Raw genomic sequence first — 72,089 nt, forward strand, 5'->3', positions numbered from 1 at the left:
ACACACGTAACTCCTTGATTCCTTGAAGGTAGACAATACTACAGGGCAAAAATTTAAGCCCTTTGCTGACATGCAACTGATATGCAATAAACATCCGTCGTCAGTAAACAGACATCCGGAAAACGAAGTAAAAATTATAAAACAGGGGTCAAAAAGGAAAAGAAACCCAGTGTAAACACGCTGGTTAAGGCAGCATGAATCATGTGATCAGACATAAGACAAAATTCGATACAACCATTTGGCCCGAATTCACGAAGGTGGTACAAATGAAACCATGGTTTAAACCATGGACAAAAACCATGGAGCGCCAAGTGTCGCACAGAATATTTCGTTGCGAAATTGGTCATTTCGTCGACAAAATGACCGTTTTGTCAACGAAATTATCATTTCTTGGACGAAATGTTCATTTCGTTACAAAATGTTGTCAGTTCGTTACAAATTAATCATTTCATCGACGAAATGACTGATTTCGTAACGAAATATTCCATGTGACACTCGGCGCTCCATGGTTTTTGTCCATGGTTTAAACCATGGTTTCATTTGTACCACCTTCGTGAATTCGGGCCTTTGTGTTCTGTTTTTTGTTTGTTTGTTTGTTTGTTCTTTTCTTCTACTAACAGTGCTCTGAAAAGGCGCAAACATATTGCGATCTCTTGACGTATTACATTTCACAAAATAGGTCCGAATGCTTAAAACATCTTTGAAAATGGACAACAAGTTGGATTGTGGAAAATTCTGAGAATCCTACGCTAGAGATATCATATTGGGAAGATGATATGTTTGAAAGGGACAAATTTGTTGACAGATCATGAAGTGGCCTTTTACAGCAAATTCTCTAAGAGAGTTTGGTTTTGAATTGAATAACCATAATGGGCAATCAACCTCTATAGACGACTAAGGCTCTTGGAAGCGAAAATTGAAGTGCTCTTGGTAAGAAACAACGTGTAACAACAAACATGACATTTTCGACACCATACCCTGGCTAGCTCGTAGTCATCCCACGAGTCCGACATCCACGATTCATACAGACCACGAGTTCGACACTGAAAAAAGATCCAGGAGTCATACAGCCCATGAGCTCGACAATAGGCAAAATTTGCCTAGTGTCGAACTCATGGGCCTCATTTAATGAGGCCCATGAGTTCGAAACCATAGGTAAAAACAGCCCACGAGTTCGACATTACAACACGGGGCTTAATGTGTCGGTCTCGTGGGACTTGTTAGCGTAGTGTCAAACTCGGTGCGGACTGTATGACTGGTGAACTGTAAGGATGACTCGTGAGTGTCGGTCTCGTGACGTGCAACCGCTAGCTCTAACATTAACTCCAGATACTGATGCCTATAGAATACAGATGACCACTACGGGCTAAATCTCAACAACAGTTATTGCTGCTGCAACAGTTAACTTTCAGTTAACAGGACAAAATGACTTTCATCTCTCCCTCTCTCCCTCCCTCTACCTCCATTTTCTCTTTCACATCTATCTCAATATCTCTATCTCTCTATCTTCTCAAATATAAGCATCAAAGTATTCTGACTGATTTTAATATTGTTCTTGCTAATATTGATAATGTTCATCTAGTTTATTTGTTTGTTTGTTTTATAGGTTCAAGCGTATCCAGCCCACACGTTTAATCTGCACTTCCTTTGTTCTGTAAGTCTACATTCTCAGTACACTATGGTTAATCAAGCATGCTTTCCAGCAAATTCGGAAGGATCGTACGAGTGTAGCTTATAAAATGTGTTGTCAAATTGCAATAATAAGAAAAATCGTGCCATTTGTCAACGTAAGTATAGAGTCTTGTAAAATAGCAGGTATTTACAGCATATACGCACATGTCCCTCCCTTTTTTTTCTATTTTTTTTTCTTCAGTTACTTAAAGTTGTATATCATAAATAAATATAGAACTGTGAAAGTTTTCTATTATCTTCCCAGAAAATCGTGCATTCAATTTCAAGAATACTCACAGACAGTTTCTCTGGAACGACACTGAGGCTAGGACAAATCACATCTAGATTTGTCATATTATCAAGTTGTTTAATGGCACAAAAGTAAATTTGGGGAAAAAAAGCTTCAAGAAATATCAGCAATGACACAGCCATTTTTTTAATGGTATATAGTACTGTGCACATCGTATGAAATAACTTGGGAGAAACATTGATCATATCGCCTGAGCCTGAAATATACTGCAGTATATATACTGACATATACACACACATATACATATACATATACATACACATATAAATATACTGACAGTATTTTTCCAGAGGTCTCCAGGAGTTGATATATCGACCAGAGTACAGATTGCATATTATGCCACCTTTTTCTAAGGAAAAATACGATGACGGTGAGTGTATTAAGGAATACGCTTATTGATAAGTATGGAAAAAATGAAATTCACGATGACCATTACGAGATGATTTAAATGCCGGAACAAGCTGCCGAGTGTATGACTTGGAGATTCTACTGAACTCTACCAGTATAAGAATTGATTCCAATCATAATGACAGCGAGCATGCTGTAGTGTACGAAAAGGGAAGTGAACACGCATATAATATTGTTACTTGCTTTTATATATATATATATATATATATATATATATATATATATATATATATATATATATATAAAGCCAATCAAATATGAATGTTTAAAGGTAGTCCTCCATCCGGCCGTAATAATGAAATCTTACCGGGAAATAGTCATTATTCATTGATACACAGGAAACAACAACAACAACCGATATTTAAACCTGAAATTCTGCCAGGAAGAGGAAAGGACAAAGTAAGATATAGAGAAGAGAATAGACGAGTAGATTGATAGTAGACGAAAGAATTAATAGATAGAGATATAATACCTATATAAGACAGAGAGAGAGAGAGAGAGAGGAAGAGAATATGAACAATAAATACGTGACACACTGACGGGGGAACGACAGGAAAAAAGTGGATTTTTAATATGTCGACTTTAATATGGAATCGTCAGATCGATACAAGCTATCAATTAAGGACGGAACTCAATCAAAAAGCGACTTGTTTAACGTCGGAGGGCTCTGATATCACGCACGCAGGGAAAATACCCCATCCCGACACGCCACCATGTTATTAGCGAGACAGTAATTTCTGTGATTTTTCCCCCTTGGGGATACCACAGAAGTGCAGCACACAGTTTTTATTTCCTTCTTCTTTCGCACATGAGCTGAGGAACAAGCGCATATGTCAAGCGCTGAAGCTAGCTACACGCTCCTGTCCGCTCTGACTCCGTGTTATCTCTATGCCTTTTCGTTGCCATAGCCTTAATTCTTAATGCTATAGGCGTTGTCCTCGACGCGATAGTTTGTTCTTTTTGTTTTCTTGTATGGTGATGTGGAACACATTTTGTCACTTGTGTGTCTTTTCAATAAGCGTTTCCAGTGGCATGGTCCTGGTAAACACGACAAAATGATTAAACTCCGCCATCGATTCAGAAACAAATACGAGTCCATGCGTAACCTAACGCGTGAAGTATTTGAACTTGGCGGAGGCTCGCATGTACAAGTCACGCTGCAAGCATCAATAGTCCCATCTATTTATTCTCGTGTCTCTTGGATTTTTTTTTTACCTTCGTTCTCCTCATGTATTCGTGTTGACATGTGGGGACTCGGGTGTTAGTTCGGCGGTGTAATCAGAGCCGAATCTCGCGGCGCGGCACTGCTGTTTACCGCTCGACAAATCAAATCCCGACCCGACAAAACCATGTTGGACTAGTGTGATAATTTGGGTTAATGGTTTGAATTGAGTAACAAGGTTAGACGGGGGCAAACAGTTGTCGCTGATGTCTGACATCACAAGCGAAGTGACGACGGGAATGAGATGACACTGTTTGCCACAGTAAGTGATTTTTTTCCTTTTTTTCACTTTTTTCTTGTCTTTTCTTTCATGAATGTAAAAAGTGAATGATTCATACCAAGAATGAAACAGACATATAACCTACGGACGAGTATTCTATATGATGAATTCCTTCCCCTCTCTTGAATGTATGTATGCATGTCTGTCCGTCTGTCTATCCATCTCCTTTTACCTGTCCTCGGATCATAGAAAAACGGTGATGGATACGAGCGACATTTTTGACCCACTTGATGTTTAGTCATGCTGCCTTCAACACGTTGAGGGATGCTTATGACGTGAGTGCCATCGCCCTATATCTTTTGTATGATGTCCGCTGATCATACTTGAGATCATGAAGCATGCGGATTGATATCATTATGATTATACACCCATGTGTTTGAAACACCCAATTCATGGGAAATCCTGAGCAACACAATTGGGTTGATTGTCACGTCTCTGTCCGTGTTATGCTACGAGACAGGGCGTATAAGACATATAATTATGTATCTTTGTGTGTCTTTTTATTGTATATAGGCCCTACTGCTGAAATGATCGTGAACAAAACTAAAATGAACTTAACTACTCTACTGCTGATCATTGCAGATAAGGCGAGAACCAAACAAACGCAACACTTATCCTTGATACTGGCCAACTGAAAAGGGAAAGAGTTTAAACGGACTTCATGGTCTACATCAGGAATTCAAGATTAAGTTTACGTTCAAAAGTGATTTTGTGAACGCAGATCCCTCTAGGCCTAATAGACAGTTTCTTCAACGTTCAATGTATTACAATTTATGAATGTTTTTTTTTCCTACAGCCTGTAGTGACGATGCATTTCATTCACCTGCTCCCTTTCTTTAAATTCCACAGGCAGGAACTCACGTAGTCGTTGCTAGCTTGGGCAAGACTCCGGCAAGCTTTGTGGTAGCTGAAGGCAACTTTTATAAACAAAGCATCTATTTAATACAAAAATACATTACAGAACTGGGTCCCGTTTCATAGAACTTGTTATCAGTAACAACTGGCACATTTCTATGACAAATTTGCTATCAGCAAATCAGATGCAAGGATTTCAGTGGTTTATAACAACTATCGTAGCTTGTTATTGACAACAAGTTTTATGAAACGGAGCCTCGGTCTATTGAAAATAGAAGGGATTGTACACTGCAAAAAGTCCGGTGTTAAATAGTGAACACCGAGCTGGTGTTAAATTTTCGGTGCTCATTTATGGTGTTAAATTAACACCTACGGGTGTCATTTCCAAATTTTAAACTGTTTTTTGAAGAGTTTCTTAGTAACTGCACTTCTTGTTGATTTTTAATTTAAACAAGACGATCAAGAATTTTACATTAAAATACTAGATTTTTGAAAAAATGTGGAAATAAATTTACACCAAAGTAACACCAGCTGGTGTGGTCCCTTATTGAAGCTGGACGGGTGTTAAACCATTGATATTAACACCAGCAAATATCAAATCAACACCATGTGGTGTCATTTTTTTAATTAACACCAGTACAGTGTCAAAATAACACCAGGTACAGTGTCAAATTAACACCACGAAGTGTCAGGTGAACACTTTTCAACACCATCACAGTGCATTTTTAACACCTGTGGGTGTGGTCCTTTATTGAAGTTTGATCGGTGTTAGATTTAACACCCGTGGTGTTAAATCTAACACCGATGTTTTTACAGTGTAGGTCTATGTTCCAACTGCACAGTTTTGTCAGTAAATGATCAGCTACCAGTGTCGGTGTACGTATTGGAGAATAATCTGCATCAACGATGAACTCCGCTAAGAATTTGTAACATTATTTTCCTGACAACCATTGGTGCGTTTTTCAGGGTACACGTTTCAACAGTATTCTCAGTGAATGTATTTGATGTATCCACCGAACATGACAGTCTTACCTGACTAACCGAAAAAAAAAAATGTTTCCCTCGTTATACATTCAGGAGCTCATCGTATTATCATTCCATGCTGAAATGTGAAAGATGACATAAAATTCTATGGAATTGAGTCATTGTGAGTTGACCAATTAAATACTGCCATCGCAGTCCTTCAATATCGGCATCGCTGTCATTTACCTTACCACGATAACGCAATCATTACTAAAAACCACCTGTATACCTGTCAAAAATATGAGTGCACGTCACGTGACCGACGCCAACGAATCATATAGCCCACGAGTCATGCAGCCCATGAATTCGACACTAAGCAAACAAGGCTCACGAGACCGACACAGTAAGTGCCGTGTCGTATCTGTCGAAGTCATGGGGTGTTTTTACATTTTTTCTTACCTATAGTGTCGAACCCATGGGCTGTATTTGCCTAGTGTCGAATTCACGGGCTGTGTGACTCGTGAGCTGTATAACTCATGGACCTTATTTCAATGTCGATCTCGTGGGCTGTATGACTCGTGGGTGTCGGTCCCATAAGACGACCATAGAAATATTACTTATGTTATGAATAGTGACGGGTGCCTTGACAGTAACAAAGTAGCAACAGTTGCCGACAACCTGTTGCCACATACATTACACATGTTTTCGAATGCAAGTAGTGTCTAAATGGTTCACTGCAAAAAGTCCGGTGTTAAATAGTGAACACCGAGCTGGTATTAAATTTTCGGTGCTCATTCATGGTGTTAAATTAACACCTCCGGGTGTCATTTCCAAATTTTAAACTGTTTTTTGAAGAGTTTCTTAGTAACTGCACTTCTTGTTGATTTTTGATTTAAAGGGGACCTCCGGATGATTTTCAGACTTTCACATTTGAACAACTATAAATTAGTTAAACTGTGTACAGAGTTTCAGAATTTATAGTGATTGGGATGAGGAATGAGAATGTTTTCAAAATCTATAACAAATTGCAATGAACAAGGATGGTGACATGGCAGCCTCACCATAAGAATGTATGAGTTGGGGCTCAAGGAAGCAGAACAAAAGAAGAAGGCATGCATGGATTTTTCACAGGTGAACTTGTTGAGCAAGTGGTATTGTAATGGAATTACACTGCTACATTTCTGAAATATATGAGGCTCTGATGTCATCAACACTGTTCAGTGTAATTTGTTTAAGATTTTTAATTTATTGGTTTCTCTGCTCAAGGATCACAATAAATTCAACAAATGTATACATGGGACTGCCGATTTATGTACTACATGATGTAGAATTATGAAAATCGTCCGGAATGCCCCTTTAAACAAGACGATCAAGAATTTTACATTAAAATACTAGATTTTTGAAAAATTTGAAAATAAATTTACACCACAGTAACACCAGCGGGTGTGGTCTCTTATTGAAGCTGGACGGGTGTTAAACCATTGATATTAACACCAACAAATATCAAATCAACACCATGTGGTGTCATTTTTTAATTAACACCAGTACAGTGTCAGATTAACACCACGAAATGTCAGGTGAACACTTTTCAACACCATCACAGTGCATTTTCTACACCTGTTGGTGTGGTCCTCTATTGAAGTTTGATCAGTGTTAGATTTAACACCCGTGGTGTTCAATCTAACACCGATGTTTTTACAGTGTTGCAATATAATGATTTTCGATGGAAAGATATGAGATTGGATTTTCAGGGACAAGGGAAACTGAATATGAGCGCGTGCCCCCCCCCCCCAAAAAAAAAAATATATATATAAATATACGAAATGTACGTGTACGCACTTTTTTGTTGCTGATGTTTTTTAATAGGAGAAGAGAGTGAAATATACAAGCGAACATTCGGGCGCTCCATGGAGCATGAATGAGCGGCAATATTGGTTTCCATAACAACAAATTACCTCGTACGAGACCAGGCATCAAAAATAGATAGGCATCTTTTATTCAATGTGCTGCAAATGTTCGTTACGGTCACTGGAATGAAATATAGATTAACGTGCTCTAGAAAATAACGCATACAAATATTCCACCAAAAGGGAGACTACCAATCATTTTCCAACTTAACTGCCGTGATCAGACCCAAAATGTAAAAGTAAGTTTTCATTACAATGCGAAGAAAGAAAAAAAAAGGAAAAATCATGATGAGAAGAAGATCAAAATTTTTCGTCATTTACCAGGGAATCAGTGACATCGGTCACAATTACACAATCAAAATATTTATATGAATTCATGATCTAATTCCAAATCAAATGTATTTTCCCTCACTTTGATTGGCTTAAAGAATTATAGGGCTTGAAATAATCATAACAATAAAAAGATCCAGTTATAAGCCAACACACAGAGACATGTTTAACTCCGATGCATAAATGTAGATACTAAAAGAGATCTTACTTGATTTCCAGTCATAAACTGATCAAGTTCATGGTTTCTAACTCTAATTGTTCGAGAAGTATTAATGACCGTGGGAGCTGTCTAACCCTATTACTGCAACTGAAGAGTATTTTTAGCATACATGTACTTTTCATGCAATATGAGTCTAGCTCGGATCTTAAAGTGAAAATCCGCCCCATGTGCAAGTTTCTTTTCATGAATATAGCAGGTATAAAATCAGATTGTTTGTTTGTTTGCTTGTTCATTTTCCAACTGGGAAGATGGTTGTATAACCCATATTCAGCTATGCTAAGCTGGTCTTCCATGGGGTCCAGTTGGATGTGAGGCGGGACCACTTCACCGGGTTAAACGCCCTGCTCTTTGCGATGAATGAATGAAGCGGGATCGTTTACATGCATTAGTTGTGACTCTCTCACACACGGGACCTCCATTTTATGTCCTATCCGAGGGACAGAGTGTTTTGCCTCTTACTAGAGGGGACGGTATGATTACACACAACATTGCTCAGTCCAGACTCGGGGTCGAACCCGGGTCGCTTGGGTCGGAGGCAGACGCGCTACCGACTGAGCCAACTCACCGCCCCAGATCTATCGAATGTTTGCTGCTTTCGCTTAGTGAGACATAGAAGAGAAGAGTTATACAACTTTACATTTTCACACTTTTCAGGAAACAGTGGTATCGGTCGTACTCGCTACCCATCACATTGGTCAAAAATAGTAGGGAGCTCCTATTGGCCTTCGTACAAATGAACAATACAGGCAACTGACCTTGAAAGGAAGTCCTCGGGACTGGTAATTTTCTTGCGTTATATCGAAATGTCGTTGTGGCCGAACAGTAGAGTATGTAAAGACATACAGATGATAATTTTGGGACATGAATTTTTAACTTTGTTGTAACGAGAATTATTTTCGTTATAGCCGTGTTCGCTATAACGGGAGTGCACTGTATAACTGTATTTCTGTAATGCATGATAATCACCACAGATTAGTCCTTATGCGCTCTGTCAACCGAGAAAACGAAAGGAGAGTGAGAAGGGAACAGATAAGCATTAAGAGAAAATATGCATATCAATTCAATTTTGGAAAACACAGTAACAATCAATACTCAAATAAAGGCATTATGACGTCATCTAATTGTTTTTCTAAATAATTTAAAGTCATTGTTGCGTAATGCTGTGATAGCGTGGCAATTATTATGTCTGGTAGATGGGGTGTATTCGCATTAATGATGCCTGTCTGGCAAATAGGAAATCATGGGTTCGAATCCCACCCGAGTATCTACACCCGTGATTTTTTTTTTCTCAATCATTGCCATAATTCTAAAACACTGAACAGTCTGTGCGTATTTGCGTCGATGGTATGGAATTTGTCAATCGGTAGCAAAATGGATTGTATAAGTTTCCGAATTGTCGACCGAAAACATATTTTCATTCTTTTTCTTTTTTGTGTGTTCTTGTTGCAAAACCAAAAGGAGATCTGCGGGAGGATGATATTATCATCATTTCATGTTATTTGCAAGTTAGGTTAGTGTTGCTATTCTGCTGAGAATATGACGAAATTCGAAAGTCCAAAATTGTCTTATCTTCATTATCATAATTACTACTATCATCATTTTAAGACACGTAGTAGTAGTAGTAGTAGTAGTAGTAGTAGTAGTAGTAGTAGTAGTAATAGTAGTAGAAATAGTAGTAGTGTAGTAGTAATAGTAGTAGTGTAGTAGTAATAGTAGTAGTAGTAGTAGTAATAGTAGTAGAAGTAGTAGTAGTGTAGTAGTAGTAGTAATAGTAGTAGAAGTAGTAGTAGTGTAGTAGTAGTAGTAATAATAATAGTAGTAGAAGTAGTAGTAGTGTAGTAGTAGTAGTAGTAGTAGTAGTAGTAGTAGTAGTAGTACAAGTGTAGTAGTAGAAGTAGTAGTAGCATGCAGTAGTATAGTAGTAGTAGTAGGAGGAGGAGGAGGAGCATAGCAGTAGCAGTATAAATAGTGGTATCATCATTATCGTTATTATCATGAGTGTGTTTACATGTTTTAAGATTTTTTTCTGGTAAATTTATACTTTTGCAAAAATATTCGCAATAAGTGACGTCATATGACGTCATCCAAAGACAAGTTCTGCCTCTCTCCTTCAACACCACGGACAGTAATTGGCGCTTTGATTTCAAGCTTCTTGTTCAGCAGACACAACACCACTTTAAGTTTCATCAACGGCAGAAAGAAAGAAAACGTTAACGGTTTGGCATCAGTAACTGAGATTCGAAACGGTGAAGAAAAATGACCATGATCAATGTACATGCCTCTTTAGTGGGCTTCCGGAGATGTCAGAATTGATATGCCGAACACGCCGAATGAGTGTATCTATTTCAAATCACCCAGACGACACAATTGTTGGTACAAAATAAGAGAGTGAAACTGAAGCACTCTTGTCTTCCTCCCATTAGAGACAAAAACAAAGTCTCATCAAGTCTGCCCAACGTTTTCCCCTCCTCCTTAGCATTCAGCTGCCATGGTGCTCCGTAAGCAATACTGCGATCCGCAAGCTTTGCGCTGCCGTGCTGATCCAGCGTCTTCAGACAGGCAGACATGTATTGAAGTGCTGTGACATCAGGCAGAGTCAAGCTTAAAGGGATAGTACAGGTTCGGTTGAGATGCGGCTAGAGGTTTCCAACGTTTTTTGCTGATGATTTTGTTGTTGTTGTTGAGATAATGAGAAACCTCTTATGAAATATGAAAAAGCATATAATTCTGCGAGGAATTCAAAGTTTATTTGATGAAAATTGGCTTTGAAATGACTGAGATATTCAAAACAAAGCAATTCTGATAAAAGGTGGGACCCGCTTTTTATCAGGATTGCTTTGTTTTACTATGTTTTTTTGACATCCCAGCCACTTCAAAACCGATTTTCATCAAATAAACTTTGAATTCCTCTTAGAATTGTATGCTTGTAACATTTCATGAAGTGGTTTTTAGGTATCTCGCAAAAAGTTAAAAGCTGAATTCTCACCTCAACCAATACTATCCATCCCTTTAAAGTGCATCCTCACCGTCATATACGTGCTTCCCGCTTTCCCCCCGACATATTATGATTCATATAGTTTGATGTAGGCTTAGCACTTGCTTATTTTCCACCTTCAAATGTATGTTCATAATTCAACTTTTCAGAGCTTTGTATGGTTATATCATATTGTATTTAAAATAATTTTTCTGTGATAGTTGAAATGAATTGCATATACATACATGCCTATCTATCTATCTATCTATCTATCTATCTATCTATCTATCTATCTATGTATATATATATATACACACACACACACACACATATATATATATATATATATATATATATATATATATATATATATATCCAGATATGTGTCATATCTATACATATACAAGGCTGGACACTAGCTTTTTCTTTTAGTGGCTCTATTTGGTCATCAACGCATATCTTTCCTTAAAAACCTGTGTCCCGGCATCTATTTCTGGTCCCAGTTTCCCGGCTTAGTGTGCTCACGGCCTTTGGAATGCATGTAGGTGCCCCGTGTATCATTTATATTTGCACGTGTGTGTACGTTCTGAACCGAGAGTGCTATTCCCTCAATCCACAAATAGGGGTTGTTTACGGATCTGATGACGTCATACTGCTGCATAGCATCTTGAATGGATATGCGCATGCGCCTGGCAGTATGTCTTTTTTAGTGTGTGTTTTTGTTTTTGTTTTATACTCGCGCAGCTCTGAATTCGCACACTTAAATGAGAAGAAGAGAGAGATTAAAAAAAGTCTTTCATTAACTACTAAAGATGATGATTATGATGATATCTTGATACTAACCCCCCCAAAAAAAGAACAAATAAAAAAATAAAAAAAATAAAAGAAACAACAACAGCAAACATTGTTTGGATGACTCTGACTTTTTCTCCCGAAAAGGATTTTTGGAATAAAATTCAATTATTCAGGAATATAGAATGTGCAATTCAATTTCTTTCCTTTTTGTCAGTATATGAAAAAATTATGATCAAATGATGTTGGCCTACATGAAATCGTAAAATGGGCAATTGAAATTGCAAACTTCAAAGCACCGTACAAAACATTACCTTCTTTAAAATGCCGCCCCTGAATGCCCAGTGCAGTGCTTAAATACGGTACTCTGACAACATTGCGTGAGAGGCGCACAGATCTTTGGCGATAATAGAGGGCAGTGCTTCCCTTTAAATATGACGATTGTTTGATGCGATCTTTAATTAATAATCCAGTCGAAGAGTTTTCAGCTGTCGCCAATGACTTGTACTTGGTCGAGGAGCGACGGCATGGGTAATGCAGGCAGTCGAAGTGGTTAAAAATCGACCCGGGCCCTCGGGTGATATTTGCGCGAGAGTGGGCTAAGTCAGCGGTGGTCGCGGACGGGCTTCCGCCAGAGTCTCGGCGTGGCAGGTGGTTTGAGCCCCGCAATCGGGCAGACACCGAGCCTATCATTTCCGCTCCGCATTTCTGTTTCGCCACTGCACTGTCAAATTTCTTGTCACGCATATCTCTTGCGAAGAAGATGCGACGACAAAAGGAGCGGAAAGCACCGACCACAATATCCTTACTAATCCTGCAGTCAACACGAGAACGTGAAGGAAGAAACAGCACAGAGAATTAGAGAGAGAGGGAGAGAGTATTCAGAAAAAAAACATGAAAACAAAAACAAAATAAAAGCAGTCAGCAATCTGAACGATATTAGAAGGTACGCGCGAAGAACAAAGGCGAAATGAACGCGCCCGTGTGTATTGGTGTGCGCGCTGAAACATGAAATGTTATTCGTTCATCAATAAACGGGAGATCGCTTTCTTGGATTGTTCTTGGTTCATTACCATTTGGCCAGTGACACCCCCTATGAATGTCCGCTCCTTCTGCGCGGTCACTCGTGCGTTCTCAAAAGCACCCGGATGTAAGAATCTAGCAGTGCCTTGAAATTTCGCTTAGGAACTAAAACCTTAATATATAGGTGGGTTTTCACTCGTTGGGGGAGGCGTCTTTATTTGATGAGCCACTTTATTAGGGGAACCTACTCAATCTCTGCTAATAGAGCAACGTCAGAAGATGTCAACAATGCATTGATGATTGCAATCCATCTTTCAGATTTACAAAAGAAGAAATAAAATATGCTTCATGGAGTAGAATAACGTCTTTACATGAATGGTATTTCTCCCAATTTAACTAACAGTGCTAAATCGTGCTTGCATTATAACTACATTAGCGAAGTGAAATTACCGCTAGACATACCCTTTAAGGCATGGTACACCGCACCCTATAGCAGCAAGGTTTGAGTACTGGATTGTAGGAAAACGAAAAATACTGGTGCTAGAGCTCAGTAGATACACATTGACTTTGACTAAGATACCGAGAGAATTTGGAGCCATTTTTACAATTTGAGTCGATTTCCCTTTTCAACTTATTTTATGTCTTGTTTTCATGCCAAATTCAAGTCTTGTTTTTATGCCAAATTCAAGTCTTGTTTTTATGCCAAATTTCTGCCAATCAAAATTATCTCTATTGCTAATCCAGAATAGAGTGAAATACACGGGGATAATTATGACGTGTATTTCTAGCTGCTGACGATTCATAACCCATTTTCGTGTTTTTTTTTCATTCAGTCCCATATTTTTGTCTTCGTTACCTCGAAACCCTTTTGTTACTATTTTAACTTCCATATCATGTCCGTGTCCAATACAGTCAGTAAAGTTTTTAATATTTTTTCTGTCATACAGACGAACTGATATCCAAACTCATGTCCAGCAAGGGCGTATTTGTATATTCTTGTAATGTGTTCTCGCTATGTTTTCTTTTGTTTTTGATTGTCTTATTCAATCCGTCAGGTTGGGTTGATTCGCTACCCTGGATCCATCCCTCGGCAATCGATTGTGTATAGAGGGTTTGTAAAAGGCCGGCCGAACTTTGCCCCGGGAAACTGAGATATTGCACATGCCGTGTGGGTTTTGCGATCTACTTCTGATGTTAAAACACCGCTATAGAGCACCGACACGGGACGCGCGTCTCACAGGTGTTCGTTTCCGGTCCGTGGTTGCCTTGGCAACCGCATGACCCTTTCAGTATATCAAACCACGATGTTGAATTTGTCGAGGATACGACTCAGGTCAAATCATTGCAGTCCTGTTAAGTTCGTGGATTTTTGTCATTGTCACAGTGTGTTTGTGTCATGTAACATGAGTGTCTTGATTTGAGCACGGGCAAATGAAAGTACGAACATAAACTATGCCATTGCTGCTGCGGTAAGTGTTATTCAGATACATATCAAAATGCACACATATTGAGGATGAATTTCCTCCTATTTGTAGGGTCTCTTCATATCAACTTTACTACCATAAACACAATCACAAAAGCGTTTTCTGCTCATACATGCTTTATGTAATCAAACTGGATTGCCAAACCTTGTAAACAATACTGCAGTACTCCAACAAAGGTTGAAAGGGCACATTTTTGGTGGAAAAACATCATTTTTGCCTATAAGATAGTAGATGTGTGCATTAATACAATAACCGTAGGGGAAATCAATATTTCTCTCGAAAACTGCAGTATGATTGACCAGAAAAACAAAACAAAAACAACCAAAGAAACAATGTAGTGCGGTTAATAGTGCATTTCACAGAAATCATGCTTGTTTGTACCTCCATCCACTTCTACACAACATCGTATCAAAAAATGTATAATTCATCAAAAAGGAAAGGAAACTCTTTGTTGAAGGTTGTAATGTCTGGTTCGTATAGTTTGCCTTCTTTTACTATTGAGTCTCTTTTTCATTATTTTCCGTTCCCTCCCTTTCACTCAATCTCTCTCTCTCCCCTTCCCTCTCTCCATCCACCTCTCAGTGTATCGCTGGGTCTCTAAAACACTAGCTTGATAGATACGATGCTATCATGTTTTATTCAGTAACATTTTTTTTTTTTTATCACAGCCCCCCTTTCCCGTGGTTTTTTCGAAGGTCCGGATGAAAATTAGGAAGCGACGTGGTCCCCGAATCTCATGAAAAATTTACGGTAATGGGCGAAGCACATTTTGTTTGCGATGGGGGAGATTGGAAAAAAAAATCAGATGGAAACAAAAATAAAAGAAAGAGGGAACAAGAGGGGAAGAGAGAGAGATAGAGAGATAGAAAGAGAGGGAGAGGGAGAGAGAGGTGGAGAAGAGGGAAGGATAAAAAAATATCATCCCTACTTCTTTTAATGAAAAAATACCCACATAAGTTGGAAGGGGAAATATATCTATTGTGGGGAAAACGATCGGATTTTGTTTTTCTACGATGGAGGGGTACAAATAGGAATCAGCAATTTGCATTTGGTCGCCTTGTTTTATTAATAATCTCCAGGAAAAAAGTGGACGCCTGATGTATCCAGTAGCTTACCTTTATTTGCCATGGAAATAGATAGAAAAAAAAAACAACCCAAACATATCCTAAACCAATGATATTTTCGAGAAGGGTTGCGCGTACTTCTGTAACCAGAAGCAGATAAGGGAGGGGGGGGGGGGGGGGGAGTGGATAGAAGGGTATGGAGAATTACCTGGTGTTAAAGGAAATCAACTACAACTCAATATATTTTACATACTATACATCAGCAAAACATATTTTTTTTCCTTGTATTTTTCTTCCTTTCAATACTGTAAATGTGTTCAATCTTGTTTATGTTTTGTTTAATTGTATTTCATTGTTTTTATCTATTGTTTTAATGTATATCACGGCCTCGCTGAAAAACAGCTATTAGCTGAATGCGGGCACACTCTGTATGTGTTTTTAACCGTGAATAAATAAAATAAACAAACAAACAAACAAATATTTACTACTATCTGATCTATTTACAAAATAATGCCGCGTTCAATATTCTGCTCTCTGCGTGTGTGCTTATTAATTCAACAGGAAGCCAGAATTGTGTAGTTATATTCAGTGATACTTCCTTCTAATATATACCTTTACGTCTATCATGAATCATACCGTGTATTATCCTGCTTTAAACCACTGTTACTGTTACCACTATCACGAATCATACATTACATTAATAAGTGTAATTATATCATATTAAGCTGTCGATGAATACCAACATTTGAAGAGTTTGTTCGCAAAAACCGATAAGTCCATATGTGCCAAATGGAGATATTTGCGATTAAAGGTGAAGAAAAATAAAGAGAATAATAAGAAAATTTTTGCTTCTTTTGACCATAACTGCAAAATGTACCTTTATATGTAGTGACCAATATATCATTTAAAAGGTATCATTTTGTACTTTATGACAGACACTGTACTTCAAAATCTTCAAAAATGGACTTATCGGTTTTTGCGAACAAACTCATCATATCATACTACCATTGGGTCAAACGTCTGAACTCTAATCATCCATACCATCTCAAGCTTATCATCTAATTCTCCTCGTGGTAGATATGATCACAATGATGATGATAAGAAAAAAATAATGAAAATCATCATTATCATCGTCGTTTTCATTATCAAAACAATCATTATCATCATTATTTTTCATTGTCATTATTATCATCACTACCAATATCATCATTTTAATAAAACAATACTATCGTCATTGCCGTAGACATCGTAATCATTCTTATATACATCGCCATCAACCTAATAGTCTTCATCATTGTATTTGTTGTAGTCGTCATCATATTCATGATTTATCATACCGTGCAATTCAATAAGAGCTATTCGTGTTTCATCTTCCAGAACCACCTGTGGAACCAATCACTCCCCCTCCCTATTCCCTTAATATCTGCCCCTATCGATGCCCATCTTACCCCCACGGAGATCTAAGCATGTTTTATCATCTCTCACCCGTTGTTAGATCACATAGTGGCGAAAAATAACAAGTAAAAACACAAAACAAAGCGAAACAAAATGTAACAGCCGTGTAATAACATGCGATGGTTTCTTGCCATCCATTTGCGTCTGCGGTTGGTGAGGTGAATTAATTCGCCATCAATCTTCCAATGATAATAAATAACAGAATTTGAAATGCATGTGTCCCTCCGCTTATTGCACGGTGGTAGAGCCCTCCGCCGCGTTACCTATCATCAACCGTACTCTAAGCAGATCGACCACTCATATGGAACGTGCCTCGAAAAGACAGAAATGGAAGATGAATGTAATAATGGCTGTATGATATACACGTCTCCCTTACCTTGTCATAAATTCTAAATCAACTTTTCGATGCATTTTTTTCTCTGCGTATGTGTGTATGTATGTATGTGTGTGTGTGTGTGTGTGCGTGTGCATGCGTGTGCGTGTATCTATATATGTGGCTTGTGTCTCCTGTACTCTTCACAGGCATAAAATTATGGGAAATAATGTATGGCGCATTGCTACAAGGCTAATGCAAAATTGAATTTCAATTAATTTTCTGCAGATATCCACTTTTCAAGCAAACAACTGAACATAATACTGTGAAAGTTGATGATATATACCTGCTACATGGAGGACTGACTGAAGCCACCAGATAATTCTACCGTTACTAAGGGTCGAATATGCACATCGAACGTGTCGTCGAGTGATATTGAAGACAATTATATCTTATGAATTACACTTGGTGTAGCCTGACTTTGTAGTGTTAGGTGTATCATTTCGCTGTCACCTTTTCCCTACCTCGTTCCGAAAACACAGAAGCATACATTCAGGACTATATGAGAAACATGGCAAAATGTCCACGTGTCTTGTTGTTTGTTTGGGCGTGCGAGCGTGCGTGCGTGCCTGTGAGTGTGTGTATGTTTGTAAATGAAGGAGAATGGTGTCTTGAATTGAAACAGAATATGAAAAGGCCTCTTACAAGAAAAAAGGATCGTCCTAACAATATTGTGCAATATCCCCATACAGTCACACCGATCAGAAGTAGATGAAAGAGCAACATCATGTATTCCTTTTTCATTCGCCTGACAACAAGACTTTACAACACAGTAAAATGTAGCCGTATAGTTGGGATATTTACTATAAGAATAGTCTGGCTACGGAGGAAAAAAATATCAATAACGAAATATGATGATTTCAGACTGGGGACGTGATTACTCTTTGTGGATCGGATAAAGAGAAGAAAGAGAAACAAATCAAGAACAACACGAAACCTTTCTTTCATTGTGCTTTGCATCTGACGCCTAATTACTCAAATTAAGACGGCTGCGAGGTTACGTAATACTATAGCAGTTCATCGTTTGTGACGTCACAGTGACGTTGTCCTTAAGATCTAAACGGTAGGCTGTCCAGTCGAGGGCATGGTTATCTGGCATTTAATTTCTCCTTAATGACTACTCTTGGAGGGATAAGATTGAAAGAGGGTGGGGTCGTTCACATCGGTTCATCGTTAATGGTGACGAAACGCTAGCGTCTTAGCGTAATTTTCTCTCTTCCCATCGGGCCCCCTCCCTCCTCTATGATCTGGACACTCATAAAAAGTGCTAGAATACCTCTCAGGTGTTTGTTTCCATTTAATACAGACGACCCATCTACATAAATTAATACAAGAATGTAACTCAATGAACTGGTTTGCTAGAAGAGTCAAACCTCAATTATCCGGTCATGTCAGGATCAGCACCCACCCGGATAAGTGATATGGACTGAAAAGCAAGATATGCTCAAGTAGACACTTTTAAGCACATTGTTTGGGGATATTGTACATGAGGCATTGTTAATGTATTTTAACTGTAATGAATAACATGTTATATTTGCATGTTTCATAATTAAAACAAAGTGGAAATGAAATTAAATATGAGTGGAACCTTCATTCTTTCCAGCAGCAGTACTCTGCACAGAAATGCAAAGGCAATCGTATGACATTTCATATCCAGAATGATGAAAAAGATCACTGAGATTTTTGCCTCTTTTTTATTTCTTTAAAGCAACTTGTGATAATTCACTAATGTAGGATTAATCAATCCATGTTATTTAACAACGTTTGAGGTAAATAGGCATACAGTTAGTGCCTATAGTATGAAAGAATATCATGTAACGATATTCATGCACGCACGGTCTTCGTAGAAATTCAGACAACGTAAGAAAAAATGCAATATAGTACAAACGATATGATATGAAAATCGTCAGTCGCTGTGTTCACGATGTTAGAACTTTGAAGTAGTATCGTAATATGAGATGTGATATACGCCAGCAACCTCGTGTGCCCAAAACCAGTCGGTTGGCACAACGGATGAAAACAATATTTTGGTTATAATCACCACTTTCACCTGATTGATTGTTTGAAACAAAACTCAAATGCGCATGGACCAAGTGCAATGTTCAATGAGTTGAATTGTGTGTTTTTTGTCAACCTTGTGTAACTGTCATTTAGTTGCATTGTCCTATTTCTTTTTATATGCCTGTATAATTATCATTTGGAGACTGTTAAAATGATTTTTATGCCTGAGTGCATGACAACAAATATGATTTGAATCTTGAATCTTGGAAATAACTTTTGATTGTTAAATATATGTAATTGCTTGTTCGCCTGTCTGTTTGTTTGCTTGCTTGAGGGCTTTTAATTGATATATGCGTTAAATGTTTAGGTTGAACTTACCCCGATCAAGCAGTATTGCCTACCAATATGTTATCCACATTTTTTTTCCATCGGGAAAAGGTGGTATAGAATAGCAGCTATGTTCCATAACATTTCAATTACCATGTAAGTTCTTACAATCATGGGTGCTCGTGTATACAGCTGTTACTTTTACTGCACAATTAAAGAAATTACTCCGACCATGTGGCCTACAAATATAACGTGCTTTGTGCTATATTTTGTGCTTTTTACTTTATTTTAGATGTCTTATAAGCTCAAAGTATATGACCCGTTTATATCTTGTAACTAATGCCTTGTCTCCCCCTCTTTCTTGTTCTTTGCAATTCGGGACATATTCTGATCACTTATTCCTGCAAAACGTAGTACGTGTTGTTTTAAGTCAAAAAATTAAGCTGAGTGAAATATACCCATGTGGTAGACCAGTAATAATTTGTGACTGTTACAACGTCGTTTTTATAAGGCACGGGCTTCTATAATGAAAATGATGAATAAGTGCTCGAACTTTAATAACAAGACATACCAATCAATTAACAGTTACATTATGGGCACCAAAGCCTATTTACAGTCTTGACACGATTTCTTTTGTTATCTAGCTAAGATGTCTAATTTGTCGAAAAATTATTTAAATCAACAGTTATCGCGTTAATAGCATCACTAGAGATATATTTCCACACCCCCATCTCCCAAGCCTTGCTCGTGATTTGGTTTCATAAGCACGTTATAGTTCTCGGGATCTCGTGGAGGTGTGGAGCTATATACATTACAGTTGGTGGATGCTTCAACTTGAGCATTTGCGCAACGCATGCAATAAAATGACGTGGTTTTTACTTAGTTTCGTATTCTTTCTCCTTTCCCCTGTTTCTTAAACTAACTAGCCTCCATCGCTATAACCTCTTTTGAACAACCTCGCCTGAGGTTGAGTACGTGCCGTAATGTTCATTATGGGTAATTGCTTTTTCCATAATTAATCTTCGGCAAGTGCAATGTTGCTGAGGTTAAGATTACACTGAGGACAGCATGTTGGAAGGACGACTGTCGAAGGAATGTGCTTTGATTTTTTTTGAAACCAGCCTCCAAAATATGAGACCCCCCATGATGGATTCATCGTCAAGATATGGAGAAATATCGGACATACAAGAGAACTAGATCCATAAAAATCTATAAAAAAACACCATTTTTTAAATTTTAAAATAATTTCACCTGAATTGTGACTTTTCCTTGCAGCCACACTGCACAGTAATTATACAAATCAAAAGACATCATGGTACTCCATACGTTCCCCTTCAAATTTTTGCTCATCTTCATTCCCATCATTTCTGAAGTTTTTCTGAAGATGCAACAATTAAAAGATAACGACTTCGAGATTATGGGGAAGGAAAATGGTTACTGCATAATCGACAAAAGTGATGATTTCCAGAACATTCTATGCACAATCCCATGACGGAGCTATGACGTCATCACCTTACCACGATTATGTATAAGGAGATCAAGTGTCTCATAATCACATGTTAAAATTCATATTCAATAGCTACCTAATTTTCTGTCAGCTTACAATACAACTTTTCATGTTGTTGTCTTACGCGTTCCTCCCAAATTCAATTTCAACACAGTATGGAGTTTGCCTTTCAAGTAGAATTAACGAAGAAAATGTTTAAGGTTTTGTATTCCTCTTTTTGAACGATAAAGCATGACGTATCGAAGGGAGTTCCCGTTGTTGATGGTTAAACACGGTCATGCCAAACTTTGGAAACTTGAGATCGCGTGCAAGTGTCACCGTGCTCCCGCATGAAATCAGCGGGCCGCATACCAGTACAACCTAAGCAAGAAAGAGCTAGAATGGCAAGAATAACATTGAATCCAACGAATGGCGGAAAGCGCGGGCCATTGCTGTCGTCAAATTTCTTCGCAAATTCAAGGTTGTCAAACGCCCGATGTTTTTCTACACTCGGGGCCAACTTGGGCCAGACAATAGGTGGCGAACGGCGAGAACAAAAGGGCGCAAAAAAGGAGGGAAAAAAGAATACAAAACCCCGACGACCTACGGGAAAACGCGGGACCTGTGTTAAGCTGGCTTCACCATCGCCCATTGCATGCCCTTGCCATAGCATGGCATGGCGTGCACAAGCGGAGTGTACTGCGATAAGGCGACAGCACTGTGTGTATGTGTGCTTACAACACATCAGCGTGAGACGTACACTGCATGGCGTAACCTTACTGCCTGTCGATACGCTACACTGAACTTCGGTAAAAACACCACTGCTCTTTTTTCCTCTCATGAAAACTTCAGCAATATGTCATCTTGGACTCTTAAAGTTACAACGTACTTCAAAGAATATAAAACGATATCCAACTGAAGAACAGAGACATGATGTGAAATTAAAGATGGAGGCAAGGAGAGAAAGGGAGAGAGGAGAGGAGAGAGGAGAGGGAGAAAGGTGTACGAACTGCGTCGCTGGCTCTTACCTGAGTAAAGGGCAAAACCAGTGACCCAAGATCCAGAGTAAAGGAAGGGGGAAAAATCAACGGTGCGGGGCTCGAGCGTGCACCCCTTCGAAGACCCTCCGTTGACCCGATGACATGATCTTCCTAGCAAAAAGTGATTCGAAAGAGCGATAATTTCACGGACTCGTCTTCCATGCCGAACGACCGGCTGCAGCGAACAGCTCCGCCAGACTGCGGGGCGAGAGAAAACTTGGGCGCACAATACTACCACGGCTTCTATAGATTCCTGAGCGCCAGTATAAAATACCATTCATGTCAACGGTATTTCCATGAAAATAAAAGGCCCTTTCATTCTCACCCATTCATCGCTGTATGCTCGTCATATAAAAGAATTGTAACAATATTGAGCGCTTGCTCATTGAAATAACGAAGGCATAATAGCTTTTGAAAAGGGAGACTACCCAACATAACAATGCGCATTGTTCGTTAATTGCTAAAGGGAGGACTTCGTGCATAAAACCAGACATTATTGGTGTGTTTTTCATGTTTTGTGTGCTGTGACCAGAGGAAAAAAAAAGGGAAAGTGCTTTAGCTTTACCTTTCTCTTTTCGCCAAGTTCTCAAATCCTTTCTTTATTATTTTGACTGGGTTTTGAAAACCGCTGAGAATTTTGCGCTATATACTAATAGCGGAGAAAGTGAGAGGAGGAAAAAAAAAGCGAAACAAATCTGTAACCTGTTTACACACTTCCTCCTATCAAACAGAACAAAGCCACACGTGATATAGGTTACAGTCTCAGACGATGGATTCGGAACGGGATTTGTATATTCATATATTTCAACAGAAAATATGACGTCAGAGGCACACACACACACACACACACACACACACACACATACACACACACACACACCTTGAAAAATCAATAAAGAAATTTGATCCACTGACCAATTTGTTTCATGTTTTTATGTACACTTTTTGGACGTCTACCAACAAATAATTTGTGAAGAGTTTACTCCAGAGATATAGCTTGCGCTCATAGTGGTATATAGTCAGTATTCTATCTATTTGTTATATTTTTTTAGTAATCGTAATAAACACATCAAGTTATTGATGGCACCCGTTTTTTTTTTTCTACTGGTTGAGAAAGTGTCAAAAAATATTCACATATCAAAGGAATATTTGAATCGCTGACGAGAAAATGGGCCAAAACATACATATCTATAAATATTGAAATTCTCGGTGTTATATGCAGATTTTATGTTAATTGTATTTTAAACAGTCTATTCGTTGTCCAGTTAATGATACTTCCGTAATGAGTGTAAGGACATCTTTGCAGACACACGGAGACTCAAAAACAGAACAACATCAAATTAAACATTTTGAGCTCTTTTTTGAGGAAACATCAGCTTACTCATTTTCTTCTTTGTTATATTTCCGCGTCCGAATGTTTTTCTTGTTTTGCGTGCTGCTGAGCACGAATTTGCCAGAATACAGAATATTGCGTTGGTCTGTCATGAACGATTTGAATTTATATAGTCGCTTTCGTACTCTTTGCTGAAAATTATTTACTTACGGTCAGTTATTCAACGTCAGCTCTTCCTTTCTGTCCGTCCAAGTAATATCATTGTCACAAAATAGTTTATTCTTGTTTTACTGGGGAAGCCTTAAGTTTATATCCCAATTATCCCGAAACATGTAAGCTCCATAGAAACCATTGAAAATATGAATTTTAGGATAACTGCATTCTATAATCTCTCCTATCATTGATATGATTTTCTGTTTCAATTTTTTCATCTCTCTGTATATGTATACAAGTCTGCCTATATATAGATAATACAGGTTTGTAACACGGAGACTTGAGACTGGAACGTAATGATATATGTCTTTACTGTTTTTCTTTCTGTATAATTATAGTATTGATAGTATTGGGTCCGATGTTGAACGAGGCTGACGACGATGACGTAATAGGTTCAATCCTTCGTAGCACCAATGGGGGTGGTGGGTGGGTGGGGGGGGGGGGGGGCAAGAGTGTATGTCGCAGAGGCAGGTGCAAGTGGCGGCTCACGTTGCCCCTCCGATTTTAGGATCCGGTATAGTGTTCTGGATTTGAACTTCACGGAGACACGTAAAGGGATGAAAGTTAGCTGTTACGCCTTTTGTGGCTCGCGAATAGTTCAGGTGACAAACACAACAGAAGGTTCTAATCTAGTTGGGGAGTACATGATTACAGAGCTAAAATAATTTGCGTGCCCCGTATAATCATGTTACTACACATTCACCCTTCATCGGCATTATTCAACACGCCATGCACAGTTATTAACACAAGGACGAATTATAGATGTTTACATTTCGTTTTCGATCCATCAATAGAAATCACGTCGTAAAAATGATAACAGCAGACAGCAAAACTTGCGGATAATGGACACCAACTATCTCAGTTGCGACGGTCTGAATGGTGTCAAAAGATGATTTACTCACAATTTTATGTCTAGTAAACAATACGCTTTATTCAAATATTGCAAGTTTATTTCAAAGCTATATTCGAAATCCTTATATCTTCCAAAGCAGCTGCTATATAGAACACTTCCTAATTAGTGTTAGGAAAAAAAACACACAAAAAGTAGAATTGATTGTAACGATTTCTGAAAGCAATGATAAGGAAGCGTGCTTACTGCTGTCAAACACGAAACGAATTTCTCACTGTTATCTCTGTTTGTGTGTTTGTTTGTTTGTTGTTGATGTTTTTTTTTGGGGGGGGGGTTGGGGAGGGGGCAACTGCTAAGCAAAATTCCTAATATTTTGGAATTCCCTTCTTCTCTTGAACCATTTTCCGTGGCTTAACTAAAAAACAAAATGGAATATTAATGGTTTCACTGAAAATAAAGATGTTAGTCACTTTCCACGTACTTTACTTACATGGATGGGTTGTATGCGTCTGTTCTGTTACAGTTTTATGTTCTTGTCTGATAAATATCATTGTGTGTACCATGTTCACAGGAATTGCCATTCACATACGTTATTGTGATTAAATGGAATTATTTTCTAAGCGTCGTTTCCTTTTGTGAAAATTTGTATTTTAAATGATTATCAGCAAACAAAAGTGTTTATTTTCCGTAACCATGCCAAATTTGGTCGATCCTCAAGGGATTTAGATACTTGTTTGTTTATTTTCAAATAAAATGAATTATGTTTACACTTAATTATGTCAGAGGCATGGATCCATATTTTCCGAGTGTGAGCGAAATAAAATCCCAGGGCACTGGGGCACAATTAAGCATGAGGAGATGGTGATTTGCAGGGTGGAGAACTAACGTTTTTCTCATCAAATTCCGGGCAACAGCTCTCGTCTCGCCGGGCCGTGCCGGAGCAACGCGGTCGAGTCTTCTCCAATCACGAACCCAGCGCAACACGCCCCATTAGCCTCCTGTCACACTGCGTCTGTCGCCCGTCCCGTGCTGTTAGACGTTAATTGTTTCATCTTGATGAGAGCGCTATGACAGCGTCATTAACAACCTGTTGATTGGACGAGAGATAGCTAGTCTAGTTTCTCAGCCTGTTTCGATCGGACGCTAGGTAGCTAGTCTATAGATTCGCAGCCTCGTCTGATGGCTTGCGCTTGGCAAAATTGGGATCCACCTCAGATTAGATCTACCATGACGTCCACGAGCCTCTGAGGTTCATCTATTTCATTTAGACATATTTATCGCTCCTACTATGATGTCAAGAAAATTCAAAACCAAACGTCATTGTACAGTTTTTTTACCAGCCATGTCATCGACATGTTTAGATACATTAGATGTATCATCCCTGAGATTCTTGGTAGAGTATTTTTTTTCTTTTCAGATGTCATTTAAAGGGATCGTACAGTTTTGGTTGAGACCTAATTTCAGGTTTCTAACATTTTTCGGTGAGATAATGAGAAACCTCTCATGAAATATGAAAGAGCATGTAATTCTATGAGGAATTCAACATTCATTTGATGAAAATTGGTTTTGAAATGGCTGAGATATCCAAAAAAGAGCAATTCTAATAAAGTGTGGGACCCACACTTTATTACGATCGCTTTGTTTTACTTTGTTTTTGGATGTTTCAGTCATTCCAAACCCGATTTTCATCAAATAAACTTTGAATTCCTCTTAAAATGGTATGCTCTGTACTATATCATAAGTGTTTTCTTGGTATCTCGCAAAAAGTTAAAAGCCCAATTCTCATCTCCACCAATACTGTACTATCCCTTTAATTGGCAATAAAACACGCTGTCAATACAGTCTCTGTGATGGGAAGACAAACATGTGGCGTTTGTGTTTAGAAATATGTCATATGTAAATATACAAATAATATATGTATTTTTGGCTCGTAAATTTCGTAGAGAACGTTTAGGACTCCAATGAGGCTTGAAAATTAGCTCTTTCTGACCTCAGTTAATGGTACATTGACTCTTTCTTTTTTTTTCAAAATCGGGAATGTTTCTAATTTATTTTGCCTAGAAATCATTGATTTCTCCATCACTTTTCTGTGGGACAACCGACCATAGAGTCCATAATTACTGATTGCTAAATGTATACTGCTATCATTTACCCCCAAATGATAATGATTGGCATTATATTATTTATCTTTGACTTGCAGCCCCGCACAGAGAAGAAAGTTTAATGACCGAGAGATAGCTGTGTACGATAGACAAGGCAGTAACCAGACCGTTGTCATGGCAACGATACGAGATATCTCATCGGACTGTCTGGAATCCGTTCTCTCTTATTATCCTGCGTTCGCTTTTTTTAAAAGATGTTGCTCACAGCTGGTGTTCATGTTCATTGTGTTTACATTATATAGACATTTTTTTTTTATCATTATACACCTAGCATCAGCGCAAAGGCGGTAAAATGTCAGCGGTGTATAACGTCTCGGAGGTCTAAACCTTCAGCTGTGTTAATATCATGGAGCAATGACACCCTAAAAATGTCGGTGTTTTGAAAAAACAAACAAACCTTAATTGATCTTACAGATAATCGATTTCATGTAGTTACCGTAAGGTCTAATGTACTGACTTTGTATCGATTGTATCGATTGATCTTTTATTCAAGTGATTTCCAACAGTTCACAGATGACGGAAAGGAAATATGTGTAACAGTAAACTGCCAAAAGTGCTGTCTATTTAAATTTGTTATGTTGCATCTTCTTTCTTCTGGCGCAAGTCAAATCACATCGACCACCTGTTTTTGTTCCTTTGCTATGCTGCTCTTTTAAACAAAATTATATTCCATACACTGTTGATTTTTCTCTGTTCCAGAGTATTATGCTTTATCGCTTTCTGTGCAATTATGCGCCCTTGTAGAAAATTATGCAAAACATTCAAAAAGCAAAACATTATGAAGAATTTTATTGAGTGGAGAAACGTCGTTAATTCATTCTATCAAGGATCTCTCTCTTTACATCATACACTTTAAAAACATCGGTGTTAGATTTAACACCATGGGTGTTAAATTTAACACCGATCAAGTGTTAATAGAGGACCACAACCACAGGTGTAGAAAATGCACTGTGATGGTGTTGAAAAGTGTACACCTGACACTTCGTGGTGTTAATTTGACACTGTACCTGGTGATATTTTGACAATGTACTGGTGTTAATTCAAAAATGACACCACATGGTGTTGATTTGATATTTGTTGGTGTTGATATCAATGGTTTAACACCCGTCCAGCTTCAGTAAGAGACCACACCAGCTGGTGTTACTGTGGTGTAAATTTATTTTCACATTTTTTCAAAAATCTAGTATTTTAATGTAAAATTCTTGATCGTCTTGTTTAAATTAAAAATCAACAAGAAGTGCAGTTACTAAGAAACTCTTCAAAAAACAGTTTTATATTTGGAAATGACACCCGGAGGTGTTAATATAACACCATAAATGAGCACCGAAAATTTAACACCAGCTCGGTGTTCACTATTTAACACCGGACTTTTTGCAGTGTAGCTTTCTATTTGATTTCTTTTGGTAAATATAGCACGTTTCACAGGACGGAGTTAAGTGATTTTGACAGTGCAATGGGTGTCATGATAATTCTCCTGTCTGCTACGGATTGGTTTATTTTTCTTCGTTTTTTGTTTGCTCTTTTGTAGGCTGTCTTTAATGTGTAGATTGTAAACTTAGGCACATCATCATAATCCGCTATGAGCTAGTCCAGCGTAGCGATCCTGCAGGTTACTTTGAGGGGATGTATATTTTTTAGACCATACAAACCCGTCCTTCCATACAGTGATGCCCAAATGTTGATCACGATCTCGAGGTAAACGAGATCGAAAATGAGTGACGGATCCCGCAAAGTTCCACGAGACAGAAAGAATTATTGACATCCATTTAGGTCCAGCCAATTTGGGGGGAAAAAGCGACCAAACTCATTAGCATAGATGCGGGATGCCGTCTGGTTTTGGCGTGGAGATGGGGCTAACCGAGACAGGCTTGATGCACTCTGACGTTGATGGATGGTATGATGGTTGGATTGTTAAATTGGCTTGTTTGCCGGAGTGATCTGGGAATAATGTTCAGGTCGTGAGAGAGGAGGGTAGGGGATCGCTCACTCAATTTGAAAAGCATAATCGTTGTCATTGCGGGGACTCGTTTCGCCTAAAACAATTTCCTCCTCCCACTCGTCGCCTCCACTCCATCCTACCTCCAAAGACGGATATTAACATTTGTTTATTGACGAAACAGTCCATCGCTAGCTTGTTGCATTTAACACAAACATGATTATATTTATTGGAAAGGGGCGCGTGAACTTGTCAGATATGCGATCTGGGATAAAAAAGAAAAAGAGAGCAAAGAAAGCTCGTTTTAACGCCAGACGGTTTTAGTCATCACGTTCTCTGGTAAGCGCGTAATAATTTCCGTCAGATATGGCACATGCACAACAATGAAACGATGCCATCAATGAACGAAAGTGGAGCGACACGTTATTGACAGGCTCGCCTTCGCTTCCGGGATAATGCATGATGGGATAGGGGTAGGGACGGATGAGGCTGGTAATTTTTGTGCATCTAATTATTTCAAGACCGATGACGGCGAAAGAAATAGACATAATTATTATTAACCTTGTTACATATGATTTCGTCGTAATCCCTGACCACCTGTTTGTAAGGCATATTATAATGATTAAAAAATGATATTATATGACATAATATAATATAATAATTATAATATGATGCAATATAATACGATATAATGCGGTATGATATGATATGATATGATATGATATAATATAATATAACAACAATAATGATATGATATATCATATAATGTAATATAATATGATACAATGTAAAATAACATGATATAAAATAATTTTACATATAAGGAGAGAGAGAGAGAATGAAAGAGAAGCTATTGATTTATGACATTAATTGTCAAATGATTTCCCCTTCAAATCATCCTTATCTTTTTTTAGGAGGGTTGAAGGGCATAGGCGGGTAGCTTCTTTTGAATATGTACTTCGGATGTCAATGCAATTCTTATCGTAAAGTGTCCAAGCAGAAATAATTACAAATGAAAATGATCCTTCGTTGAGGTTAGGTCACTTCATACTGCCATTCCACCCTAAAACGAGTTATCTTAAAAATTTCGTCATTTTGATAATGCGATGATCGAGTGAGAAGCAAGTTAGGTTGCCGATATAGATGGCATTTGTGATGATGTAAATGTTAATAATCATTATAATTCATGATGATAGTGATTGAGGTGTGAGTTTTCTTCAAATTTGTCTCCCTACTTTACAAATGAAATCTGTAATCACAACTGCTGATCTGTAAGTTTAACAAACATGTCGGGGAAAAAAAAAAAACTAGTGGGATTCGAACCTGTCATCTACTCCTTTCCGTGCAGCGACACTATCACCAGGCTATCCCTGGTTGCCGGCAGTGACACGATGAACTTGGAACAAATATCCAAGCTCCGAAATTCTGAAATTCATTTTCAACATTAGTTACATGCTGTCATTTGAAAAAAAAAATCATCATTATCATTGTTATCATCACTCCCTAAGTAATGATGAGTCCAAACTAACAAAGATACATTCATCACCGCTCTTAATTCTTGTTATAACCATTAGCAAGTCGATTAATGCATTACAAGCATGCAATGAAAGGTTGATTTATCGACTAATCTTTGCAACACGCCACCAAAAATTTTGGTCACGCCCCATCAATTCTGTTCCTTGTTTCCACCAGCCGACGGATAAAGTGAGTGATCATACCTCTTCATCTTCCTCCATTTCTGTTCTTCTCATTTTTTTTTCTAGGATAAAACATTCAACACGATCTTCGCAACGCAAGCCTAAGGCGCGGTGAAGATGAAGAAGTAAGAAAGAACGCCCTCACACTTCAGACATGAGACATTGAGCGGAAGGATGAACGCGAACTTCTCTTCTGAGTGACAGGTTTTTCGCTATTATGTGCTCGCACTGCAGGCATACTCTCCAGCACTTCTGCTGATATGCATTTCTTCTGCTTTTCCTACTCTGCAGGCAATTAGCCTTAAAGATGGGTCACCTTACGTGAAGGAATCCAAAGATTGGAGTAACTTGCATGGACATAAATTTTCGCACACGCAAACAGCACCTGCAACAAACACGCAGATCAAACAACAACAACAACAACAACCATTCAGATCGATACATGTTATATTTATGTGAAATGTGTGCGGGCGTACTTGTACTGTCTTAAAAGAATGCGATCCAAATGTATGTTATTATTTTTACATAATTTTGTTGTGATGGTAGTGTACATAATCATGAATATCTAGTTCCGGGCGAGGGAAGTACGTTGGTTTTGTTGTTTCCGCACTCAGTACCGAAGAAAGGCGCGAAGAGAATAGTTATCATAAAGCAGAAAATGTAAGCTATAACTTCGTCACGCTAACAGAGGTTCAATTTGTTCGCCTATCCGACATTTCTTACGGGTTCCTCTTTTAATCTTTTTAGCGTAATTCAGAGTGAAGGCAAATTTGATGCCTTAAATCGCGTACACATGAAACTATAGTTATCACAAGGTTATATTTATGATTAGAAGCGATGATCCTTTTACTAAAAAATCTCATCAGCTTGCTGTCAGAAACCTGCAAGAAAGTTTATCAAAGTTACTTAGAAACAGCTCTTCAAATTCAAGTGGGGGGGGGGGGGGGGAAATAACTCTTCAATTAAATAAAAAGATATTTGGAGGAGGAGGAGCAAGGAAGCACCGTGTAGCGATGGTTGGTGATTACCACCGGGGGAGCTCAGGCGGAACGCACGCTCGAGGGACCGTTGAAAAGACGGCTGCTGGAATCTTAATTACAGTACTTGAGTGGCGGCAAGTTTACGTGTAGGGGGAAAAAGATGAGTGCGGACGAGGGGCGGGATTTAGACGAAGAGTTTGTCGAGTGGAGGATTCTGTGTCGATTTCACCAGTTGGGCGGAAAATATTTCCCAAGACGTTGCTATAGTCTCTCTCAAAGGCGCTCTTGTACCGAGTTGGAGTGGACGAAAAAAGAATCAGTTTTCCATGAGGTTATTTTCATCATTTTTTTTTTTTTTTACATTTGCTACTTTCTAACCGTCCATCAAATAGTAATGGTTAAAATAACATATCATGAGAATGGTTCGATATGCCTCGATATTCGATATTACCAAAAATCACTGTCTAAGTATCTCCCGACAAGCTTCATATCAATTCAAAAACATTTAAACTAGACACACAAACATCATTGACTCGAGAGGTATAATATATGTCTCTCACATACACATACATGATGTAGCATTTCTGTGTAAATTCATTTACCAATATTTAGGAATCCTAAATTAATTTTACAATAAATTCTTAAATGGTAGCATTGTTTACCTTATTCTGTTCTTAGTTTGCCAGCGTGTACTTTGTAATCTAGAAGGCCTTTTATTAGAACTTCACAAATGCCGAATTGAGAATTTCATACGTAATGAGTTTCATGTATCTACACAGAAAAAAAGATGAAATATTACATGCTATGATTTACCCGAAATCCTCCTCTTGCTGACACCCAAAATGTTATCATGCAGATTGTTTGAACGACCTATGTCAAAATACATTCATGGTTGGTCTACAATGTAGGCCTAGTTGAAATATTGTCTATTGTTTAGGTCCAACAGGTGCGCGGCATTCTTTGCGATTCCAGACTGTAAGTGGAGCAGTTATTGGTTTCGAACCAGATGTGCACATACGGTATTGTGAGTGTCTATCTGTGTATGTATGTGGTGTGTGTGTACGTGTATTTTATGTACGTGTATGCTGTGTGCATGTGTATTTTATGTATGTGTATGTGTAGGCTGTGTGTATGTGTGTGTCCCGACGTGCACCTGTTTGTAGCATTCCATCACCATCGTTACGTGATGTTGCACCTGGGCATATTAACACTTTCTTCTGGTACAGAATTTCCCGGGGCGTGCACTGACTTCAACTTCAACCGCGTGACTTCAACCGCGGTTTCTAAAACCTAGCTTTACTTGTAGCATTTATTTGTTTACCATGGAATCGAAGAGTGAGCGCAATAACATATAGCCTTCACTAAGCTTTGCTAAAACTCAAAATTGTTAACCGAAGATGTACAGTTAAAGGAACACCAACATTCATAATAAGATAAATGACGGTTATCTATGATTGCGCATTAGCAGTGCTAATAATACTGAATACATTGCCCTTCATCTTACTTTACAAAAAAAAAAAATCTTAAAATGATGTAACAGTTGGATGTGCAAGAAGGTAATTACCCCATACAACGCCCTCAACCTCTTCATGAACAGAAAATAACCCAATTTAATTTCGAATAATGGTTAGGCATAACATCAAAGCCCCTGCACTTTCCTATACATAATTGATGAATACAATATGAAAAGAGAAATGACTTGTGTAATGCGCACAAAATAAACCCAAACCAGTTCGAAAGTTGATGAAAGCATATCATTTACAATGGCCATTCAGGTCTGTCTCTGCTCTCGATTAAAACAGCTGTATGGGAAAGAGGTTTTTGTGTTTTCAAAACACAATGTTCTTAGTTTGCAAAAAATGATACACATCCTGACATCGGACGGCAATTCACAAACTTCATTCGGAACATGTATTCCGCGGAGTTACACCGAATTCTGGTCTGTTTACCATTAAATCGGCAGTCCGCAGACTTGCATTTACAGTGCCTAGATAGGTAGCCGAGAATTCTACTACATAAAATTTTGATAATTCTGCGGAACAGTTAAAATATTTTACTTGATGTCGCAGAATGTGAAAGTGGAAATTTGAGAACAAACTGTAACCACAACTCTATCGAAGCCACCGCAAATTGGCCAGGATGCACGGTGACGTCACGCCAACTCATCAAGGCTCGAGGAGGTGTTACGTAACAAAGACAAAAGCGGTCAAGTGCAACCCAGAAACTTACCCAAGAAGACAAAAGGGACGGTTCCCGCGAAGTAATCTCCTTCACATACTTTCACAGTGAAGGGGTAAGACGAGTTCGATGAAGGGTAGAAAAAAAGACGAGCATCTACAAAAGAATCTAGGACTTTTCTGAGAAGAGAGAGAGAGAACCCCCCCCCCTTCAAAAAAAAAAAAAAAGGACAGGAATAATGCAAGACATTAAAACAACATGACGATCAAAGCGTCAAAATCTAACCGAAGTTTCTCTCCCTTTTCAAATGTTCAAGTGGGAAGGGGGAGGGGGGAATCATAATCCCATCCGTTTTGGGTTTAGTCATGATTCTCAAGAGTTGAATAAAACAACGCTTCGTACTGGAATGTCTTTACCTTCGGAATTTACGCTGATTGGAAATGTTGAAACCTTGCCATTGTTTCGTGGTTACACAGATATTCAAGGATAAAATGATCCACAAGTGCCACCGTCGAAGATGCGTACCACACTTGCAAATAATCCGCAATTTCTACTCGAGGACCAGGTCAAAACACAACTCGTGGCAAAGGCTTTTTTTTCTCATACTGTTCTCCTATTGTTTTGCATCCAACTATCATTTGAAGAGTTTGTTCGAAAATACCGATAAGTCCATTTTTGAAGATTTTGAAGTACGGTCTTTGTCATAAAGTACAAAATAATGTCTTTTAAATGATATATTGTTCACTACACATAAAGGTTAAATTTTTGAAGTTATGGTCAAAGAAGCAAAAATGTCCTTATTATTCTCTTTATTTTTCTTGACCTTTAATCGCAAATATCTCCATTTGGCAAAATATGGACTTAGCGGTTTTTGCGAACAAACTCTTCATTTGCAACAACGAAGTGCATGAGGTGCTGTGCTATCGAAACCTTCGTGAAAGTTACGTAATACTATTTGCTGCCATCATACGCGCGTTCCAGGAAGAAGACTTAATTTCGCTTGATATTCGACGGCCATTTCATTTTTTCCTCCTCAAATAACAAATCTCGGTTACAAGACCCTTCTCATTAAGAAACCTTGGCAGTTATATTACATGTCACTCGAACATTTCAACGCGAATTTAATGAATGGATTATTTTCAACATCGTCACCACCACCATAATCATTATCTACATTATGAACATCAACTCCACTATCATCATCATCATTATCATTATCATCACCATCATTACTATCATCATAATCATCATCATCACCATCATCACTTTCACCACCACCATCATCATCGTCATCATCGTCATCATCATCATCATCAGCATCAGTAAAATGTAGCATCATCACTGTCGTCACTATTGCCAATGCCACCATTACAGCACTGAGCAAAGGTTCAACCATAACACTACGTAGTGGCTCTCACGATTCTAGTAGTTACACCTTTCACAGGCTTGACTGCAAAATGAAACGCAGATACACTCACATTATACACAAAAAACAACGCCCCCCCCCCCCCAAAAAAAAGACCAATAATATTCGGCTGTCATTCAGCAAATGGGTGTCATGTAACGTGTGTAAAGTCGTGTGCACGTGTGTGTGTGTGGGGGGGGGGGGTCAGACCTCCAATGCGAACATGTAAATAAGAAATATAAACGATATCTTATATAAGATATATATACTTCTAGTGATTTGGTGACTTTTCGCGTGATATCTTACGAACGGTTGTCATCACCATCAGTAATAAGATGTAATTAACTGATACCTATGGTTGGTCTCATAAGCGTCATGAATCTATCATAAAATCTCGGCCACTCTCCCATTCTTGACGTCTGGCCGCAGTAAGATGAGAGAGTTACACAAGTGGGGTATCCTGATAAAAAACGATCGCACTGACATGAACAGGAAAACTTGGAAAACAGATTCAGAAAGAAAGAGTATTTATGTGTATATATACACAACAACAGTCACAGATATCATTGCCAATTATTTTCGTAAAACAATGCCACTTTGGGCTGAGACTAAGCGAACGCTGTTGAAACAGAGCAACACGTCCGATCGATAATTTGGGAAGGCGATCAATAAAATCGGTAGAATCGCAGGTTCCTGTGTTTGCTCGTATGTGTCTATTACACAGAGCAAGGGAGTTAACTCGTCTTGCGTACTGCCTTTGAGTGTGCACAGGGAATACTGAAGATGCTATTGCGGCGTCTGCGTGTGTACAGAACTGTGTGTGTACAAACGTCCCCCTGTACGCGTATGTGTTATGACTGACCGATGTACTACTACGCTGTGTACCTACATATATCCATTTACAATGCGCAATGTTGAAGTCGTTACCTGACAGAACAGTGCTATACAATAACAATAAACGGAACAAAAAGCATATTATGTAAATCAACAAATGCTCAGGAAACAAACACATGAGTGCTTCCGTTATGACTGCCAAGATCATAATTTTATGGCAATATTATGTTCTCCATTCTATTGAAGTCTTAATATTCGTTTGTTTTTTTAAAGAAGAGTAGAAAGTGTAAAGCCTAGGATCGGTAGATTGAGGGTTACCAAAAACCCTGCCTAAGTAGCTCGAGACAAGGTCCATACCAATTCAAAAACATTATTAAACAAGACACACAAACAGCATTAATAGAGAGACAAAGATATGAGATTAAAATCTGAGTGGATGTGCAAATCTTAAGAATGTTTACAGCAACTTATATAATTATAATAATTATTTCCCCATGTACCGAAATGCTATATTGGTGAGTGAATCTGTTTGTTTCTCAGAAAAACCTAAATGTCTTGAATAAGACCCGTCAGTAGAAACCGAGTTCTTATCAACCTGCGTTTTAAGTTAAGATAAAAGGCAGCCCACTACAAGGAAATGCGATATTAATTTTCGCCATTTTGTGACAACATACCGAACTGTCCAGCCACTGGGTTAAGTGACAATCGTATACTCTCCTCGTGTTGTCATTGTGAGAGCAAGAATATTTAATCCACCAGAACTGCGTCTAAATTTCAAAACACTTCTCCCCTTGTTGCATATGAAGGAACAATGACACAAACATGATATCTACCAAATTGGAACAGCCACTGCAATGAGTATCCAATTGCAGCAATGGTAGTCGTAATCATTGCTAAATCTCTGCTCTCAAGGAAATAATCTAGCGACACAATGTATAGAAGTTCGTATGGGCGATATGTTAGTTGAAAGTCATTATGATTTTGACGCTACCATGCCAACATTTTCACGTTGCAGGCGGTGTGTCGATGGTAATCGTGCTTTTACCAACCCTAAAATAAAAGTGGTAGAATTCCAGGGGCTGTAAGATACAGTACCTGATCATTCAAACCAAGTGATGAAACTACTACAACATACTTCCATGTATTAAATGGGTCACTTTACATAATATACATTCAACATAGCTATAAGTGTACGACAGAAAAAGACACTACAGAAATCTTTCCTCTCTCAAATTTCAGACGATGCAAACTTCCCATTAAAAAAAAATACATATAAACACATTTTCGTTACGATTTTACAATGAATGAGCGGGATATTCTGCTTTAGCCAGCAACAGAACTCGCTAGGCATCATCAGAAAAAAAAAAAACATACGCAAATTATGATATAAGCGATATCGGTTTACAATCTAGAGTGGGTAGAATAACACTCTGCACACCAACACAACCAAAATCGTGAATTAGCAACCAACACGAGACCGTTTTCCACTGCCTGTCACTAATTATTGTGAGCGAAAATCTGATTACGAAACAGAAATAGAAACTGTACGTAGGATCTTGACTATGGCTCTTATCATACTTATGGTGTCATGATAATGGCGTAGTAATGACTGAAATGTGAGCTTTCAAAAGACGAATTAAGGCCCTATTTTAGTGTGATCTGTGTGATTACATGAGCCACGGAAACTGGGGTGGAGGGGGGGGGGGGTGGAACAGAAACACCCTAAGCATACACACACACACACACACACACGCACACACACATGCACCCTTCTCTAACCCCATCCCCTAAAAACAATGAAACAATAAAAAACACCACACACAAAAAAAGACACTTTTCGCGGCCCCTCGATCGCGCATTTTGTATGTGATGCCTTGATACGCATTGTCTTATGTTTATTTATCCGCATATCTATAATGTAAATATAAACTACTAGAAGTCTTATTAGAATGACTGAGAGGTATAAATGCAGATATAACGCGATTTGATATAGGTAGCCTGTACTTCTGTTCGCTGTGACCCACGAAATCTACACCAGTACACAGAGGGGCGTGCGGTGAAGCTAACGCCCAGACCACTGGGCCATGATAAGTGGCTGGTTCCCCTCGGTTCGTGGTTCTCGCACCGCGGTGTGAGAGGAACGTAAAACCAAGGCCTAGCCGTGTCGCGAATCTTGCGTTTACCCTAGCTATTAGCGCTGAAAGTAATGGCAAATAATGGCTTAATCAAAGTGGTGCAAACACAGGCGCTCGTTGTTAATCAAGACTAACATAAAATTGAAATCAAAGAAGAAGAAAAAGATAGAGAGAGGGAGTATCGTCCTTGTTTTAATGCACGTGTAAGTGTGACGGGAAGGAATCTTCTTTTTATTTCCGTATTTTGAATTTGAATTTGAGCAGTGCATGTTTTAGTGATTATCGATGAAGTTTCATTGCAAGATATTTTGATTGTTCTAAATGCAATCCTTTACTTCAATTATAAATCGCTACATCCCTATTGATATTCAATATTATCTCGGGTTCGGATTTAGTAAGTAAACTGTATATTTGTGTGTATGTATAATGTATAGGTGTAGGTGTGTGTGTGTGTGTGTGTGTGTGTGTGTGTGAACGAGTGTACGAAAACACGTAGCGCTAAACGATTTTAGCAATACGATCTGCGTTATTGGCAAATGTATGATATGAGTGTTTATGTAATCACAATTATCAACCAAAGGTGTTATAAATGTGTTCACTGTTATATTGCATGAACGTGTGTATGTGCGTGAGTGTGTGTCTGTGTCTGTACATGAGTGTTTAATTCATTAAGCATATTGCCAGCGAGACGGCTGACTCGTGACAACTCGTACAAACATACCACGAATATATTCGTAGCAAGGATATAATAAAAAGTTTGTCAAGTTTATAGGAATTTTGGCCAGATGAAGCTCTTTTACATGTATGGATTGAAAAGAACGACCGTTCTGGGGAATAGAAAATGGTGTGAGGAATTCAATTCTCGTCACTTGGGACTTTAGGACACACAGTTGCCTAAGATTTGAAGAGGTACTCGAGTAGTTCAGGTAAGGATTAGATTATTCATATTGGATTGGCCATAGTTGTGACTGTTAATCATGATCAATGGTAAAACATTTTTTTAACGTGGTGGGCGCACTCCTTTTGCCTTATTGTCACTTTAAGATTCTTTAATAGTGTGTGTATCTTCAACGGACCAGCGACTATGCAAACTGCCTGGGATATATGCTATTGCAAGATTATCATCTTATAATAAACAACGAATGTGTTACCCTAGTTAATCTATTCCGTACAGATGATACATTGGACTACGGTGAAATTGGATCACACTTAGCCCTCTCATCGACGGTTTTGTTTATATCACGTCCTTTTTTTTACATAAACAGACACTTTATCCACATCCAAAATCAACCAGTATCAGTACACGACAATCATCAAATATACCTTTTATCCAATGTGCTTCACAGCTTGGCACATATAGAAATACTGTACACGCTCTTAATGCGAAAGCCATGTATAATTATGGGAAACCCAGTTCGAGAGTTCATCGTATAGCTGTGGACGTTTACTAACCCTGCGAAAAAGAAATAGTATAGTGTGTACACGCCTCCTCTAGAGGCGAATCCCATCCCACGGTAATTGCGGGCGTGAATATTAAATGCCCGAGAGACCACGGAAACAAATGAGAAAAAATTGTTTCGGCAAAGCTAGTGCGTTAATACGGGTCCTAATTGTGATTTGATAAACGAGTAAAGCACGGCTCGAATCACGCACATCACAACATGTGGAACATACAGCCCTGTAATCAACAGCTGAAACTTTATGGCCAACCCATGCCCCTTTGAGTTGGGTGTAGTATAAAACAGGAGAAACAATGATCACCGCTATTAGAATTACATTAGGTATCAGCATGTAAACAAAACGATATTACGAGGTGGAGGTTACGGAATTTGGATATTTGATTAAAGTTCAGTGCATGCGTTGTATTTGCAAAAGCACTCGATGAGTAAGGGTGCCCAAATATCGGCAAACTGTTGCTGTGGTGTGTGATACAGAAACGCAGAACGCTGATTCATATTCTGAGCCGGTGTTAATGCACTTGGGCAATTTCTAAATAACGATGGTTTAAGCTGAGCCCTGCCAGAAGGCGTTGAACCAAATGAATACTGCAGGGGCCAGGATCAACGGCTGTGTATTTGAAAAATGATACTGTAAACACCTCTGTCGAGTGAAATGTATGCATCGAACTGCAGCTTGTCCACATTCCAATTAACGTCTTCTATTACGTGTCACGCGAAAACGTAGAAACGAAACAGACACAGCATTGCAACAAGTGCAGACACTCAAACATGCACACAACACCACATAGCAACGCTTACTACACGTGCCCATCACATTAAACAAGAAACTAACAGTCAAGTAAACGTACAAACTATGCAAATACGTCTTCATGATTCAATTGTACACCTTCAAAAATGCCGCAATTGTAACGGCCATGTTTATTTTTTTTTTCACAATGTATAACAAACTTAGATTCCCAATTGTGGTATAACCAAGCAACAAAAAGAAATAAATAAAAAGGGGAAAGGAAAAGATAGGCTAGGAGGTACCATATTTGAGACTTTTGACATCATAAAATACCCTATAGAGCTTTGTAGTAGTAGTAGTAGTTCCACAGTTCCCAAGGAGAAAAAGACCAGCAGTAATTTGGCTTTTGATTAGTTTTTTTTTTCAGAGATTAAATTGGCAGGCGGTATCTATAGAGCATGTCAACTTACACAACACAATTTCTTCAGTGCAACACAAAAAGCAAAGAGGTAAGCACGAATGCTATATAACAACTCTTTCTTTCAAGAAAACAAAATAACAGGCTAAATAAAATAATCTTAAAAGTAGAGCACCCATTAAGCATACAAGTGGAAGGTTATACGAACAGTTAAGTTGCTACAGCAACTTTTTTTTTCTGGAACAACTGTTCTGGCATGTGGGAAACAAACAAAACTTTATAAACACTTGAATAGTAAAGAACATTGCGTGTGTGTATGTGTGTGTTGTGTGTGAGAGAAAAAAGTCCTACAATAACACTTGGGGAAAACAAACATTACAGGTTTCTTTCCTCTTTACACAAAAACTTCGTTTAACATTTGAGCTGATCTTGTTTTTTTCTATACTCAAAAGAGTTTCTGGTTTCTGAATGCAATTGCTGTCCAAGGAAACGAAACAAATCTAAATTGGTATCGACATCTTTGAATATGGCGGATGGCTGAACTTATGCAGGGAAAAACACTTCGGTTGGTCAACAAACATTGAAGAGTTTAGTCACTTGTCAGTAAAACCAAGCTATGATCCTTGGGGGAAAGTCCCATAATTCCAATTGTTTGACATATATCAATGTGTTTTTGTATTTGCATATAATTCTCAGATTCTAAATGGATTGGTGTCTATGTTTTAAACTCTGTTTCGTGTCTTTCGCTTTCCTTTGCAGACAAGACATCTTTCGAAAGGTGCGTATATATATACAAAATTATTCAGCCTGCTTGGTCACAGAAAAAAAATAGCAAGGTTTATACAGGTGGTTAAAACAAAAAAACAAAGGCAGTAAGACTGGTCTCGTAAGAAACAATAGTCCGTCATATTAAAATTGTATGCACCATCTATAAGTTCGCTTCCCTTCTGTGATACACTTGCAATTAGTGGCAATTCATTCTGCCATTCAAGGTTGTTTATTTTTATCTTTTTCTGTGATATTTTCTTTCTTCTCAAAACTGCGAAACAAAAATGGGATGTTTTACAGAGTACATGATGCTATTTTTCATGTTGTCTTGCGTAGCGCAGCTCGCATGATGACCCGTTCAATTATTATCATTTTTTTTTTTACAATTTCACGCTCGTGTACCAGACAGAAAATAAAACCAAACCCGATGCCAAAATATACATACATATCAGCTAACATTGGTATATCTCACCTACATCTAAATTGTCAATTCACAAAAAAAGCTGTACATAAAGTTGATAATTTTTTATACTCTTTCCAAAATTACCTTTAGCAAATAAAGTAGATGATAAAGAAAAGCATTAACAATTACAAAATCAAGAAAATCAAGACATTTGGCAACGAAGGAATAAGTCCAATTTTATACAAATTACCGCACGAATCAATGGTGGTTGATACAGCTTTTTCACACTCAATCCCCGCCGTCAACGTTATCACGAAGTACAAAAGTGTCTGCGTCAATGTTGTTGTGGTTTGTGTCTTTTAATCAAGGCATATAAGGCAACTCACGGCTCTTCTGCAGCAGTGGCCATTCCTCTGAACTTGCATCAAAAACCGAGCAATCGTTTGAACGCTTGTTTGTAGACCTGTACACTTTGTCGACTATTCAAACGCTTTCCATCAAATGCAAGTACACAATCTTCCATACGACCAGGATATGACGTGATGCAACGACAATCTCCCTCTGAGTCGTTTCTGAAATTGTCTGGTTCAGCTAAATTATTTATTCGAACAAAAAAAAAGAAACTGTCGTAGTTTTGTCTTACATGTGGGTGAGTGGCACCGTTCCGTTTACACCGACTCCACTTGTAGAGCTGACACTTGTTCCGTAAGCAGCAGCGGCCGCTTGTTGCATCGCGTGGTGTCGCTGTACGTTCGGGTCATTAGAATCGCCGGGAAGGTACATGTTGATCATATCGCGGAGGGAAGGGTCGCCGGGCATCGGCCGGCCGGCAGAGACGGCCGTGGCTGCAGACTGCGTTCGCTCCGTCGACATCGACGCGGGTTCCGACTTCGCTGCCGACGCTCCCGCCGGCGGGTGGTGCATCATAGCGGCCTGGCTGTAGGCGGCCGTGTAGTTGGCAGTGGCGGAACCGAGATAGGAGGCTGCGTGCGTGGTGGACATAGGAGGGTAGGCCAGCTGGGCCATATCGTACCTGTGAAGTCCGCTGTTGGCCATCTGCGCCGGGTGACTTCCGTACGAATGCGAGGGCAAATGCGATAATTGGTCCTGCATCATACCTGGGTACCCGTTCATGTAGCCATTTAGGTGGTGTTGGTAGCCGTGCATACCGTCTGCGACTCCCCGCTGCACCGGGGCACCAGTCTGAGGGTTGATGATACCCGGCAGACTAAATTTGTCCTTCTTCATCAAGGTTTTCGTTTTGCGTCGTGGTCGGTACTTGTAGTCGGGATGCTCCTTCATGTGAACAGCTCGAAGCCTCTTGGCTTCGTCGATAAAAGGCCTCTTTTCGTCCTCAGAAAGCAATTTCCACTCTGCCCCCAACCTTTTGCTGATTTCAGAATTGTGCATTTTAGGGTTCTCCTGCGACAGCTTTCGCCGCTGCCCCCTTGACCAGACCATGAAGGCGTTCATGGGCCGCTTCACCCGGTCCGGGTTGTTGTTGGCGTTCTTGTTGGAACCCGAGCCCTGCGTCGCCCCGTTCCCCATAGACGCCTGCGTGAGGGTCCCCACGCCGGGGTGGGTCATACCTGGTATCGGGCTCGCCATCACGTTCACCGAGTGTTTCAGCTCGGGGTGGTCGATGGTGTTCACTGCAGACATAGCTGGTATTCACCGTCGCTTTCAAACGAAGAAGCAACAACACTGCTTTCTTGAAATTGAAAAGGGCAGGCTCGATCAGAATGGAGCAGACGGTCTATTGAGAGCCGGTCCACTGTATTTACCACCAAAGGCAGAGTTTTAAGAGAATGACTGCATCTGCTGAAGCACCTCGTTCTTTTGAGCTCGCTTTGGACTCTGCCCTCCATGTGATATTGATTGCCTGGCGTCTAATTATGCAAAAAATCCGTCCAATCAGAACGGGGTCGACCACAAAGCCAGCGCATTGTAATGCAATGAATCCTGACGTCACGAGCCCTGTGACAAGTGACGTAGGCTAATTGAATTCACCAACCTTTTGTTATTCAAATTTCCTGAATGGGTTTAGGGTGGAGCTCGCTATGAAAAGCGCGCGGAAAGCGTACAAAGCACGGAGCGACATTCTCAACGAACTCAAGCTGCCGGCGTACATGGTAGGTAGCTCATGAATACTTGGGGGAGAGTATAGGTCATTAGAATCCACTCGCCTTGTCAAACATTTTTTTCCTCCAAGTCCCCCTTCCCCTCCCATGCAGGTGTGCTAAATAAGACAAGAGAAAATTCAAGCAAAATTCTTCGTTGGGGCAACACGCCTCACTCCCTGGCAGCGGTGGCAAAAAATGTTTTCGTATAGTTCTTGCCCTCTCTCCCCACCAAAAAAATACCAATGAAAACCTCAAACACACTCACTGACCGGCGACCACACGTTAAATAGTAATCATCGCTTCGATCACACGCTATGCCATTGTTAGTGGATTGGACTTCTCGTAATAAAGTTAAGTTCATCAAAAAAACTGGCAAAAAAAAAATCCCGTGAATTTTGCAAATTATCATAGACATCAACCCTTCCTCGATCTCGCACACAACCTCTTGAGTGCGTCAGTCAAAATAGTTTTACTTTCGTAAGATGGCCGCTATGCATGGAGATTTGGTGAAAGTAGAGCGAGAGTATCCCCGGTATCATTGGTGTCAAAAAGGAAGTATTTAACATCCTGAACAGATGGAAGTAAGTATCCAAAAAGGAAAAATGGTTAAAAGCATACAGGAAGTTCTTTCTTTCTTAAATACATGTTGTATTACACGACGCAGTGAAGGCAAACAACACAACAGGCTACAACCAGGAGCAACTTGAGTATACATAAACATGTTAATGATAATGACTTTGACATTTCCAAATTGTGTGTATTTTCAATATGCATTTATATGCTTTTGACTTAGCTCCTTTTATCAGTAAAGAAATGTTGACTATTTACATCTTTCTGGATTTCATAACAGATTAGGGGTGCAAATTGTAACGGAACACATTTTGTGCGGAGAATAATGACTATAGCTAATTCACTACATACTTGCTTGGGAGAAAAAGAAACATTTCACTGATTGAACCCTCTCAGTACAATAACCTGATATGAACATTTTAAACGTATCATATTTAATCTGATCCAATTCATAATGTAATTTTTCTCTGACTGTAACAAGGTACCTATGTATGTTTGCATACACGAACCTATTCATTAGTCGCTCTGCCAATATATCTGTTTTTCTTTCTATCTTTCTACCCTTTATGTTTCTATCACCCTTTCCCTCATAAACATGCATTCACACGGTATATGCTATGTACCTTCCACTTTGACATTGTAAACACTATTAAAGTTCCATTTTCTCTCTGTATTCCTGTTTTTTTCTCTTTCCTGTCGAACTTTGCATATGGAGGGAACAAAAAAAAAAAGAAAATCGACAAAAACAAACATGAGAAATCAGGCATGCCACGGAATGCTAGAAAATCCTCGACACAAATCCGTTGGGCAAACCTTTCTACGAACAGGGTCTCAAACGAGTAGTAAGAAGGCTGCCATCGCCCGCAGAGTTTTTTCCCCTTTTTATCAAAAATAGGTTATCGGACTTGATCGATAAGAAAATTGCAATCTATATAAAAACAAAAGGATGGAGAACGGTAAGGGGGGGGGGGGTATGATCTCTCTGCACAAATATGTTCGTTTTTATAGACAACCACATTTGTGAGCAGGTATTTTGTTATTTCCTTTCCTTTCTTTTGAACTTGTTTTTGAATTTCTTTTGAATTTAGGTCGTGTGACTCCATTTACGCCAGTAACTTTTCAGACACATAGGCATTTTGAATTTGTGACTGAGAGAGGAGAATTTGGCCCCCTGAAAATCAAGTATTTCGAAGCAAAAATGAACACATTCTTCGACTAACGATCTAAAACAACACAGTTTCATAAACAAGTCAGCTCATATACACAGGAAAAAAGAATGTACTTCCATATCGATCATAATTAGAGCTCGCGGGGGAAAAATAGATGAAACGAACTTGTAAATAAAAAATCTTTGTAACGCTTAGAAGATGCCTTATTGAGTCTTATCATAACTATCGTTCATATAAAATGAAACCTGCATTGGCTAAACCATTCCTGTATCGGATTCGTGTTTGATACACAGATTACATAACATGCGAAAATGCGAAAGAGAAATCTCTGAAATGCAAGTCGCTCTTCTCAAAAGATGTGTACAAAATTTCGCCTAATGTTTGGGGGAAACCCCACTTTTGATGCATAGCGCTGTAGAGCGCAAGCAGCTATTCACGAGAACCTCTGATAGAAAGAGAAAAACACGGATTCATTCTGAAGAACCCGGCTTTGCTTTCACTGACACGTGCTTCCGAATACGTTACTGTGCAAAATGTAAATAAATACTATTATAATGAGAGCCACTATACATGCATTTTGTGTTCTCCACTCCCCTTAATTCCTGTTGTTAAGACTGCATAGGAATCTATAGCACAATGGCTGGCTCGATACGCAGGACTTTTTTTTTCTTCCTTCGCGTCGAAATGTTGAGTGAAAAGGGGTGCGCGCGTGGCTGTTGGAACTAAAGGCAAACACAGAGTAACAGAACTTGTATCTTGACGAAGCTTTCTACACACTACATTTTATTGTAAAAGACGGCATTTACTGATCACTCCAAGAGGCGGGGGGTAGGGCTGGTTTAGTCCTCGTTTTTTAATTCTTTTTTTCTCTCTCTCAATCGGTTTTGTCGCGGGTATAGAATGGGCTTTATTGCTCGACGCACGTGGATCCATTGACGACGAACCTCCCTCCCTGGATCTCTGCGAAGGCCTTTCTTCCACTCTTCCCCCTTTTCTCTTTACACCCATTCTTTGCGGGATTGCCGATTCGAGTTATTAACAACAGTCTGCGACGGGCAACAGAATAAGACTGAGACGGACGGGAGAGGAAAGATTGTTTAGCTTCTGCTTTTCATCCTCTCCCGTCGACAATTACAAATATAAATATCAGCAAAGAAAAAAATGGGTGCGTATCGAATGCGGCGCGCGTGTCGACTTGATCGGAGTTTGCGTGTAAATCGTCGTCTACATAATGGCTGATCATCTAATAGGTATTTGACGAGTTGCTTCAGATAACAGATTTACAGATAAGCATCTAATAGCCCCTTTCAGCCTAGACCAGATCATGTGTCTGGGCGCAGTTTTATCTACCAGAACGAGGTCCTCGGTAGTCGATCGCTGCACAAAAACTGTGATAAGAAGAACATAATCAATGCCGGTATCAGCTAGTGGCGACTTTGTTTATTCAAACCTGTCGCTTGGCAAACACAAAGCTGTGATAAAAATTCTGAATAAAGCATAGATGTTGGATCCGCGCGTGCTGCGTAATACCCTTAATCACGCCCTCTTCGGTGTATTCCAGACAACTCGACTCATCCTGGGTGATACAGAGTCGTCTCAAAGAGTATCAATGGGGCAAGGCCAAGCCCGGTTTTAGATTTTGTTTTGATTTTCAAGGCAACTTTTTACAAATTTTACAAAATGCTCTGTTGGACAAAATACATATGGCGATCGATTCATAATGTAACGTGGATTTATGATGATGTAATCGGGGGATTAGTTAAACGAAAACTCTTTCAATTAATTTCAATTCAATTCGATGTCACTGTCCATTTCTGGAAATTTGTTTTGTCTGCGTGCATACACAAAACACATTTATACATAAAGATATCTCTATGGTACATGTATAGAATGCATACATACACAACACCGTAAAAGGCAGATTCATAGATATACAAGAGATGTTAAACAATACAATTTCAAAGAGCCAAAACTGATAAACCTTTGAGTATTTTCAATCTACTCCGGGGTGATAAGAATCTGATTGAGTTGAAGTTAAGGACCTTCAATGAAACCATGTTGTTTATGTTTGTTTGTTTTCATCTTTTGTTGTTGTTGTTGTTGCTGCTGTATGTCAGTTCTGTGGTACAACCTCTTGCGACTAATGTTATGACCCAGTCCTAAGGTGTATTCATAAACACTTTAATACACCGATGTATCAATCCCACTGAGAGAACAGTGTGAGCAGGTATGGTCCCACTTACATTTGACTTACACAGTGTATAATTATTCTCTTCAGTGTTGACACTGTTATTCCAGACTGCTTTGCATTTACAAATATATAGTGCCCCAAAGTTGGTCGATGCCCACTTACACATCTTGGTTGTTGTTGTTTTATAGAAAGAAAGAAGAGAGAGAAAAATGGGGCCCTATTGGTCAATTCTAGGGTATATTACCTTGTCTAAACAAATGTATATATACTGGGCAGCTAGGGATTCGAATTCATGACCCATTAATCAAGAGTCCGGTGATTAAAACAGTGCTCTCAGTTTGCGTTTATCCTGACCTTCCACCGACAACATCAGGCCATTGGCTAACCTATGGGAGGATGAGATGTTGCACATTACGATACATGCGTGTAAATAATAATCAGGGAATTACAAACCTTAAATGCAAAGGAACACATCCGACTATGATTAGGAGTATATCCCCTGGAGATCCCTCCTTTTAATTGTCTACATACTTATTCTTCAGCTCTGAAGGAGAGGTATACATCTCTCAGAATTTGTAATTATGTATGAAGAGTTTGATCGCAAAAAAAAAAACCGATTTAACTCCATTTTTGTCAATTTGAGATATTTGTAATCAAACCTGAGGAAACAAAAAACAAAGAAAGTAATAAGAATATATGGCATATTTTCATACCATAACTATACTATACAATCATATAATTTCAAGAATATTTCTTATTTTGCAACAAGGGATATAGATATCAGTTCAAAAGTTTTACTTGCTCTCTCAGATGATAGACTTACTTTAAAATGTATAAAAATTACATTCAACTCGTTTTGCGAGGAAAATCACTGAAATCACTTAAAATGACTTAAAATCATCACTTAAAATCATCACTTAGAATCATCACTTAAAATCTTAAGTGATGCATCAATGCACCAAACAGATCTGATTCTTGTCCAGCAACCCTTGTCTCGTGGTAGAAGTCTTGTCGTTTTGTTTGCTTGTTTTATCTTGAATCATAGAGTTAAAACACAAAATTATACATGCGTTTGTCTTATTTGAAGAAATTCTGTTCCTCCAGCCAATTCATAGTAAAGAAAAGTAAGCATCAATTAGTACAGACGACTGAACATGCTACTTAGAAAATGAGATAGGATAGGTGGGGATAGGAGAGAAGAAGAAGAAGAAGAAGAAGAAAAGAGAAGGTAAGAATTTGGAGGACTTGTGAAACAGAGAATCAGCAATACAACTTCATAATAATGCTATTCTGTCCTGAGTCGAGTTCCAAACAGTGTAGAGTTTAGAATTACGAGCACGACTAGCCTGAAAGTGCACAAACGCTAGCCAACATGGTCTAAGGAGTCGTCATTTTGTCTGCCCAACGTCATTAGTCCGACACGCAAGGAAACTACGTGATACGGCGACGAAGGCTTACTGCAAGCGGCGAAAACACACAAGGGGAAAAAAGTTGTTTACTTATTTACCGCTCTGTTTCTTGAAATGATTTAGACGAATTTATAACACGAGAACGAGAAGAAGGAGGAGAAGGAAAAAAGAGGCGGGGGGGGGGAGGAGGAGGAAAGACATGGAGTGCAAAAAAAAAGAGAGGTCGGGATATGGATTGTAAAGTCTGGGTGACGGCTTGGCGAAATATGAGCGGTCGCCTCGCGCGGTACATTCCGTCGTCTCCGTAACCTGACGCGGGTAAAACGCAAATACCGGCGACGGGCAGCGACTACTTTAAGGGCATGTGAAGAACTAGATGCCAAATTAACCCGTAGACTGTTCACCCCAGCGATGCTAGTCGTCGCAATGATGTATACGGCGAAGAGTGCCAAACGCAGGGACTTAATGGTTTGAAGGAAACGGTAAGGGAGTAGACCAAAACATGAAAGTGCAACGGCCTTGAATTGAGGTGAGAAAGGCCTTACCGACTTGCGTAACGGCTTAGTTTGAGTTTGCAGACAGTCAGGACATTTCGGCAAACGAAGACGATATGTTTGAAATGAATACTTCCATCGGTAATGGTAAATGAACACACACATTATTACTTTTAGGGCAGTTGATATGGGTGAGTCATGCCCTAGAATATTTGTAAACAGCTATCGTGTCTTTTCGAAGTGATGAATAAAGCTGTTTTCGAAGATAAACAAACTATGGAGGACTCTGGTACTAGTTTGCCATATTTCATCCTTGTCTGTTGAGATGCATACTGATCACTTTGTGTGTTGATAAGTAATAAGAATCAAACTGATTACCTTTGGACTAGTGATTGTGTTGAAATTGTTTCTGGTACATGTCGTGTTGTGTATTCTTTGTGCTTAGTTACAGTATATAACGTCAAATATTAGATGAAAATGGCACAAAGGAGCAAAGTTGACGACACTAAGGAATTATGGTATAATTTCCACAATATGCACCATGGATTCAAATCGAGATCTTCATTTTTATAGATGGACGAACTATTTGCTATGTTCCAACACTTTTGAATGACATTGGTATATCGTTCGCACTGCATCGGACCAGTCAGATATATCGCCGTTAATCTTACGTATCATTTCACATCATTACTAAAATATCAACATCGATTCTAAAAACACAATGATATGTTCCGCTCTCAATCATCCCTTTTATCATCGCCATCGTAATCGTCATTTCCTTCCTCATCGCCCTTGTCATGTTATGTTCATCATCATCATTATCATTATTATTATTATTATCATCATCATCATCATCAGAGTATTCGTAGTCGTCATTGTCATTATCATCGTCATTGACAATATCGGCGTCATCGTCGTAATCACTGTACATTATCACTATCAACATCACTACCATCCTCTTTGTAGACATGATCTTCATATCATCATCATCATCACCATCATCATCATCATTCATCACCACCATCATCATCATGACCATCATCACCATCATCATCATCATCATCATCACCAACATCATCATCATTCATCACCACCATCATCATCATGACCATCATCATGACCATCATCATCATCATCATCATCATCATCATCATCATCATCATCATCTTCGTCATCATTATGATTCGACTACTGTCACCTCATTGGCTTTCAAACTTGTCACTTTTCAATATCTTCGTCACCATTTGTGTTAAAGTTACCCCTTCGAGGCTTTTGCAAAATTATTCCGCCATATTTTCTTTGACGAGTATTTCTCACTTTTCAATCTCTCAGGTGAATGCAACGCGGTCATAATCTTTGTCACGACACGGTAAGAGGGACTTTTCGAATATTGTGACAGCGTTCCTCTTATGGAGGATAGTTAATTCCAGAATTCAGATGAGTTAACACTTCGAACATACATTCAACGCGAGAAGCATCGGGGTTGGATTCCAGAGGTTTTTCTATTTGACTTGCAGAAGGGCGTCTTAAACGAACGTCAAATTAACATAGTAAAAGCAAATTGTTTTAAGCTTTAAGTAAGAATGGAAACAGATGGAGTAGGACGTTATATCTCATATCAGCGAGATCTCAACTCTCTCCCGGCATAGCATCCGTTTACAGGTACTAATTAACTTTGCCTAAAAGATTTCGAATCCATTATACCAAAGCCAAAAGGTTTGAACTGTCGGATCTGAACCTGTCCATCTTGTCTCGACTGGCAGCATGAAGGGAAAGAAATGAATTTTAGGAGAAGAAAGAGAAAAGTAAGTCTGGAGTGTGTACGTTTGTTTTAAGCTCGGGCTATTTCCACCCTAGGGTACGCGCAAACAATGGAAGAAACTTCACAAACAATGGGTAGAACTTCGCCAAACAATAGGAGAAACTCGTCAAACAATGGCAGGAACTTCTCAAACAATGGAAGGGACTACTCAAACAAAGGAGAAAGCTCTCCAGATGACAAGGCGAGCTCTGGGCAAACATCGGTGGGAGAAAAATTGAAGTGTTCAAGTGCTGGCCGAGAAGGAGACGGTGAAAGAATGTGAACTGTGTTTTAAGACAAGGCACAAGGAAAGGTGTTCGATTCGTCTTCGACCACAGAAAAACCACTTGGCCCATTTTTGAGGTCTTGGGAAGGCAAACCCCACAAAACACAAAACAGCCTACAAACATATAGTTTTGAATTTCAGGCTATTATACACACATAACTATAATACATATACTCAGAGGCAGTGACACACTTTCATTCTCTCTCTCTCTAAATCTATCTATTTATATATCTCTCTATCTACCTTTCTATCTATCTATCTATCTATCTATCTATCTATCTATCTATTTATCTATCTATCTATCAATCAATCCATCCGTCCATTCATCCATCCATCCATCTATCCATGAATCTATCTATCCATCTATCCATCTATCTATGTATCTCTCTCTTTCTCTCTCTCTCTCTCTCTATCTATCTATCTATCTATCTGTCTATCTGTGTATCTATCTATCCATTTATCTATCTATCTATCTATCTATCTATCTATCTATCTATCTATCTATCTATCTATCTATCTATCTATCTATATGTTTATCTACTTTGCGAGCAGTTGCTAGCAAGACGATTGCTCTCACCCGTCGTTTATAAACCGAAACCTTCGGCCATATTTGACTCATCAAGAAGTGTATAGTTTAATGTACTATTGCCGATAACATATACAGCTATATATATTTATCATGTCATGTAAAAACCTACACTACATTGAAATACAAATGAACACGTGCATGTGTAGATTGTTGTGTATGTGCGTGTGTGTGCGTCGGTCTACTTGTGTCATAGATCTCTTGCAGAAGTCCAAGCTGGCCGGAAGCTATGACAAACAGATCTATAAGCATTGATGAGGGAATAACATATACTAACACCTATATAAAGTTATTCCACCTATATGTGAGGATCTTAATATAATCATTATATTAGAGTACAGACGACATTTCATAATTATGTAGGGCCCATGTGTGTGTGATTGTGTGTGTGTCTGTGTGTGTATATGTGTGTGTTCGTGTACACGTTTGTAGTTATACACTCATTTTTTTTTTATGTGTACAAAACAAGAATTGTTTTGAATTATGCCTAGAGCTAAGGGCAGTACTTATCTGATGGACAGTTCAAGAAGTACAGAGGTCTGGTATTAGAGGGCACGTACAGTTCAATTGCTTTCAGTTTCATCTTCCAGATTAACAGGAAAAAATGTCTTACACTCAGGTTTTGCCCCTCGTATGAATAATACACTCATATTTTACACAGATTGTAGAATGGAAGGCAAATGCAGTGAACAAAGCTATGAATGTGTTGATGTAGATGGGGACAGAGATATTATGTATCCAACAATGTCTGTGTGTATGTATCCAACAATTTCAGGCAACATAACAAAGCAAATAGCATGATGGCTCATGAGAAGAGTAAGGGAAAGACTGACAGAACCAATTTGCAGAAAGAGGAAAACTCGGAGTCGCATCTGGAAAAAAAAATCAAGAGAACAAACAAGCAAAGCAGCATCTCTTTTGGTTGTGTTCATTGTTAAGCTTCACAATCTTTTAGTTTCTAAACTTAAGGAGCTTTCTCACTAGGTCACCTGCGTAAAATGCTTTATTAAGGCAAGGACAACGTTTTTCTTTTTCCTGTTCGCTGTCTTGTTTTCCGTTAAAAAGTCCATAGACATCTTACAAAGTCTTGGTACCGTTAAAGCATAGTGTATTATAGTAGCTCCATGGTTAAAGTATATCATAGGGATGGCTGTTTCGTTGTAACACTGCTATGCACTGAATCATGCGGGAGACAGCAGGCTCTAAATGACGCCATTGTTTAACCCAAGTCTGGTCCAACCCCATTTCAATGTACCTCTCTTATTATTATCGACATTCCTGAACTTCTTAAATCCCAGACAAATCCCGTTGTGAATTTCTTTTGACTGCGTGGACGCGTCAATGGCGGGATCAGGTTGAGCAGTAGGTTCTAGGAATGAATTGGAGGCCAATTAGTGTGTAACAAACGCGACCACCAGAGGGTGGGGACCATAAAGGACCACTCATGAAAAGAATTCGTCCAGGCCAGTCATCCTCCCTTAACCACCTGTTACGCTTGACCGAACAGCTTCCATGAACTTGACCTTTCACAGTTTTTAAGTCACCACTTAAAAGAATGTCTGCTTTTCTCTTTTCTTTCTGTAGGAACATCCCTTACTAAGCACTATGGAAACACGACAAAATATACTAGGCCATACATTGTTGGAAGTGGTAATCACATCTCTTACGTAATATTTAGGGGGTAGCCTCTACTTAGCCCAGTAATTGCTCGAAGATGACGTTTTCTTGTTTTTCTGACTAATCGAACACAGGAGACTTAAAAATACCACATTCCTATATTCGCTCAAGAAGGTCTGATGAAGTGCAAATGTGTACCCTCCAAAGTACATCTTTTCCTCTTTGCACTGACTATGGTTAGATTTCCCAGAAAAACTGTTAACTGGAAGTCGAATTTTGCTTTAAGAAGAAAAAAAAAATCTCTGTATCAAAGTCAATGTTGCAGAATTTAGCAGGAAGAGTAGCATCTTTACTAATGGAGAGTTTGTGCATGTAAATGGGTGTTAAACCTCGTGCACTGTCAGCTATCTTGATGATCAAAACCATGAATTACAAGAACATCATAATCATGCGAAATACCCCAAGTCAACGTGTGGAAATACTGAGTACAAACTATTAAAAGGGTATTCACCCCTCCCTATCCAGGTTACGTCTTGATTTGTGTGATGACCATTTTAACCAGAATTCTGTTTTAGCTAAGATTTGACACATGTAAGCCTGTACTCTTCACTATTCACTTCAAGAAAATTGAAAAGAAGGAAATAAAGTAACTACATTTTGCAGCAATAGTGGGCTTTGTTTTGATTTTCGGCCAACGATAGGATTCTCCAGCACATTATAGATCAAAATAGTGCAAAATGTCAACACCAAAACGTTTAGAAAATGTGAGCTTCAAAGTTTCGAGACAAATATCAGTACGTTCGACAAGTAGATAACCGCCCATCAAGAAATACTGGTTTTTCCATAATATTGTCATCTATGTTTTGGTCTTTAAACAATTTTTCTCGATATCGGCTTACTTGTACCCAAATATAATGTGACATAATGTGAGCATACTTCACACATTTGAGCTCCTATGAGAATGAAGGGACCTAAAATCAAATTTCATAATTGAAGATTAAATTTAATCATAAGATATCATTCATTAAATGTTGTAACAGAAGTAATTGGATAACCCCTCACGCTATCCGGGGTACAATCACATGATATGTGAAAAATTACACAGTACCCGCTGCCAGCTATTGGATTAGAACCGGCACTGACTGTCGGGCAGAAGCTCGGTGGTCTAGTTGATAAGATACCTGTCAGGTGATCAGGAGGTCATAGGTTCGAATCCTCCTGGAATATGTGTGCCCATGATTTTTTTTCGTCATGGCTACTAAAAACCCAGATTCATTCAGTGCTTATTTACGTCGATGCTGGACCGATTTGTCAATCAAACATGAAACATGTATTTGTTTATATGCATCTAAGCGTGAGTTTTATATGATTTTAAACCACTAACTGAGAAGAATTTTCATAATTTGATATCAGCGTGCAGTGATTTTAATCATATCATTTATATGGAATCATAAAACACCAAGCTCAGACGTTTGGGCATTATCAAATATTGATTTAAGATGATTAGACTTTTAACTATTTGTACATAGCCAGAATCATCGTCGTGATTGTGCAGTGAGGTGATGTGACAGAAAACCCCATGGCAATCACTTTTATAGACTTTGAAAAGAAAGTAAAGAGAGAGAGCAAGATTCTTAACCCTTTTGTGTTCGAATGTTTCTCGAATCCGTCACCGAAAGTGTGCCATCAAATTACTTATATCATTACTTGTACCTATAGGTTAAATCTAACTGATCCCTAGTTGAAATATCATAAGGACATTATCATCTCCCTTCACATATCTCACAAGAACCGGAATTCCTCGGGAGTCTTCTTCAAGAGGCATTGCAGACGATTTTCATAATTTCACATCACTTAATACATAAATCGACAACTCCATATGTAGATTTGTGGAATTTATTGTTCTCCTTGAGCAGAGAAACAATACTTTGAAAAACCTTACACAAATCACACTGAACAGTGATGATGACATAGGAGTCTCAGATATTTCACAACTATAGCAGTGTAATTCCCATTACAACACTGTTAGCTTGCAAGTCCATCTGTGTATAATGTATGAATGCCTTTTTTCTTTTGTTCAACTTCCTTGAGCCCCAACTCATGCATTCTTATGGTGAGGATGCCATGTCATCATCCTTGTTCATTGCAATTTGTTATAGATATGGAAAACATTTTTACTCTTCATCCTAATCATTATAAATCCTGAAACTCTGTACTCTGGATGACTAATTTATAGTTGTTCAAATGTAAAATCCTGAAAGTCATCCGGAGGTCTCCTGTAACCATTAACAAGTCTCGAGACAAAAAGGAGAAGTGAATGGTAGCAATTCAGTTATTATATAACGGCTTATTATTAAGTTCGAAATATTCAGAGCACACCACACCGAGATTAAAAAGATTTCTGCCTTCCCTCCAACCTTTACAAAATTCGAAACAATGAGAGTAGATTCTCCCATCGTTCAAACGAAGGAGGTGCTATTTGGTTCAAACCCATTAACACTCTCCATATCTATAGACGCGTCTTAAACCAGACTGATAGGCAGCGCTTTCAGGATAACAAAAGATAGCGTTTAGATAACAAAGAGAAAGAATCTTGATGATTAGAGATTATCTCTTCCCGGATATGTGAAAAGGTACCCGGAACTGTTAAAGAATGGAATGTTAACCTCTCTTCAAAGGAATAGCCCATGTACACGTGTTTTAAGAGTTTGTATCCTGGTTGCTAAGCGACCTCTTGAAAGAAAGAAGACACCCTTTTAACTGCAGGACGCCTCCTAAATAGGTTATCAGGGAGGAGAAGTCACAACATGACCAGTGAAGTGTTTAACATCAACCCAAGATATTTGACACAACATCGGACCCTCTGCTTTCTGGAATGCTTCGAATTATCACAAAGTAAGCAAGCAGTGTGAGTGTGTGTGTGTGTGTGTGTGTGTGTGTGTGTGTGTGTGTGTGTGTGTGTGTGTGTGTGTGTGTGTGTGTGTGTGTGTGTGTGTGTGTGTGTGTGAGTGTGCGTCTGTGTGTAAATGTTCGTACAGACAACGGCAACTTTTAAAACCTGTGTGTGTACGTGTGGAAGGCGCTTCTGTAACATTGGACAATGTGGGCGCCATTAGCAATTAGAACGCATTACTTCTATAGTTATTGTTTTACCTTATTGGTTCATTCAAATTTTATGCATATCTCTATGTGAAAGAATGCAAGCTTTGGTATGTGTGTCAATGTGCCTAAGGATTGACCGACATAGCGACAAAATAGTGATTCACGCAAGCGTTTTTCCAAGCAATGAAAGGCATTTAGTCGGAACAGGTGAATTACATAGCCTTTTTCAAAGTGAGGGGGATATCCATTAAGAAGCCTCGCAACGGCTATTAATAGGGTGTTATCGTAGATAAGTGCCATTATTCATTTTTGACTGTGAGCTCAGTTAGTTATGAGCGTTCTGGAAATAAACATGTCCATTGTTAATTACATGGTTTTTGAATAACACGCATGTATGCGTTTACAAACAACTGAATATTGCGTAGAGGTACGTTGCACTTGTCCTGCTTGTAGATAATGAACATCGGAAACAGATGAAAAACACGCGCGTGCACCATACATGGGACGGTCGTAAATTAGGCAGCACGTTCCGAACAAACATCGTTCATTGGCCTTAAACGAGACATACTTCACCAGTCATATTTGTCGATTTGAACAAGTTTGGTCCAACAACCCCCTCCAAACTTCTCGTTAAAACAAAAATTTGAGCAGCTGCATTGGCGGAATGCACTCGTGTAAATCACACACCCTCTTCCGTCCCATCACCTTAAGAGGGAGCAAAGTCGGTTTAGGGCTGCGGCTGACTGAAGACAGAAATGTCATATACCTAATAGTAGTTATTTGCACTATAATCCTGTACCTGCGATACGCATAACATAATACATAATGTGAAGAGCTTCATTGCAAAAGGCATTAACTCCATTCTTGCCAATTTGAGATATTTGCGATTAAACCTTCGAAAAAAGAGGAAAATTATATTAAAAATATGGGGTATTTTCAATCATAACTTTAGGGATAGTTTTCGTTGTTAAACTAGTAAAGTACGAATGGAAAAGTTTTATTTTGCTATATCTGATGATAGATTAACTTTGAAAGCTTTACAAAATGACGCTTAACCTGTTTTTGCTATACAATTCTTCACATAAACATATGTGTACATACATTATAATGGGGATGAATCCAACACAAGCAACCATAATAATATTTACAACAACAACAACAATAACAATAACATCATTCGTGTATAATATACTTTATATTGTATTGAAAAATCCTTTATCAGACGAGTGTAAGAGAAATGAAAAAAATGTTGTATCACTTTGGATTATGTCAACTTTTTCTTTTCTTTTCTTTGTGATGATGGAAATAAATAAACTATCGAATTGAATTGAATTGAACAATAATAATGATGATGATAATGATAATAATAGTAATAATAATAATAATAATAATAATAATAATAATAATAATAATAATAATAATAATAATAATAGTAATGATGATGATGATAATGATAATAATAGTAATAATAATAATAATAATAATAATAATAATAATAATAATAATAATAATAATAATAACAATCGTCATGATCATGATCGACATCATCCCCATCATCATGATAATAACATTCATGGCAAGGTAGCTTGAGAGAGTAAAGGTGACACCAAGGGGATGGGACCATGCGAAAATAAGACCACACTCTCATTATCATTAAGATGAATTGAAAGGGGCTGCATACTAAGTATATGATTTTTGGTGGGTCCCCCATCTTCATTCTCCAATTTATTGAAAACCAAAATGCCTATTTCTGCAATGCCAACAAAAGTAAAATGCACCGCCTTTTTTATCACTCATGTTGATATTTCTTCACTTTCATTCCCATTGTGCGCATGATAATGTGTCAATGATTATGTTGAGATGGCGAAAGATGAAACAAACTTGAATTTGAAACTTGAAGGTTTTACGGGTTTTCATGAAACAGTATGGTATCGGTCGCCACCCACATCAAAATGATATGGGAGGATTATGCCATAAGCTCATGACTCTTCTGATCTTATTTCTGTGTACATAACATGATATATCAAAAGTCATATTTTTAGTCGACAATGTTTGGAACTTCTATCGCCTCCAACTTCAAGCCAACGCATTTTTTTTTTCATTTTCTTCTTCCACAGAACACAATAGAAAAAAAAAGCCCTCAAATGATCTTAAATAGGTAATTTTAGGTAATTATGAATTAAAAGCGAATATACATAGTTGCAAATCAATCTAGATACATGTTACATTATCGATACTCTAAAGAAAGAAAAAAAATCGAGGAGTCCACTCAAGAGCAGCGCTTTTACTTTGTGGAAAACTCATAAAATGTACTCAAAAATTTATAACAGAAAAAAAATATAACGTCATTCTGAACAAGACAGACATAACAGGACAGAATCCTATGAAAAGCTGAGTTTTTCAGCTAACATTTATCCATGACTACCAAACGGAAGCACATTAATGGCACCTGAACTCAAGCTTACTACAGCTGAAAGAACTGTGAGCAGAAGTTGCTGTTTTTTAACTCATTTCTTTTTAACTTCTTCTCAAACAGCCACGACACCACTCGTCGGAGGGACTAGAAGCTCTCCAAATCCCCGTAACGTGTTTGCAGAAACTCTCGAGACTCTCTTAATTATGCTTCGCAAAAAAAAGAGAAGGAAAAAAAGTTAAAAGGAGAGACGGGGGGGGGGGAGTGAAAATAAGAGAGACGTGTAGTACTTGGCTGGGCTCAACGGGGAATAATGTTAAAGGCATTATTTATCATTTGCAGATGAAACAAAAACCCAGCTTTAGTGCTTCAAAATAGTTCTGAAAAGTAAGTTAGGGATATAAACAACCAATGTAAAAATTTTAATCAGTATAATCAATGTTAAGTATTGTGAGATTTACAACAAGTGAACAATAGTTATAATAAGATTATTTCTAGAATAAACTGTCAACAGCTATGGTTTATTGAAAAAGATCGTGATATATCCTCATGTTTTAGGCTTTATTGCTAAATTTCTAGATGTGGGATGAATTGTGATACAGCTGGTCCACACATATGCATCAAATGTGATAACTCGAACATTCTTTTAACTTACTGCTCCCAATGGTAAAACAATACCTTTAACGTAGGATGGCGATTAAACAAAATACGCGAATGTATTGCAGATAGGAAGGGAACTTAAAAAGCAGCCCCTTTCTCGATGCTGGGTTAGGTAATGTAATGTTTGATACGGAGGAGCTAGAGTACGATGATGAAAAAAGAGAGTATCACCATGGATACGCAGAGACAGAGTGATAGATAAGAGACATTGAGAGATGTATGATATATGACGATATATATATACATGTAAACACACGATTGCTGTTCAGTAAATAAAAAGAAAATATAGGTAGGTGGATAAGCAAGTAGATAGACATGTCGACTGGTGACACTTATGAACATTGGAAAGGGCATTGACCGATGCATACAGATTTAAAAAAACAAACGCACACACAAACACACAGACATACACATTTAAATACATTCATCGAGAAAGAGAGAGAGAGAGAGAGAAAGAGAGAGAGAAGGAAGAGAGAGAGAAAAGAGAGGGAGAGATGTGAAGAGGGAAATGGTTATAAATGGTACCACCGTCGGACCCTTAATCGAGCAAATATTGAGCAAGAATTTACCCCCCTCTTAGTTTTAGGCTTGTTTGTGTTTGCTTAGAGATTTATGCGCGGTAAGATGTTCTCTCGCATGGCGAAGAGTCTTATAGCTGCCAACCAGTCCAACACACACACACACAAAAGAAAAATGCCAGCAGTGTACGTCAACACACCTGCTATTTTACTGGACACAAGAGGGGATCATTAAAATTATTAAATGTGTTAGCAAAAATTCATTTCGAGAAAAGAACCATAATTCTAGTATGGAGGGCTAAATATGCTGCAAGTCCTTAACACGAAGTCCCTTCGGTGGGAGTGAAAAAAAAATGAATATGGTCAAAAGATTTGTCTTAAAAGACACACAAACACATGCACACACTTGCTCTAATATATAACAAAGATAAAAGTTTGCGTCTCGCATTTACATAGTATTCATTCTACGGGGCTCATCAGTGTATTCGATAATAATGGGCAACAGCATCCATCTTAAGCCAAATGTAATTCCCCGCAAATATTAAAAAGACAGTACTTTAAAAGGGCTTGAAGAAATACTTTCGTTTCTCATATCGAAAGACTTGATTATCAACTCAATTTTGAATTTAACATAAATACACGCAAACACAAGCACAAACACATACATACACGAACTCACACATGCCCACGCAAACACTTTCAAAAGATGAAACGTGTTCGGAACTATTAAACAAAGCTATTACTTGTTGAATAGGCCAAGAGTGGATATGGCCGTACGATTGTGATCGTAACTACCAGTAACGTTATCGTGTCGCAATCGCTTTAACGCTCTCGAGTGGAGACACACGCTCGCACTGTTTGCACGCAGGCGCCACGCGCACGTAGATATACTATTCGTCAAAATGCTAACGCACACTCTCTTATAACAGCTTATATATTACTCTAGAGAATACAACGAGTTAAAAAGACAACAATTTGATAATCCTCATTGGTCAACCAGTGACAAAGATCATCGTCTTTGCGAATAACGTTAAGGATTTTACTAAAATTGCTAGTCGATTTTGGACACCTGCATTAAAAATAGGGTATGTTCATGTATCGTAACAGAGACATACACGCCTATAATACTGCACTTATACTGTAAGATGGTATACATATACACAAAAACTTCTGTTTGTGTATGCGTTAATTGTTGACTGCGTAAGACAGTTTATACTAGTTTCACACTCGTTTATAGATCATAACTTTCATATAGGCTATTAATGGCATATCAATGCTGTTATGATCATCGTTTTAGTTATGAATGTCACATCTCAATCATCGTGCTCAACCATTATACGACATATTAGGTTTGGGTCGAAAAAACAAACAAACATTGATATTGATGCTAAACCTGTATCGTCACTTTTTCTTTATACACCACATGTGGGGATTTGGATTTGATTTATTTGACAGTCAGTTTCGTTCGAGGGGGCGTTTCCCCCTCGTTAACCACATTATGTAGTTAGATCTCGACGAAATGTCAGTACTTCTCCCATTAACAAGCGCTGACGTGTTAAGCCTTACACATTACGCAGTTAAATGTGGCCCCGTGAATATGGCCACGGGCTCTGCGTCTTAAGGTTATCGGTTCGAACCCCATGGCGTCAGCTACAGATGATGCCCTTATTATAAGATCATCCGTCTTCATTACTCATTTAGCTGTGCTGAAAGATGTTGCTCCCCAACAGTTGCTTGACTGCAATTACTGACACGCTTCCTCATCAGTGTCCACGTTTATAGAATGAATTCAAATTCGGACCAAAACTCACACCGGTGCCCCAGTCTCCACCCCAAGCAAGTTTCTCTTCTAACCACTGTCAGCTTTCCTTCCTTTTACTTTCCAAGATACGTTTCTTGGTCTTCGCCATGGATATTAACTTGGAAAGATTGTTTCTCTAATACACCAGGACCCTGGATCTCAAAAACAGAATGTTCGTGGTTCGGATCCTGCCAGGGGAGTTCAACCTCTGATAGGCAAGATGGAGTTCAACCTCTTATAGGCAAGATGCACTTTTAAACCCGAAGTATCGCAGTGTGCATCGGAAACTTGACCAAGCTCGGATGATCTCAGGTATAGCAGTGCAAATACGGAACGAATATAGTCTTATGATCATTATCATTTCATCATTGATATTGTAAATTTCTTATGTATTCTTGTAATGTTTGCATAGTAGTGTCATCATGATTTATAATAACACTTACTCAGTAGTATCATCTTTAATATCATGTCATCAACTGCTACAAGCTTTATCACGTGGGCATGATGCATGGGCATGAATCAAGTCAAACTTTCTTGTTTAGTTTCAAAGAATGTATATGAAAATAGAAATGGTTCTCGTTTTCAATCCAAGCAGAGGTGTTTCAATCTTGAAGGACAAATCTGATTCGGCATATGACTTTTGTAGTTTCAAGCTTAAACAGTACCATCTTATTGATGCTTTTTGAAAGCTCAAACTAACCATAGATTGTGCTGCTACATGAACAAGTCTTTCAAATGAATACAGTAAAATCATAATTATCACAGTTATATCATTTCAGTCTCAGTGTAAGTAACTTGTCGGTATGGTGCATATCTTTGATTCTTATTATCCCTACACATCCGAGCAGTAACTCGTCAGTCTCTTAACTTAGTTCTATTAACCAAAGACAGCGTGAAGAAGCAGCCAAAGTTAATCTATTGTCTATCATCAGGCGTTCATACATCAAGGTTCCTATATTCGAAACTACTCTCCGGTCGTTTTCTGCGAAACCCATCTCAGCAATCCGTGTAACCGAATGGGATGCTTTATGGGTTGTTAAGTTCATAGATACTCTCGTAACCCCCAACAGCCGTCTTGTTGTGGATCGTTTGATGACCATTATTGCCCCTGTGATCAAGAACATCGCAAGTTTATTGTATTCCGCTGACATATCAAATGTTGGATTAAAGTGTAATCTCACTTGTGATTAAAATGCAGCGACAACGTCCTACACATACCGGATAGTTTAATTCTTCTGCAGATGGTTCAATGGTTTCAAAGTGGGTACTAAATTGAAGTGTGGTTTCTTGATTCCACACGCTATCTATAAACCCAAGTTGTCGGCGGTTGAAACCGAGATTCTATTTTTCGAGAAGACTTCATTCCCTTGCTTCTTCGGAAAAAGAATGCATTGTAGGAACGTGTAAACGACAACAATTCCGATGAATTTGTACCACTGCCTCACCATGGCTACTAGTTAGTTTATATCCTTTCATAATATAGTTAGTTGTAAGTTGATTGATAAAGGCTTTCTTCCCACTGAGCGCTGGAAAGACAAAGAAAGACAACAAAGAAAAGGAAGCAAAAATCGGCCTTAGTGAGATAACTTGCATTCATTTTTCCCCGGTTACTACACTAGGCATTTATATAAAATGATCTATTTTGCAATTGTACATATACTGTAGAACAGTCGATGGCTGAAGTGAGAGAATCGTGGTGAAGTAAAATATATACTCATACTGAAACTCAAACTCACTCCATCTAACCATGCAAAATAGTTGTAATTCAAAGTAGCGACTTCAGATCATGTATTAAACTTATGATATACTATGATGTGACATAATGTACTTTGATATGATATGGCTCAATATGATATGATGTATCATATCATTTGTCATATATCATGACATGATGTAATATGATAGTTATAATGATATGTAATAATTAGTTATCATGACTTCTTGTCATATACATAACATGATTATGATTACATAATGTGATCATGTGTGCTGTAAATATTAAATGTGCTGTGATGAGATGAAATAAGATGGTAATATAGAATGGGATGACACAAGCAATTTAAGCGCGTGTTATTACTACGAGAGTCACGCCACTTTTTTTGAAAGGGAGATGAACTATCGTATGGGTCAAAATCAAGTAGCTGACGTTCGAGGAAAAAACAAAGTATATCAGCCGGGCGAAGACTTGCTGGAAAAAAAAAATACACTGCTGAGAGGGGTATCCCCCGGTTTATTTTTACCACCGATTGTGTGTCGAGAGCGATATTGATAGAGTTATAGTCCAGCGATTATAGGAAAACAAACTGCATTGTCAGGAAGGGATGAAAAGAATGGTGAACAAAACGACGTACATAAAGGCTCTAGGCTTCCTTGACGTACTATCCACATAAAACTTTCTATAGCTGTCTATATATCTCCATTCTCCGCCTCTCTCTCTCTCTTTCTTGCCCCAGCTACGCTCACCTTTTCATGATAACTGAATGAAAAGCATAAAGAAAAGCGGAAACAATTCCATTGTGATGCTTTGTAAGCCAGGAGAATGGAGTCACACACTCACAAAAAGGGTATTTGATCGAATGGCTGAGGCCTAATACACTTCGTAGACGGCATTGTGAAGGTCAAAAGAACGTAGTGTTGGCAAGGGATGCCTGGAAGTCAACCTGCACTTTTCTCAGAGTCTTCTCTTCTCTCTTTCTCTCTCTTTTTATGAATGGAAAAGAATTCATGAATGGGATTCAAACACTGAAGCGTCAATGTCTGTCTCGTGAACTTTTTCCTCTTTTGGACGACGAGGTCAAGTTTGTTATGGTATGCTAATTAGCGCGATTGTTACGTCGTCTACGCGCAGCGCTCAACACCGACGCATCCACATTTCCCATGCGTGGATGAAACCAATTCTCGGCAGGCTTTTTCTGTCAACTCGCGTGAAAAATCTGTTGGACTCATGAAAAGGAATGACTAAAATGCGGAACTTACAGTTTCTGAATGTTCACCATTACTTCTTCGCATATTTCTTGCAATTACCCTCCATGATCTCCATTATCTTCTATCCAACTGATGAGTGGTAAAACAAACAAACAAACAAAATTCAACATGACAACCGACATGCACATGCGTTTTGTTTCATATTCTATCAATCTTGCGTCATATATGAGATACCTTTCACCACACGGAATCCGAATAGTAACCAGACATTGGTATCTCTCCTCCCTATAACTTACGGTAAGAAATGTTGCGTTGTGACGAAAACTGTGGCGCAAGATGTAGTCCATTAGGGAGGGGGGGGGGGTAAAAAAATATGATATGATGTTTGCCTCCGTCTGGAATTGGTCGTAAACTGTAGGAAACCCTTCCAACTTGGTAGTATAAAGCGCAACAACCGACCCATGTCTTGTCTAACAAACACAACTGAGGAAAGACAGAGATTGTTTGCTATGAGTCATGTATCAGGAGACACGCATTCAACATTCACGTAGATCAAACTATAGGACAAAGGCGGAACTACTGAAACTCAAAAATACATTCCTCTACTGTTTCTGCTACATTACTACTGGTGCTATACTAATACCACAAGTAATACTACTACTTCAACTACAACAGCTCCCTACTACTACTACTACTACTACTACTACTGCTACTACTATTACTACTACTACTACTACTGCTACCACTACTACTACTACTACTGCTGCTGCTGCTGCTGCTACAGTAGTAGGAGTTATATATAGTACATGTGTCGCAGTAACAGTAGTAGTTTATTTTAGCGCAGCAGATGTAATAGTAATTTAGAAGTAATGTAGAAGTAATAGATATAACAGTTATTTTTACATTCAGTGGTGAAAATGAAGTGTTCGTTAAAAAGATGTAGTTAACAAGATGCAAATCCTGAGTTACAATATGGCGGCACTGTAACTGTTGGTATCTAAGCCAGAATCAGGAGTACTGCATCATTAGCAACTGTTGGAGCAATGAAAAAGTGGAGTGTTTTGAGTCACCCATGTTATTCGGGTGATGATTGTATGCATAAGCGACTACCACATCATTTGAAACTTGCGATGAAATTACACAGGGGATCACATAAGTGCGGTGGCATACACTTTTCGGATAAAGGTATCCGAAGCAAGCTTTTAACATGTACCCGTCACATTAAGACCGAAACTGACTTTACTTTTCTTGTGATATGGAAGCCGCCAAGTATTTGTACAGGGAATACATATTTGTGATGCCTTCTAAAAAAGGGGTGAAGGAACAAAATGTTAAAGCGACAACTCACTGACCTGAAATCCCAATTCTGTTTCACCCCCATGCGCGTTATTGTTCTGCACTGCCTCCGTAATTCTAAGAGACTAGGAAACCCCCTTGTCCACCTCGGACTTACTACCTTCCTCACTATCTTTCTATCCTCTCATCAATCTTTCCTTACAAAAGAGCCGCCTTGTGTTTGTTAATGTGCGTCCGTATGTGTGCATGTATGTGTGTATTACTCTGTTTTTTTGTTTTGTTTTTTTACTACCGCTTAGGGGTTTTTTTTTTTGGGGGGGGGGGGCAATTACATTTTTTGTCTATGAGGGGACTGCATTCTACAAGCTCTGCTTTTTAGCAGTCCCCTCCATTTCCAGCAATTTTGTTTCTGCCTTTACCACAGTGACGTAACAGTTATTTGTATCTCTGGTGATAATTTACCTGTATCTCTTTTACAATGTTATTCTCTTCATTGTATTGTGATACTCATTTCCTGACATCTGTGTATATGAGTGTTTCATTGTATTTCAAATTATTTGTTTGTTGGAAATGAAATAAATCAACTTGAACTTGAACTTGAACCGACACCGTTGCAAAAACAACAACATCATTATTATCGTGACCATCATCATCAAGAAGAAGAAGGAGGAGGAGGAGGAGGAGGAGAAGGAAGAGGAGGAGAAGAAGGAGAAGAAGAAGAAGAAGAAGAAGAAGAAGAAGAAGAAGAAGAAGAAGAAGAAGAAGAAAAAGGAGAAGAAGAAGATGGCGAAGAAGAAGGCAGCTATACACCGTACTAACTTACAACAGGTCGTATTTTTCACTTGGGATACATGTGCCAAACGCATTCTGAATGCGGGCTCACAGCTTCCGAATATTTCGCGTTTACTCGCAAAGAGTGTTAATTGCAATATTCATGTGTGTTGCCTGTAGAGCCATTCAGACAACACGGACGAACGGAAGAAAAAGTCACGCACTAGTGTGGAAATGTACAAAATGAGAAAATAGTGTTAAAACACACACACGCACACAAGCATACCCACATACAACCAAAACAAAACCGCAAAAATCTTTGTCACTTTGTCGTCATCGACACACGGGCTAGGGAGGAAAACGAAATTCCACCTCCCACGTAATAGCGGGCGAGATCGTGAGGTGAATTTTCATCGCGCGACGTTCGGATCATCACAGTTTGGTAAGAGTGTTTGATCAGGGAGTTTTAAGATGTGGACCCTTGTTGGTTCAAGGGTGACAATGTATGCAGTGTTACAGGGCGTGGTGTGGGTTCTCTGTGTCAATACCCGTAACATAACAAGCCCCCCCCCCCCGTACATATACAAGCACATATTATACTCACACACGCACACACACACTCACGCACTCACTCACTCAATCTTTCACTCACTAAAAGGCAAACAGTCCAAATTCGCTGTTTGTTGCGGGAAATCATGAAGTCTTTGCCAGTTGTCCATTATAGAGCCGAAACACATGGGAATTAGGAAAAGGACAATATCAGACCGCGTCTAACACAAACATTTGTGACAAACATTTGATATAATGAAGTATATTGCTAGTTATGAATTCTTTAGACAATAACATGACTGAATCAACCTATATTGTACAATATGGTATTTCGAGGTAAATTTACAAGTTTGAAATGTTAGAAAGTTCCCCTTACCTATACAGCCTATGCGAGACAGCAAAATGCCTCTGCATTATCTCAACGAAATATTTTCATATAAATCTAATTATAGTGTAAGATATGATTTCCAGTGAAGAGGCGGCTGGACTCTCATTGACCTTTTATGCTAATACAATTCAAGATCCTCAATCGGTATAAGTCAGCAAGGTATAAGTCGATATAAGTCAGCAAGGATCTTAAGAGGTGTTTTGCTTAGTTTATAAAGCAAAAGTAATAGGAATAAATTTGAGTGAACCATCTATTTGAAAACATGTTATAAAGTTTATGAAAGGATCGGCCGATACACTACAAAAAAAAAGAGATTGCCAGGTTGGTGTTGAATTGATTCTAGTGATTGTTTTCTATTAATTCTGATTCTAATCCCAAATTCTCGGCAACCTTGATTATGATAACATATTATTTCATCACTTCAATGTGAGCAATATCCGTCGGAAGAACAAAATCTTGCAGTACTTATCAGCATCTATGCATAAAAATTATAAGACCTATCACTAGATGAGAATATTCTATGAAAATATTGGACCAAAATTGTTTTCCGGTTCAAAAATGAAAAATTGAAATTTTCTACAGGTTCACTCTCAATGTCTGAAAGATCTCTAGTAGGTGAAAATATTATTGATCGAAGGAAAAACTGATTTCACATTGTATCTTGTGAATTACATAGTATGATGCCTTTATTATCACATTGAAACCCCTTTAAAAAATCTATACATCTGTAATTGCATAGAGCACACTCCGTGGAATCAAATGAGTAATGATTTTACAACAAGGATACATTAGAAATACTTATCAATATGCCTGCCTAAATGATAGGCTTATTCTATGTCTTCTATTCTACATCTTCTAGTCACACTAAGACCATACACGGGGCCTATTAAATGATATACAGAACCTACCAGTAAAAAGGGACAATAACAAACATATGACAACAAAACTGAAAGCTATTTTGAAGAATCTTGAGGATTTGAATACTTGCTATATTTATTGCCAACACTTTGTGTACAATAATTTTCATCTACACGTATGAAACCTTCTAGTGACAGAATGCAATGTACATTAAAGTCTGCTATCGACCTGGAATGAAAATGTGAAGGTCTTCGGTTACTAACAGAGTCTGAAACTAGAGATTACCAATGTACGTGTCTGCCTTGTACATCTATTTAGCTCTCATGTTAGCCACTGAAACGCGAGTATAAACACAAACTACATGAGATGGAACGAAACGGAGAATTATAGCCCTCACGAGGAACGGAAGAACGTGACCTCGATCCACGGAACGTTTACCGGCCAGTCACGGCCGAGTGCGCCCCTCAACAAGCGTTATTTTCTCCGGTGGTCTACTGAAACACTGCAGCGGCTGCCGAACAAGTTGAACGTCAAATTATACGCCATCAGACAGCTCCTCGCTGGGAGTAGATAAGGGTGATAGAGGGATGGTAATCCTGAAATATTAACTCATGTTCCTCGGAATAGTGTGCTAAGAATTCCGTAGGGAATGGTTAAAGTTTAGCAGCAAGCTGCTGCATAATGTATATTCCTGTTACATGTACAGCTGAACTCGCAATTATTATATTTTTAGCGTGGTCCCCCCCCCCCCCCACACACACACATATGATAAATACCAGTCGCCCTATGGCACATCAAATAATGGTCAACACCGTAAAACTAGACACGAATCAAAGACAAAAATTAACTGTTGTAATATCAAATTACATGGGTTCGGGGTTTTCCTTGACAAACCCACCTGCCTCAGTCCCACTCGTTTATTATTTTGTGTCATATTGATCTGATTATTGTTCACCATGTTATGAGATTGAAGAGGAAAGTGACTGACTGACCTCAATGCGTAATATGAATGCGAAAAGGGCTTTATGTCTCATGCCTACCTTATGCATAAGATTATGTATGGTAATGTAATTCCAGCAGCTCTCGCCAGCATAATTGTCGGGCAGAGAAGGTAGAGTTAAAAACATGACCGGAAATTGCAAAATTTCTGCCACGAAAAACCATTCTTAGAGAAAGCCAAGTTAATGTCCTTTAAGACGGCACTTGTATTTGGTGCTATATGCTTCTCTTTTTGTAAATTTAGACTCGTACCATGTAACTGTACATTCTCCTTTGAGCAAAACGGCAAATAACTTCTTGTATCTATTTATTTATAAATCCATTCATTATTCATTTTATCATTTATTGATTTTTTTTTTAGAGGGGAGAGCATGACTCCTTCTTTTTCCCCCCATCCCTGGATACGCCCCTCAGCAAGTGCGAGCCGGATACCACTGTTTGATTTTCCCACCGAACCAAATCAAACGGTCGTACGTCGCCCACTGGTAGCCATCGGATCGCTTTGTTTAAACGAAGTCGCACTTCGCTCTCCGTCTTGACGGGAAATTGAGATACTGGCAAGCGGCTACGCTTCCATCCAGGATAGCCATGCATGGTGTAATATCGTGGGCTGCTCATACATAATTCACTACTAAAACTGCGATACAACAGATTTTAAATCGCATAACATTGTTGTGTTTCAGATTTAGGCGCGCACTTCTTTATGACGAGTAGTTATTGATGGTCACAGGTGCATAGCTTTGCTCGTTATCGTGCATGGCAAAATAATGTCGCTATTGTCCATATTAGATTTATCTTAACGTTTGTACAAAAACAGAAATGGTTGGGATCTTTAACTCACTAACACGCAAATGACATGCCGACTTAATAGCCACGTATTTTTTTTTTTTTTGCATCAGTCAATTTTGTGAACTTAGAATTACAAGGTATTATGATTTGAAACATCATTTTTGTATATAATCATATTCCCTTGTCGTAACGAATTAAACGGTGAAAGTACCATTTAGACCACACTTCTGTATGCCACTGAAGTATAGGAGCCATAGAAATATTATCTCCCCTTCCAAAATAAAGTGATACTTTCACCCGTGGTTCCTTTCGGCCCTAAATCGTTATTGATAAAAAAATTGACATTCTTAGAAACATTATGTGCCTCATGAAATGAGGCCTAAGCAAATATATGCTTTGTGTTATGTTTGACATTTTTATCGGATGCAAATAAACTATAGTTGAATTGGAAATTGAAATTGAATTGAAAATTGAACTTAAATTGATAATGGATCATGTGTCATCGTCACTCTTCTCGCAACATCGAACAGTTTCTGCTGGATGTTGAGGTAAAATCACTTGACATATTATACTATACTAGGCACATTGGATGAATAAGCCAGTTCGCAATTAGCTCATGTGTGCATTGGTGCAAATGACCTTTCTTTTTCTCAGTTGGCTTGGCACTTCACTCGTTTTCGAAGCGGCATAATCCGTAAGCTTGCCCGACGTGACAATGTGGAATCATGTTCAAACAAAGAATGAACGTATGTAGACCAAGTGACCATACAGGGCACCTATAGGCAGGCTTAAATTTCCATCCATTTGTTTTGCATCGAATGCATTGACTGCCCTTTTCTATTAACCATTTTTTTTTTAATGCCAATTACTCAGATGTGTACTCATTTCACACATAGAAACAGAATGGACAGGTAATCAACATGCCACGCAAAGGGTAAATATTTCCAAATACTAGGCACATACTGCCAGGGGGATTTGCTAGCAAGCACCATTTATAAGGACTGCATGGATAACCATTCCCTTATGAATGCTTATCTAAGTGATTTTAAAAACCAGCATGCCTGAGTTTACGAATGACCTTCATCTGCTC

General features: G+C 38.6%; 1 protein-coding gene across 1 annotated transcript; it reads right to left on the minus strand.

The window, feature by feature from the left end:
• Positions 1–40,261: 40,261 nt before the first annotated feature.
• On the minus strand, positions 40,262–43,458 carry LOC139740843 (transcription factor Sox-2-like). The gene has a single exon (XM_071651418.1). It carries the CDS (start codon positions 43,344–43,346, stop codon positions 42,324–42,326), a length of 1,023 nt encoding a protein of 340 aa, XP_071507519.1. The 5' UTR covers positions 43,347–43,458; the 3' UTR covers positions 40,262–42,323.
• Positions 43,459–72,089: the final 28,631 nt, after the last annotated feature.

The sequence above is a fragment of the Diadema antillarum genome, unplaced genomic scaffold (assembly GCF_040938485.1).
Source record: "Diadema antillarum isolate AM-2024a unplaced genomic scaffold, OU_Dant_1.0 seq00000887_RagTag, whole genome shotgun sequence".
Taxonomy (NCBI): domain Eukaryota; kingdom Metazoa; phylum Echinodermata; class Echinoidea; order Diadematoida; family Diadematidae; genus Diadema; species Diadema antillarum.

Bases quoted from the DNA above. Each gene is read 5' to 3' on its own strand.
- LOC139740843 (XM_071651418.1), bottom strand. From the start codon at position 43,346: ATGTCTGCAGTGAACACCATCGACCACCCCGAGCTGAAACACTCGGTG.